We start from the raw sequence: 57,716 nt of genomic DNA, 5'->3' as shown, positions 1-57,716 counted from the left end.
TGTGCCCGTTCAAAGCACATTTTTGTTCTGGGTTGAAGTACAATTCCCAATTTAGCAATTTCATATTTAGTGGTTCCTGCTATATCAGAGCTATTTGAAATCTATCCCAAAAAGGGTATATAATATTGAAGGTGCACATAGGGTCATTCAGAATAACTTCACACACACCCGCTACTGTGTATTTCCAAGTCTAATTCTGTCACTAAATCCATACCGGTGACCCAGCGCCTAAATACTAGGCCTCAAATTTAATTCCCTCTAAATCTCTCGTTACCCACCGCTGTACTGTTGTTGCTGGGCAAGATATTTAGTGTCCGTCAAAGCACATTTTTTGTTCTGGGTTGAAGTACAATTCCCAATTTAGCAATTTCATAATTTAGTGGTTTCTGCTATATCAGAGCTATTTGAAATCTATCCCAAAAAGGGTATATAATATTGAAGGTGCACATAGGGTCATTCAGAATAACTTCACACACACCCGCTACTGTGTATTTCCAAGTCTAATTCTGTCACTAAACCCATACCTGTCACCCAGCGCCTAAATACTAGGCCTCAAATTTAAATCCCTCTAAATCTCTCGTTACCGTTGTCCTGTTGTAGCTGGGAAAGTTATTTAGTGCCCGTCAAAGCACATTTTTTGTTCTGGGTTGAAGTACAATTCCCAATTTAGCAATTTCATAATTTAGTGGTTCCTGCTATATCAGAGCTATTTGAAATCTATCCCAAAAAGGGTATATAATATTGAAGGTGCACATAGGGTCATTCAGAATAACTTCACACACACCCGCTACTGTGTATTTCCAAGTCTAATTCTGTCACTAAATCCATACCGGTGACCCAGCGCCTAAATACTAGGCCTCAAATTTAATTCCCTCTAAATCTCTCGTTACCCACCGCTGTACTGTTGTTGCTGGGCAAGATATTTAGTGTCCGTCAAAGCACATTTTTTGTTCTGGGTTGAAGTACAATTCCCAATTTAGCAATTTCATAATTTAGTGGTTTCTGCTATATCAGAGCTATTTGAAATCTATCCCTAAAAGGGTATATAATATTGAAGGTGCACATAGGGTCATTCAGAATAACTTCACACACACCCGCTACTGTGTATTTCCAAGTCTAATTCTGTCACTAAATCCATACCGGTGACCCAGCGCCTAAATACTAGGCCTCAAATTTAATTCCCTCTAAATCTCTCGTTACCCACCGTTGTACTGTTGTTGCTGGGCAAGATATTTAGTGTCCGTCAAAGCACATTTTTGTTCTGGGTTGAAGTACAATTCCCAATTTAGCAATTTCATAATTTAGTGGTTTCTGCTATATCAGAGCTATTTGAAATCTATCCCTAAAAGGGTATATAATATTCAAGGTGCACATTGGGTCATTCAGAATAACTTCACACACACACGCTTCTGTGCATTTCCAAGTCTAATTCTGTCACTAAATCCATACCGGTCACCCAGCGCCTAAATACTAGGCCTCAAATTTATATCCCGCTGAATTTGAATACAATACATTGGGCCAAATAATATATTTGTTGTTGTGGTGAACCATAACAATGAGAAAAACATCTAGTAAGGGACGCGGACGTGGACATGGTCGTGGTGGTGTTAGTGGACCCTCTGGTGCTGGGAGAGGACGTGGCCGTTCTGCCACATCCACACGTCCTAGTGTACCAACTACCTCAGGTCCCAGTAGCCGCCAGAATTTACAGCGATATATGGTGGGGCCCAATGCCGTTCTAAGGATGGTAAGGCCTGAGCAGGTACAGGCATTAGTCAATTGGGTGGCCGACAGTGGATCCAGCACGTTCACATTATCTCCCACCCAGTCTTCTGCAGAAAGCGCACAGATGGCGCCTGAAAACCAACCCCATCAGTCTGTCACATCACCCCCATGCATACCAGGGAAACTGTCTCAGCCTCAAGTTATGCAGCAGTCTCTTATGCTGTTTGAAGACTCCGCTGGCAGGGTTTCCCAAGGGCATCCACCTAGCCCTTCCCCAGCGGTGAAAGACATAGAATGCACTGACGCACAACCACTTATGTTTCCTGATGATGAGGACATGGGAATACCACCTCAGCATGTCTCTGATGATGACGAAACACAGGTGCCAACTGCTGCGTCTTTCTGCAGTGTGCAGACTGAACAGGAGGTCAGGGATCAAGACTGGGTGGAAGACGATGCAGGGGACGATGAGGTCCTAGACCCCACATGGAATGAAGGTCGTGCCACTGACTTTCACAGTTCGGAGGAAGAGGCAGTGGTGAGACCGAGCCAACAGCGTAGCAAAAGAGGGAGCAGTGGGCAAAAGCAGAACACCCGCCGCCAAGAGACTCCGCCTGCTACTGACCGCCGCCATCTGGGACCGAGCACCCCAAAGGCAGCTTCAAGGAGTTCCCTGGCATGGCACTTCTTCAAACAATGTGCTGACGACAAGACCCGAGTGGTTTGCACGCTGTGCCATCAGAGCCTGAAGCGAGGCATTAACGTTCTGAACCTGAGCACAACCTGCATGACCAGGCACCTGCATGCAAAGCATGAACTGCAGTGGAGTAAACACCTTAAAACCAAGGAAGTCACTCAGGCTCCCCCTGCTACCTCTTCTGCTGCTGCCGCCTCGGCCTATTCTGCTGCTGCCGCCTCGGCCTCTTCCTCCGCCTCTGGAGGAACGTTGGCACCTGCCGCCCAGCAAACAGGGGATGTACCACCAACACCACCACCACCACCTCCGTCACCAAGCGTCTCAACCATGTCACACGCCAGCGTTCAGCTCTCCATCTCACAAACATTTGATAGAAAGCGTAAATTCCCACCTAGCCACCCTCGATCCCTGGCCCTGAATGCCAGCATTTCTAAACTACTGGCCTATGAAATGCTGTCATTTAGGCTGGTGGACACAGACAGCTTCAAACAGCTCATGTCGCTTGCTGTCCCACAGTATGTTGTTCCCAGCCGGCACTACTTCTCCAAGAGAGCCGTGCCTTCCCTGCACAACCAAGTATCCGATAAAATCAAGTGTGCACTGCGCAACGCCATCTGTAGCAAGGTCCACCTAACCACAGATACGTGGACCAGTAAGCACGGCCAGGGACGCTATATCTCCCTAACTGCACACTGGGTAAATGTAGTGGCAGCTGGGCCCCAGGCGGAGAGCTGTTTGGCGCACGTCCTTCCGCCGCCAAGGATCGCAGGGCAACATTCTTTGCCTCCTGTTGCCACCTCCTCCTTCTCGGCTTCCTCCTCCTCTTCTTCCACCTGCTCATCCAGTCAGCCACACACCTTCACCACCAACTTCAGCACAGCCCGGGGTAAACGTCAGCAGGCCATTCTGAAACTCATATGTTTGGGGGACAGGCCCCACACCGCACAGGAGTTGTGGCGGGGTATAGAACAACAGACCGACGAGTGGTTGCTGCCGGTGAGCCTCAAGCCCGGCCTGGTGGTGTGTGATAATGGGCGAAATCTCGTTGCAGCTCTGGGACTAGCCAATTTGACGCACATCCCTTGCTTGGCGCATGTGCTGAATTTGGTGGTGCAGAAGTTCATTCACAACTACCCCGACATGTCAGAGCTGCTGCATAAAGTGCGGGCCGTCTGTTCGCGCTTCCGGCGTTCACATCCTGCTGCTGCTCGCCTGTCTGCGCTACAGCGTAACTTCGGCCTTCCCGCTCACCGCCTCATATGCGACGTGCCCACCAGGTGGAACTCCACCTTGCACATGCTGGACAGACTGTGCGAGCAGCAGCAGGCCATAGTGGAGTTTCAGCTGCAGCACGCACGGGTCAGTCGCACTACAGAACAGCACCACTTCACCACCAATGACTGGGCCTCCATGCGAGACCTGTGTGCCCTGTTGCGCTGTTTCGAGTACTCCACCAACATGGCCAGTGGCGATGACACCGTTATCAGCGTTACAATACCACTTCTATGTCTCCTTGAGAAAACACTTAGGGCGATGATGGAAGAGGAGGTGGCCCAGGAGGAGGAGGAGGAGGAGGAGGAAGAGGGGTCATTTTTAGCACTTTCAGGCCAGTCTCTTCGAAGTGACTCAGAGGGAGGTTTTTGGCAACAGCAGAGGCCAGGTACAAATGTGGCCAGCCAGGGCCCACTACTGGAGGACGAGGAGGACGAGGATGAGGAGGAGGTGGAGGAGGATGAGGATGAAGCATGGTCACAGCGGGGTGGCACCCAACGCAGCTCGGGTCCATCACTGGTGCGTGGCTGGGGGGAAAGGCAGGACGATGACGATACGCCTCCCACAGAGGACAGCTTGTCCTTATCCCTGGGCAGCCTGGCACACATGAGCGACTACATGCTGCAGTGCCTGCGCAACGACAGCAGAGTTGCCCACATTTTAACCTGTGCGGACTACTGGGTTGCCACCCTGCTGGATCCACGCTACAAAGACAATGTGCCCACCTTACTTCCTGCACTGGAGCGTGATAGGAAGATGCGCGAGTACAAGCGCACGTTGGTAGACACGCTACTGAGAGCATTCCCAAATGTCACAGGGGAACAAGTGGAAGCCCAAGGCCAAGGCAGAGGAGGAGCAAGAGGTCGCCAAGGCAGCTGTGTCACGGCCAGCTCCTCTGAGGGCAGGGTTAGCATGGCAGAGATGTGGAAAACTTTTGTCAACACGCCACAGCTAACTGCACCACCACCTGATACGCAACGTGTTAGCAGGAGGCAACATTTCACTAACATGGTGGAACAGTACGTGTGCACACCCCTCCACGTACTGACTGATGGTTCGGCCCCATTCAACTTCTGGGTCTCTAAATTGTCCACGTGGCCAGAGCTAGCCTTTTATGCCTTGGAGGTGCTGGCCTGCCCGGCAGCCAGCGTTTTGTCTGAACGTGTATTCAGCACGGCAGGGGGCGTCATTACAGACAAACGCAGCCGCCTGTCTACAGCCAATGTGGACAAGCTGACGTTCATAAAAATGAACCAGGCATGGATCCCACAGGACCTGTCCGTCCCTTGTCCAGATTAGACATTAACTACCTCCCCATAACCATATATTATTGGACTCCAGGGCACTTCCTCATTCAATCCTATTTTTATTTTCATTTTACCATTATATTGCGAGGCTACCCAAAGTTGAATGAACCTCTCCTCTGCCTGTGTGCTAGGCCTAAATATATGCCAATGGACTGTTGCAGTGGTGGGTGACGTGAAGCCTGATTCTCTGCTATGATATGAAGACTGATTCTCTGCTGACATGAAGCCAGATTGTCTGTTACGGGACCTTTCTCCTCTGCCTGGGTTCTGGGCCTAAATTTATGAAAATTGACTCTTACAGTGGTGGGTGACGTGAAGCCTGATTCTCTGCTATGATATGAAGACTGATTCTCTGCTGACATGAAGCCAGATTCTCTGTTACGGGACCTCTCTCCTCTGCCTGGGTGCTGGGCCTAAATTTATGACAATGGACTGTTGCAGTGGTGGCTGACGTGAAGCCTGATTCTCTGCTATGACATGCAGACTGATTCTCTGCTGTCATGAAGCCAGATTGTCTGTTACGGGACCTCTCTGCTCTGCCTGTGTGCTAGGCCTAAATATATGCCAATGGACTGTTGCAGTGGTGGCTGACGTGAAGCCTCATTCTCTGCTATGACATGCAGACTGATTCTCTGCTGTCATGAAGCCAGATTGTCTGTTACGGGACCTCTCTGCTCTGCCTGTGTGCTAGGCCTAAATATATGCCAATGGACTGTTGCAGTGGTGGGTGACGTGAAGCCTCATTCTCTGCTATGACATGCAGACTGATTCTCTGCTGACATGAAGCCAGATTGTCTGTTACGGGACCTCTCTGCTCTGCCTGTGTGCTAGGCCTAAATATATGCCAATGGACTGTTGCAGTGGTGGGTGACGTGAAGCCTCATTCTCTGCTATGACATGCAGACTGATTCTCTGCTGACATGAAGCCAGATTGTCTGTTACGGGACCTCTCTGCTCTGCCTGTGTGCTAGGCCTAAATATATGCCAATGGACTGTTGCAGTGGTGGGTGACGTGAAGCCTCATTCTCTGCTATGACATGCAGACTGATTCTCTGCTGACATGAAGCCAGATTGTCTGTTACGGGACCTCTCTGCTCTGCCTGTGTGCTAGGCCTAAATATATGCCAATGGACTGTTGCAGTGGTGGGTGACGTGAAGCCTCATTCTCTGCTATGACATGCAGACTGATTCTCTGCTGACATGAAGCCAGATTGTCTGTTACGGGACCTCTCTGCTCTGCCTGTGTGCTAGGCCTAAATATATGCCAATGGACTGTTGCAGTGGTGGGTGACGTGAAGCCTCATTCTCTGCTATGACATGCAGACTGATTCTCTGCTGACATGAAGCCAGATCCTCTGTTACGGGAGCTCTCTCCTCTGCCTGGGTGCTGGGCCTAAATTTATGACAATTGACTGTTGCAGTGGTGGGTGACGTGAAGCCTGATTCTCTGCTATGATATGAAGACTGATTCTCTGCTGACATGAAGCCAGATTGTCTGTTACGGGACCTTTCTCCTCTGCCTGGGTTCTGGGCCTAAATTTATGAAAATTGACTCTTACAGTGGTGGGTGACGTGAAGCCTGATTCTCTGCTATGATATGAAGACTGATTCTCTGCTGACATGAAGCCAGATTCTCTGTTACGGGACCTCTCTCCTCTGCCTGGGTGCTGGGTAGTGTTGAGCGCGAATATTCGAAAAGCAAATTTTTTTCGCGAATATCGCAACTTCGCGATTTCGCGAATATTTCGAATATAGTGCTATATATTCGTAAAAACGAATATTCGTTTTTTGTTTCCCCCCCCCCCCCACAAAATTACAGTACACATATAATTGATTGTTTCCCAAAGGTCCAACAGCTCAGATCTTACTCACATTGCCTAGAAAGTGATTGAGGCGCGAATCTTCGTAAGGCGATTTTATTAGCGCACATGCGAATATCGGCACGTCCCAGAACAGAGGCAAAGGGCTTTGCATTCATACATTAGTGAATTGAGTTGCGAATCTTCGTAAGGCGATTTTATTAGCGCACATGCGAATATCTACACTTGTCCCAGAACAGAGGCAAAGGGCTTTGCATTCATACATTAGTGATTGAATTGAGCTGCGAATCTTCGTAAGGCGATTTTATTAACGCAAATGCAAATATCTACACTTGTCCCCAGAACAGAGAGGCAAAGGCCTGTGCATTCATATAGTATAGCACCATATTCGCGAATACGTAGAACTTCGTAAAAGTCGATTTACGAATATTCGTATTTTTTATTTTACTTTCCACCTTACAGATTACATTGATCTGTACTCTGTCAACTACTGTCATCACCCCCCACTGTATCTCGATTGATTCCCAAAAGTCTCACATTCCCTAGAAAGTGATTGAGGTGCGAATCTTCGTAAGGCGATTTTATTAGCGCACATGCGAATATCTACACTTGTCCCAGAACAGAGGCAAAGGGCATTGCATTCATACATTAGTGATTGAATTGAGTTGCGAATCTTCGTAAGGCGATTTCATTAGCGCACATGTGAATTTTGCATAGCATATGTATTATGCGATAATTCGAATTATCGCATATGCGAAATAATAACGAATTTGAATAATCGCGAATATTTTACGAATATTCTTTCGAATATTCACAAAATTTCGCGAATTCGAATATGGGACATGCCGCTCAACACTAGTGCTGGGCCTAAATTTATGACAATGGACTGTTGCAGTGGTGGGTGACGTGAAGCCTGATTCTCTGCTATGACATGCAGACTGATTCTCTGCTGACATGAAGCCAGATTGTCTGTTACGGGACCTCTCTCCTCTGCCTGGGTGCTGGGCCTAAATATATGCCAATGGACTGTTGCAGTGGTGGCTGACGTGAAGCCTCATTCTCTGCTATGACATGCAGACTAATTCTCTGCTGACATGAAGACAGATTCTCTGTTACGGGACCTCTCTCCTCTGCCTGGGTGCCGGGGCCTAAATATCTGAGAATGGACTGTTCCAGTGGTGGCTGACGTGAAGCCTCATTCTCTGCTATGACATGCAGACTAATTCTCTGCTGACATGAAGACAGATTCTCTGTTACGGGACCTCCCTCCTCTGCCTGGGTGCTGGGCCTAAATATATGCCAATGGACTGTTGCAGTGGTGGCTGACGTGAAGCCTCATTCTCTGCTATGACATGCAGACTAATTCTCTGCTGACATGAAGACAGATTCTCTGTTACGGGACCTCCCTCCTCTGCCTGGGTGCTGGGCCTAAATATATGCCAATGGACTGTTGCAGTGGTGGCTGACGTGAAGCCTCATTCTCTGCTATGACATGCAGACTGATTCTCTGCTGACATGAAGCCAGATTCTCTGTTACGGGACCTCTCTCCTCTGCCTGTGTGTGTGCTGGGCCTAAATATATGCCAATGGACTGTTGCAGTGGTGGCTGACGTGAAGCCTCATTCTCTGCTATGACATGCAGACTGATTCTCTGCTGACATGAAGCCAGATTCTCTGTTACGGGACCTCTCTCCTCTGCCTGTGTGTGTGCTGGGCCTAAATATATGCCAATGGACTGTTGCAGTGGTGGCTGACGTGAAGCCTCATTCTCTGCTATGACATGCAGACTAATTCTCTGCTGACATGAAGACAGATTCTCTGTTACGGGACCTCCCTCCTCTGCCTGGGTGCTGGGCCTAAATATATGCCAATGGACTGTTGCAGTGGTGGCTGACGTGAAGCCTCATTCTCTGCTATGACATGCAGACTGATTCTCTGCTGACATGAAGCCAGATTCTCTGTTACGGGACCTCTCTCCTCTGCCTGTGTGTGTGCTGGGCCTAAATATATGCCAATGGACTGTTGCAGTGGTGGCTGACGTGAAGCCTCATTCTCTGCTATGACATGCAGACTGATTCTCTGCTGACATGAAGCCAGATTCTCTGTTACGGGACCTCTCTCCTCTGCCTGTGTGTGTGCTGGGCCTAAATATATGCCAATGGACTGTTGCAGTGGTGGCTGACGTGAAGCCTCATTCTCTGCTATGACATGCAGACTAATTCTCTGCTGACATGAAGACAGATTCTCTGTTACGGGACCTCCCTCCTCTGCCTGGGTGCTGGGCCTAAATATATGCCAATGGACTGTTGCAGTGGTGGCTGACGTGAAGCCTCATTCTCTGCTATGACATGCAGACTAATTCTCTGCTGACATGAAGACAGATTCTCTGTTACGGGACCTCTCTCCTCTGCCTGGGTGCCGGGGCCTAAATATCTGAGAATGGACTGTTCCAGTGGTGGGTGACGGGAAGCCAGATTCTCTGCTATGGAACCTCTCTCCAATTGATTTTGGTTAATTTTTATTTATTTAATTTTTATTTTAATTCATTTCCCTATCCACATTTGTTTGCAGGGGATTTACCTACATGTTGCTGCCTTTTGCAGCCCTCTAGCTCTTTCCTGGGCTGTTTTACAGCCTTTTTAGTGCCGAAAAGTTCGGGTCCCCATTGACTTCAATGGGGTTCGGGTTCGGGACGAAGTTCGGATCGGGTTCGGATCCCGAACCCGAACATTTCCGGGATGTTCGGCCGAACTTCTCGAACCCGAACATCCAGGTGTTCGCTCAACTCTAGTTGAGATGTCACAATTTTTATCAATGGTCACGCCCATCTGACAATGATTGGAAAGTTCCAAACTAGGAAGGTGTGTCTAACTGATAAGGCCCCATGCACACGGCCGTTGTTCACGGCCGTGTGCGGGCCGTGGAACCGCGGCCTGGATCCCTCCTGAGAGCAGGAGCGCACGGCGTCACTGGTTGCTATGACGCCGTGCGCTCCCTGCTGCCGCCGCTATACAGTAATACACTGGTATGATCTATACCAGTGTATTACTGTACTGTGCCGGCAGCGCACGGCGTCATAGCAACCAGTGACGACGTGCGCTCCTGCTCTCAGGAGGGATCCAGGCCGCGGTTCCACGGCCGTGAACAACGGCCGTGTGCATGGGGCCTAAGTTTGTGATCATAAACCATACACGGAGAGGGAAAATAAAAAAAAAAGAGGAAAGAGAAGTTAAGCTCTTAAGGGGTCTATCAGGATGAAAGCCATGGTGAGATGCGCTATGATGGACCACCCAGCTTTCTTAGGAGCAGAAGTGAGATTCCTACTAGGACTTGGTAAGAGACACAGAAAATTATATTTCATTTTATTAAGACTAATTTGATAGTGTGGGTGAAATTATACCATCTAGATTGGCGAATAAATAAATAATTAAATTCATTTATCATCTCCATATTGAGATGTAGTCTTAGGATATTGTAAGGCTTCATTCTACCTGCAGAAGAATCATGACTCATAATTTAGCAAAGCATTAAATGATTATTATATATATATACACACACACACACACACACACACACACATACAGTACAGACCAAAAGTTTGGAAACACCTTCTCATTCAAAGGGTTTTCTTTATTTTCATGACTATGAAAAAGGAGATTTTTGTGAAACTCACCTGTAAAATCTTTTTCTCGTCTTTTCCATTGGGGGACACAGACCATGGGTATAGCTTAGAGGTATTAGTAGGAGGGACACTATGCAAATGAAAGAGCTCCTCCTCCTCGGGCTATACCCCCAGACTCCACCAGGAGGAACTCAGGCGTTGCACAAGCAGTAGGAGAAGGAGCAAGAAAAAATCATGGAAACCATCGGACCAAGCCATAAGGTCCAACCAGAAACAGAAAAACCGAACTAAAGACCCCTCCTGCAACAGGAATAATGGGTGGGAGCTGTGTCCCCCAATGGAAAAGACGAGAAAAAGATTTTACAGGTGAGTTTCACAAAAATCTCCTTTTCTCGTGCTTTTTTCCATTGGGGGACACAGACCATGGGACGTCCAAAAGCAGTCCATGGGGTGGGAAAAAATATCAGCACCGCCAGGAGGAACGCCCCAACGGTCAAACAGGAACCACAGCCTGCAAAACCCTGCGGCCAAAGCCGCATCAGCCGAAGCCAGTGAATGCTACTGACAAAAATTTGCAAAGGTATGCAAGGACGACCAGGTGGCCGCCGTACACAGCTGAGACGCAGAGGCACGACTGCGTCTTGCCCAGGAAGCCCCCTCCGCCCCAATGGAGTGAGCGGCAATTCTAGCCGGGGGAACTCCACCACAAGCGTGACAAGCCGCGGAAATAGCCAAGCAGATCCAGAGCGCCAAGAACGGCGGACGGAAGCAGTAGCCGCGAGACACACCTTCAGGACCCGTACAACATCCAGGGAATGCAGAGTGCGTTCCTTGGGGTTAGCCGGAGAAGGACAAAAGGAAGGCAGGACAAGATCCTCATCAAGGCGGAAGGGAGAGACCACCCTGGGCAAAAAGAAGGGGACTGGACGGAGCACAACTTAATCCTGGAGGAAAACCATTAAGGCTCCTGATAGGAAAGAGCGGCCAGCTTCGACACCAGTCTGACCTAAAAGCTCGTGATGGGACGTGAACTCACAGCCACTGCATAATAGCCCAGAACTTTAATCACTACGCTATGTAGCTGTATCAGAAGCTATGGTCACAAGGAAGTCCAGATGAGAACAGTCAGAGAGACCCTCCTCAAAGGCTCGAAGGGAGCCGACTGCAGAGCGCGCAGAACCAAATTGAGATCCCAAGGAGACAAAGGGGGAACATACGGGGAACCGAATGCGCCACCCCCGAAGAAAGGTCACCACCGGACCCTTAAGAGCAAGGGACCTCTGACGGCCCGCGCCGAAACCTGACCTTACAGGGAACTAAGCGACAGTCCCTGCACAAGCCCAGACTGAAGAAAAGACAGTACCATCAAGATGGAAAACCGAAGGGGAGGGAACCCCGAACCCTCAAAAAAGGATAGGAAGGCCATCCAGGTACGATAGTAAATCCGGGAGGAAGAAGACTTCCCCGGACTGATCATGGTCCTAACCACTGAATCCGAGAACCCCATCTTTATCAGGATGGCGGTTTCAACAGTCACGCCGGTAAACGAAGAGACCGCAAATTCCGGTGGAAGAACGGGCCCTGAGACAGTAAGTCCTGTCCGTCGGGAAGAGGCCATGGGGCGTCCGCCAGCAACCGAGCCACGTCTGAAAAACCACGCGCGGCGAGGCCACTCTGGGGTGATGAGAACGGTCGGAGTCCCTTCCGCCTCGAACTGGCGTAGACCCTTTGGTAGGAGAGGAAAACAGAGGAGGCTGAAGTCCTGCCACGGAGACACCTGCGCATCCATCCGTACGCCTCCGGATCTCGGGCGCGAGCCAGGACCACTGGGATCTTGTTGTTGAACCCGGACGCCATTAAGTCCACATCCGGACGGTCCCATCTGTGGCAGATTTCTTCGAACCCTTCTGGATGCAGAGACCACTCGCTTGGATCCACCGTGTTGTGGCTTAGAAAGTCCGCTGTCCAGTTGTCTATTCCTGGAATGCAAACTGCTGACAACACCGGAACGTGAGTCTCCGCCCACGTCAGAATTCACTTCACCTCCTGCATCACCATCCGGCTGCGGGTCCCGTCCTGATGGTCGATATAGGCCACGGCCGCGGCATTGCCCGTTTGAACCCGCACTGGGAGGCCCGCAAGGAGAGAGGTCCAATAGGAGAGAGAGAGCGGAAAAAATCACCCTCAATTCCAGAAAGTTGATTGGAAGGCGAGACTCTGCCGCCGGCCAAATTCCTTGAACCGTGCGAGACTGGAAAACGCCCCCCCAACCCAGGATGCTGGCATCGGTGGCGGCGATCGTCCAGGAGAATGCGAGAAAGGAACTCCCCGACCTCAGGTTCTTTGGGAACAGCCACCAAGGGAGAACTGCCCGAACCCGCTGAAAGGTAAAGGATCTCCTGTTGCGCCAGGCGAGTGTGAAACTGGGCATATGGAAAGGCCTCGAAAGAGGCTACCATAAGACCCAGGACCTGCAAGTATTCCCGAATGGAGAGGCACGGGGAGCGCAGCAGATGCGACACTGCCCCCTGGACCTGGGAGGACTTGAAGGCTGGTAGAATACTTTGGCAGCCGAGGTGTCCAAAATCACCCTCCGGAAGGAGAGCCTCTGGGACGGGAAGAGGCAGGAGTTTGGGAAAGTTACCAGGCAGCCGAACCGTTCCAGGGTCTGAACAGTGATCCGGACGCTGTCCGTGGTCTGCGGTAGAGAGGGGGGCCTCTATCCGGATATCGTCCCGACAGGGCAGCAAAGGAATGCCCCTGGTACGAAGAAGCGCCATGAGCGGTCCAGGACCGTGGCAAGGACCCGCGGGGTGGTCGCCAACCCGAAGGAAGGGCGACAAACTGACAGTGTCGACCCATAATGGCGAAGCGCAGGAATCGATGGTGGGATTCCGCAATCGGGACATGTGATAGGCCTAGGAGCAGCAGGGCGGGCTGACTGGGCCCTCTAGTGCCGGGAAGGCTGGTGCAAAGGAAGGCCTCTTTGCGGGCGACCTGAGACCCCCGGCGGAGGAAGCAGGCGACGGCCTACCAGATGAGAAACGGCAAAAGGCATGCAGAGACGAACTCGTCCAGCTGATCCCCACAAGGCCTGGAAACCCCAAAGGGGAGATTAGCAAGGGAACGCTTGGTGGAGGCGTCAGCGTCCCACACCTTCAATCAGATCTCTTCGCGCTGAGTGACAGAGATGGCCAACCTGCGGGCAAAGAGGGAAACAATGTCCCTAGAAGCTTCGCAAAGAATGTTAGAAGCCTGAGACATCTGGAGAACCAACTCCAGTGTGTTAGTAGCCGCATCTCGTACCGCCAGTTCCTGGTGGTGGTGTTGTAACCACACCGAGAGAGCACTGGCTACCCCTGCTGAGTGAAAGGTAGGTCACAGGGACGCGCTGCCAGCGAAAAAAGGACCTGGAAGAGAGTCTATGCGTCTGTCTACAGCATCCTGGAAAGAGGAACTGACTAAGACAGGAAGGGCCACATAATTGGCTAATCCGGCCACCGGAGGATCCACCTTAGGGGGAGGAGACACCTCTCCTCGCCGTCAGCAGGGAAAGGAAAGTATATTCATGCGCTGGGTGGTCGAGAACCTTATTAAGACCACCCCAGGCCCTGGACATGACCGCGGAAAAATCCCTCATGGACCGGGAACATGGTAGTCTCCGACTGCCTGGACGGAAAAAGGGGGAACTCCTGACCAGTGGAAGGAGGAGAATCCCCTTGGAGAATAAAGGTGTCTCGGACAGTCACCACTAAGTCAGCCACCCTGGTGGAGAGCTTAGGCGAGGGGTCCCGCTCCATGACCTAATCAGAGCTGGAAATTCTCCTTCAGACTTGCGCTCCCTAAGGGAGGGGAGAGTCGCCCGAACGCGCCTCTAGACGAGGGGGGGGGGGGGGGGGGCCGCCCCCCCAGCCAGAGCCATCCGAGGAGGGATGCTGCTGCTCACGCTCCCTGTTAGTATTCGGGCGTCTTCTGTGGAAAACCACTTAGAGAGGTGGTTGGCGTCACAGGATTTGAAAATGCCCTATAGTCCAAAAAGGACGTGGCTCGTCCGAGCCGGATAATTCTCCTTCGGAGTACTCTCCCTAGGGAGGGGGAAGAGCAGTCCGCAAGCGCCACCGGCGAGGTGAGGGGGGTGGAGAGACAGAGACATCCGAGGTGAGATGCTGCCGCTCACGCTGCCTCTTCGTAGTCAGTCACCCACTGTGGGGACCACTGAGAGAGATGGAGTCGTTAGCGCCACAGGATTAAAGGACATGGTTGCCTTGGTGACTAAGACCAATTTAGCGGCCGCGCTGGACATGGCAGATGCCCAAGCGGGGACCGCAGGCCCCCAGGGACGTGGAGGAGGGGTGGAGGAGGGGGGTAAGGCAGGGATGCAGGTAATGCTTATCTGCTCCTGCAGAACTTCTCCCTCGACTCCAGGACCAGCAGGGATGCACCTCATCAGGCTTCTGACTCCTTGTCCAGGAGTGCAGTGTTCTGGTGGAGGGTGGCAGCAGGAGACCCAGTAGCTGGTGGGATACCGGAGCTGCAGGTCGAGCCCGGATCCACTTGTCTTCTTTGGGGGGCAATGGAGGCAGCCAGGCAGCGTCCAAGGACGGCAGCGGGCATTCCACGGGGGACCAGGAAGGCGCCATGCCGACCTGTGTCCCCATCTAGAATAATATAAACAATTTTTGAAGGCTGAAAGGGGCTTTGAACTCAGAAAGCCTGGACATGGGGCAACAGCAGCAGTACCACTGAGCTACCAGCTTGCCTGGCACAAAACGGAGTAGAGTGATGAGGAGCTGCACGGCCATGAGCAAACAGAGTCTCCGGTGTAAGGAGAGTCAGAGCGGCATGCCGAGGCTCCGCCTCCCCTAACGCGTCATTATGGCGCGAAAAAAGCGCGCGAAAATAAGCGCGCGCACGAAAAATAAGCGCGCGAAAATATGCGCGCGCGCGAAAATATGCGCGAAAATAAGCGCACCACGTGGAGGAGCGGCCTGCCGGCGGGCGCTGAGGGAGCGCAGCAGCCAAGGCCCGACGAGAGAAGCGCTGAAGCCCACAGTTTAAGGGGAAGAGATGCCAGTACTCCAGTGCCAAAATGAAGAAAGTGCCCCATCAGGATCCTTCTTCAAGCTCACCCAGGCAGCCACAGACAAATAGACACAGAGGGAGGGGGAGGGATTGCAACACTTATCTGCTCAGCATGCTCCCTCGATGTCCAGACCAGCAGGGATGCGCCTCTTCAGACTTCTGACTCCAATCCAGGAGAACAGTGCTCTGGAGGAGGGTAGGCAGCAGGCGTCCCAGCAGCTGGTGGGATGCCGGAGCTAACAGGTCGAGCCCGGATCCACTTATCTTCTTGGGGGGAAATGGAGGCAGCCAGGCAACGTCCCAAAGACGGCGGCGGGCACTCCACGGGGGACCAGGAAGGCGCCATGCCGACCTGTGTCCCCATCTAGAATAAAAATAACAAAAAGGAGTAGAATCAGAGAGTGTCAACCTCCTTCACCAGACACTAAGCAAAGACTGAGTTCCTCCTGGTGGAGTCTGGGGGTATAGCCCGAGGAGGAGGAGCTCTTTCATTTGCATAGTGTCCCTCCTACTAATACCTCTAAGCTATACCCATGGTCTGTGTCCCCCAATGGAAAAAAGCACGAGAAATGGTAGATTCACACTGAAGGCATCAAAACTATGAATTAACACATGTGGAATTATTTACATAACAAAAAAGTGTGAAACAACTGAAAATATGTCATATTCTAGGTTCTTCAAAGTAGTCACCTTTTTGCTTTGATTACTGCTTTGTACACTCTTGGCATTCTCTTGATGAGCTTCAAGAGGTAGTCACCTGAAATGGTCTTCCAACAGTCTTGCTTAGCACTTGTTGGCCCTTTTGCCTTCACTCTGTGGTCCAGCTCACCCCAAACCATCTCGATTGGGTTCAGGTCCGGTGACTGTGGAGGCCAGGTCATCTGGCGCAGCACTCCATCACTCTCCTTCATGGTCAAATAGCCCTTACACAGCCTGGAGGCGTGTTTGGGGTCATTGTCCTGTTGAAAAATAAGTGATGGTCCAACTAAACGCAAACCGGATGGAATAGCATGCCGCTGCAAGATGCTGTGGTAGCCATGCTGGTTCAGTATGCCTTCAATTTTGAATAAATCCCCAACAGTGTCACCAGCAAAGCACCCCCACACCATCACACCTCCTCCTCCATGCTTCACGGTGGGAACCAGGCATGTAGAGTCCATCCGTTCACCTTTTCTGCGTCGCACAAAGACACGGTGGTTGGAACCAAAGATCTCAAATTTGGACTCATCAGACCAAAGCACAGATTTCCACTGGTCTAATGTCCATTCCTTGTGTTCTTTAGCCCAAACAAGTCTCTTCTGCTTGTTGCCTGTCCTTAGCAGTGGTTTCCTAGCAGATATTCTACCATGAAGGCCTGATTCAGTCTCCTCTTAACGGTTGTTCTAGAGATGTGTCTGCTGCTAGAACTCTGTGTGGCATTGACCTGGTCTCTAATCTGAGCTGCTGTCAACCTGCGATTTCTGAGACTGGTGACTCGGATGAACTTATCCTCGGCAGCAGAGGTGACTCTTGGTCTTCCTTTCCTGGGGCGGTCCGCATGTGAGCCAGTTTCTTTGTAGCGCTTGATGGTTTTTGTGACTGCACTTGGGGACACTTTCAAAGTTTTCCCAATTTTTCGGACTGACTGACCTTCATTTCTTAAAGTAATGATGGCCACTCGTTTTTCTTTACTTAGCTGCTTTTTTCTTGCCATAATACAAATTCTCAGTCTATTCAGTAGGACTATCAGCTGTGAATCCACCTGACTTCTCCACAACGCAACTGATGGTCCCAACCCCATTTATAAGGCAAGAAATCCCACTTATTAAACCTGACAGGGCACACCTGTGAAGTAAAAAACATTTCAGGTGACTACCTCTTGAAGCTCATCAAGAGAATACCATGAGTGTGCAAAGCAGTAATCAAAGCAAAAGGTGGCTACTTTGAAGAACCTAAAATATGACATTTTCAGTTGTTTCACACTTTTCTGTTATGTATATAATTCCACATGTGTTCATTCATAGTTTTGATGCCTTCAGTGTGAATCTACAATTTTCAGTCATGAAAATAAAGAAAACTCTTTGAATGAGAAGGTGTGTCCAAACTTTTGGTCTGTACTGTATATACAGACGTGGACAAAATTGTTGGTACCCTTTGGTCAATGAAAGAAAAAGTCACAATGGTCACAGAAATAACTTTAATCTGACAAAAGTAATAATAAATTAAAATTCTATAAATGTTAACCAATGAAAGTCAGACATTGTTTTTCAACCATGCTTCAACAGAATTATGTAAAAAAATAAACTCATGAAACAGGCATGGACAAAAATGATGGTACCCCTAGAAAACACAGAACATAATGTGACCAAAGGGACATGTTAATTCAAGGTGTGTCCACTAATTAGCATCACAGGTGTCTACAACCTTGTAATCAGCCATTGGGCCTATATATATGGCTCCAGGTAATCACTGTGTTGTTTGGTGATATGGTGTGTACCACACTCGACATGGACCAGAGGAAGCAAAGGAAAGAGCTGTCTCAAGAGATCAGAAAGAAAATTATAGACAAGCATGTTAAAGGTAAAGGCTATAAGACCATCTCCAAGCAACTAGATGTTCCTGTGAGTACAGTTGCACATATTATTCATAAGTTTAAGATCCATGGGACTGTAGCCAACCTCCCTGGACGTGGCCGCAGGAGGAAAATTGATGACAAATCTAAGAGACGGATAATCCGAATGGTAACAAAAGAGCCTAGAAAGACTTCTAAAGAGATTCAAGGTGAACTTCATGCTCAAGGAACATCAGTGTCAGATCGCACCATCCGTCGTTGTTTGAGCCAAAGTGGACTACATGGGAGACGACCAAGGAGGACACCATTGTTGAAAACGAATCATAAAAAAGCAAGACTGGAATATGCCAAACTACATGTTGACAAGCCACAAAGCTTCTGGGAGAATGTCCTGTGGACAGATGAGACAAAAATCGAAGTTTTTGCCAAGGCACATCAGCTGTATGTTCACAGACGAAAAAATGAAGCATATCAAGAAAAGAACACTGTCCCTACTGTGAAACATGGAGGAGGCTCTGTTATGTTCTGGGGCTGCTTTGCTGCGTCTGGCACAGGGTGTCTTGAATCTGTGCAGGGTACAATGAAATCTCAAGACTATCAAGGAATTCTAGAGAGAAATGTACTAGCCAGTGTCAGAAAGCTTGGTCTCAGTCGCAGGTCATGGGTCTTGCAACAGGACAATGACCCAAAACACACCGCTAAAAACACCCAAGAATGGCTAAGAGGAAAAAATTGGACTATTCTAAAGTGGCCTTCTATGAGCCCTGACCTCAATCCTATTGAGCATCTTTGGAAGGAGCTGAAACATGCAGTCTGGAAAAGGCACCCTTCAAACCGGACACAACTGGAGCAGTTTGCTCATGAGGAGTGGGCCAAAATACCTGCTGAGAGGTGCAGATGTCTCATTGACAGTTACAGGAAGCGTTTGATTGCAGTGATTGCCTCAAAAGGTTGCGCAACAAAATATTAAGTTAGGGGTACCATCATTTTTGTCCATGCCTGTTTCATGAGTTTATTTTTTTACATAATTCTGTTGAAGCATGGTTGAAAAACAATGTCTGACTTTCATTGGTTAACATTTATAGAATTTTAATTTATTATTACTTTTGTCAGATTAAAGTTATTTCTGTGACCATTGTGACTTTTTCTTTCATTGACCAAAGGGTACCAACAATTTTGTCCACGTCTGTATATTGATAGAAAATTCTTCGCCAAGCTAAGTGATGAATTCCCACAGGAAAGACTTGTTTCAAGTCCTTCCCATTTAAGATATGGTCTAGCAAGATCCTAGATCCCTGTCATTTGTCTTAATATTCTTACCAAACTTATATGTGTGAAAATAGTCCAGGATGGGGCGGAAGGATACAGCTATCTCTTCTAAGGCCTCTTTCACACTTGCGGTGTCTGGATCCGGCGTGTACTCCACTTGCCGGAATTACACGCCGGATCCGGAAAAACGCAAGTGAACTGAAAGCATTTGAAGACTTCAAAATGTGTTGTGTTACTATGGCAGCCAGGACGCTATTAAAGTCCTGGTTGCCATAGTAGTAGTGAGGAGCAGTATACTTACAGTCCAAGTGGCTCTTGGGGCGCTCCAGAATGACGTCAGAGTGCCCCATGCGCATTGATGATGCGCCATGCAATCATGTCATCCATGCGCGTGGGGCGCCCTGACGTCACTCTGAAGCGCCCCGGGAGCCAAGTATACTGCTCTCCCGCTCCCCACTACACTTTACCATGGCTGCCAGGACTTTAACGTCCCGGCAGCCATGGTAACCATTCAGAAAAAGCCAAACGTCGGATCCGGCAATGCGCCGAAACGACGTTTAGCTTAAGGCCGGATCTGGATTAATGCCTTTCAATAGGCGTTAATTCCGGATACGGCCTTGCGGCAAGTGTTCAGGATTTTTGGCCGGAGCAGAAATCGCAGCATGCTGCGCTATTTTCTCCGGCCAAAAAACATTCCGGTCCGGAACTGAAGACATCCTGAATGGATTTCTCTCCATTCAGAATGCATTGGGATAATCCTGATCAGGATTCTTCCGGCATAGAGCCCCGACGACGGAACTCTATGCCGGAAGAAAAGAACGCAAGTGTGAAAGAGCCCTAAGTTATATCCTTGGATGGATTTGCCCATGCCTGAAGTCATGTGATGTGTAGTTGGTTAGAGGGGGGAAGAATGTATTTAGCATTCTATATTGATGTCTAGGATTAGACATGCCCATCCTGATATCATGAGGTTTTCTCTGAACAGAAGTAATGTATATAAATTATGTTTATAATTTGATATCCTAACCTAATAATAGCTTGGTTATAATGTGACAAGGTTATTTCCACTCACATGTATTGTTACGCTTGTAATGCTTTATATTAACGCTATATATATTCATTTGCATGTATCATCGTGTTTATTTACTTATATATGTTTATAACCTTGTAACCAATAAATCTGCATATTTTTATAAAACCTGTGTATTATTGTATAATGCAGAACTACATGTTTATCATTAACGTCATCTCACGTAAAAAAAAAAAAAAACTTATTTATCTAAGGAATTAGTCAGACTCAGATGTGAATTGTAGCGATTAGTTTGTCTACAATTCACCAGGTCATGATTTGAAGAATTTATGACAAATTTTATACATTTTTTTTTATGGTTAATTATTTTTATGACCATAATTAATCATTCTTAATTGAATTATTACCCCCTGACAGCCCAGAGCACACACAATAATTCCACCACAACGTGATATCCATGCATCAAATGCAGTTTATTAACAGTGAACATCATGACTACAAACCACCGCAACTTGTGTCTGAACTTCTGTGGAGCAAAACAGTGGTCTGACAACTGACACCGTGAGACAAGGAGAAACCAAACGGATGCCTGCCTATAGCTAATATAGCATTTGCTCCCATATAACCTAAGCGCACATATTATCGGACCCTAATTATAAGTAATGTATTGTATAACCTGAAAGAAAAATGTACATGTGTCCTAAAGGGGTATTCCCATCACAGACAATGGGGGCATATCACTAGGATATGCCCCCATTGTCTGATAGGTGCAGGGGCACCTACGCTGAGAGTGGTGTCTGGAAGACCCTGAATTTCCTGGGGTCCGTCCCTCGCCAAGCGCTCTCCCCATACAAGTGAATGGGAGTGCACCGCTCTCGTGCGGCTACTGCTCCCATTCACGACTGATGGAAATAACCGAGCAATTTTTGGCAGTCCCATCGAAATGAATGGAGGGCAGCTGTGCAGTGCACCCTCCGCCACCTTCCTAGCCTTGTTCTCCGTGTAGGCGCGGGTCCGAGAGGTGGGACCTGCACCTATGAGACAATGGGGCCATATAATAGCAATATGCCCCCATTGTCTGTGATGGGAATACCCCTTTAAAGGGGTTGTGCAGTGGGTTAACACTGATGGCCTATCCTCAGAGTATTTCATCAATATCTGATCGGTGGGGGTCCAACTCCTGTTTGAAGGGGTAGCGGTGCAGGTCATCAAAATTACTGGCTGCACAACCCCATTAACAATGGATGACCTATACTGAGCATAGGTCATCAATATTAAGCCGCTGCCCAACCCCCTTTAATGTTCTCTTCCATATTTCCTTTCTGAGCAAGGCTAGTTCAGGAAATAAACGGAGTAAAGGAAGGTTTCTTCCCCCAATCGGTGAATATATAAAGAATGTCATCTTGAAGGAGCAAATTCTACCTCAGCTAATTCTTACAATGAAAAGAAAACCTACAAAAGAAAATAAACTGTCCATGGGTGATAAATTGGCAGCAGGGGGCGGCCATCTTGTTGGCCTAGGAAATAATAATTGCACTGAGGTAAAAGCCCCATTCAGACAGCAGCAACGTAGCCGCCATTTTAGTGTCCAAAAATCCCGGCCTGACCTCAGGTCTAATGATCGGGACGCTGATGGTTCAGGTCATTAGATCTGTGGTCACATCACAGCTGTCTGATGGAGCCCTTGTAACATGATGGTCGAGCCAACAAAATGGCCGATTCAGTTACAACTCCTACCTTTATCGACCACAAATATAATGCGGTGTGTAGGGGCTGTCTGATACCAACCCATGGTCATCTCTGATGCTTTAACCCATTCCTTGCCATCCCACAGGCACTACCCTATAGTGACGTGTCAGATATATATCTATGTAAACCGCTCAGCAGTTGAAACCTTTCTTTGCCATATATGCCTGCAATGGTGGCAGTGAAAGAGTTTGATTTCCCCATAGTAAAGTTGCAGTCAGTTTTGTTTCGAGAACCACTGGTGAAAACACATATGACTCCTCCATTCTAAGGCCTCGTTCACACTTCAGTGTTTAGTCAGTGATTTCCATCAGTGATTTGTGAGCCAAAACCAGGTGCAGCTCTAAACATAGAACAGGAGCAGATCTTTCCCGTCTACCTCATGTCTGTGGAGGCTCCACTTCTGGTTTTGGCTCACAAATCACTGATTGAAATCACTGACCAAACACTGAAGTGTGAACTAGGCCTAAGAATTCTAAGTATTAAACTGGACCCGTTGTCGTTTAGTAAGTAATGAATAAGAACACTGAAGCGTCTATTCTCAGAGCTCTACATAAGGGCTACAGATCAGCATTTGGTTGATTCGATTAGACTTTTTCCAGAGGTTATTACAACTTTACTTCCCATAGGGAAACATTGAAGGGGGTCACGGTCATTCCACAATTGTATCGTAACTTAAAGGGGCTCTTTTAAAAAAAAAAAAAATATGTATATATATCTCTACATGCCCACAACGCCCAGACTTACGATGATGTACCCTCCCACACTGGGCAAGTGCCAGGCTACCAGGTCTTATTCCTTTGCAGGCACCTCCGGGATCACGTGCTGTGCTTGGGCATGCGACCCTAGCCCGGTTTCCACCCATAATGTACAGGGGTTGTGCCTGCGCAGTCAGGAAGCCTCGGACGCTGTGAACACCGTCTGCACCGGAGGCTGCCTGACTGAGCAGATGCAACCCGCTAGCATTGTGAGTGGAAACTGGGCTAGGGTTGCATGCTGAAATGTACAGCACATGATCCCGGAGGTGAGTGACTGAGCAGATGCAACCCGCGAGCATTGTGGGTGGGAACCAGGCTGGGATCAAGGCTAGGATAACCCCTTTAAGTATGAAGACGTCACCATGTAGTCCCAGCTTTACAGCGAATTTATCTTTGAAAGTCGTAAGTCGGAATTCATTATGGGCCAAATATCAATCAGCAGAGTCCAATATAATAAAACTAGAGAGAATGTTTTCCCGATACACGAAATTCGGTTTTCTTTTGCCATTTATTCTATGTGCACCAAGATGCAATGGAGATCCTAAATGTCTATCTTGGAGGGTGGTAAGCAATCTCCTTGTGTGGGAAACAAGTGCATTGATATCAAGGAAAACTATCGGGACTTGACCCAGTGACCGAGAAGATGACCCAAAAATACTCCTGGATTTGGAAGAGTGCACCACGTGGCAGTTATGTAGTCACCAATGATCACAAAACAGACTGCGACTTTAGCTACCCATAGAAAAACAATACAATTTTATCCATTATATGAAGACTGCAACAGAACAGTACAAAAAAAAACATTAGAAAGTCAATCTATGACAGGAAAGAAGAGAAGGAAGTTGTGCAAGTCCATCTCTTGTGTTGCTACTCTTAAGCTGGGGCAGCAGTAGTGGAGGAAAACTTCCTACACGAGTATAGGCACTTCATAGGACATCTCAACGTACATGTTGCTCCAGCGACATCCATTATGGGACAGGAGTTTGATGGTGTGGTGACCAGGGAATGAGTGAAGACTTGGGGGGGGGGTGTTACATAGAGCTATTTAATTTTAGTCTCTGATTTCAAGTCTCCTTCTAAACATACAGTCCAAGGTCTCTGCTTTCAGCCACCTCTCTCCAAAATATTCGGCTGCTGCATTTATAGTTTTACAGCGACCTAATGTCTTCTTCTGCCTGGTACCAAATTAATGGCTCAAGGTTCCACACTTGATCCTCCATGGTCAAAATTCAGTCAAACGAACAGATTAAAGGCCTGGAGTCTAAGGTATGATCTTTAGTTTAGTGCATGACCCATTTTCAAAAAGACCAGTACCTTAGATAGCATGTAGCTGTGAAATATAACCTGAACCTCAACAAACACTTAAAAGATCATTTGATAATAAAACTTGAAGCCAGTTTCAAAAAGGATATTCCCATTGCCAGGAAAGGCAGTATTTAAAAAGTTGAACTAAAAGGCCATTAAAAGGGGTATTCCTATCTCAGTCAATGGGGGCATATCGCTAGGATACAACATTTGGAAACAAGTTCAAAAAGGTTTGCATATTTTAACGTCTGAAGATTAGCTACAGGACACTTGGTCATAGTGATAAGTCCCCGTGAAAATATTTTTGACAAAGCTCCAACCATTAAACAAAGCCTTTCTGTTCAATGGAAATGCCAAAAATTCTACTTAATTTCTACCCTTTGACTAAGATCTGTATGGACCTCTGGGCATTCGTATTATTAGAATTAGTTGTCAGATATAGCCAGTGGTTATAACTTGACCATTGTAGGCTGTTGGGTTCCACATACTCTGTTTTAAGTGCTTACTAATAGGAATAACTACTGGCGCTTTCTAGGTAGCCTGTGGTCCACAAAATCAGCCTGGAAATGGTCCACCATGTACTGCACAGTACTTCTTAATCCAGACTTGGATGCTAGAATTTAAGAGCTAGAATTTGGTCGGTTGTAATTTTCGTGCATTTTAAAGCGTCTGAAGCTTTTCCTGGTTCTTCCTTTGGAAAAAAGTCTTCCCAAATTCGTAAGAGCTGATCATTATGGCGCAGGCTGGTGCAACCTTGATGACTCGGGGCATGAATCCTGTGGAAGGAAAGATTCAAATAAAAAAAAAACTGTCATGGGTGGAAGAAATGGGAAGAAAACAGCTTGCACTGTTGGGCTGGGGTATGTTACCTGCAAAAAGTCCACGGGCGCCAGATTCTGCTTTGATTGTGCGCATGGCCCTCCAAGTGGAAGACCTTTGACGTCTTGATGACCCTAAGCAAATTTTGAGATGAAGTGTAGGGTTAGGGAGCATATTTTTCTTGAGGCCAATTCTCAAAGACACTATAAGATGGCGAGTGGCTATAAGGTTTTCTCAAATTCCAGCCTGACCCTTACAACATATTACTGTTCCAGCTGCTTAATGCATACAGGATCAAGTTAAAGGGATTCTCTGGGCTACAGATATTGATGACCTATCCTTAGGATAGGTAATCAATAGCAAATCAGTGGTGGTCCGACACCCCTATTGAATGCCTCTATTGGGCTGCCGCAGCACCAGTGCCAGGAGGTTCTGTACACTGTGTAGTTCCCAGCACCAACGCACTGAAGCTGTTGTCATTCACTTGAACTGGAGCAGAGCTGCAGTACACTAGCTAGGCCACAGTGTGCCGAGCCGTCTGCCTCTAGTTCCACACACTGTTCTGTTTCTGGCGCTGCAGCAACCAATATAGCTCATCGGAGGAGGTGCTGGACCCCCACAGATCTGCATATCCTCAGGATACGTCATCAATAGCTTGTAGTCAACAATATTTTTGATACTGCAGGAGACATTTTAGCCAATGGAAGTGCATGTCGTCTCACCCCTCAATTGATGCGCTGGGTTGCAAGAATTGGGTCTCATGACTATCTAACTAAAAGTCCCAAGTCCTTGGTTACCACAGCTGTAGTTATAGCAGATTATTATATGCTTCCTTATGTACACTACTACCCCTTACCTATTTCCAAGTCTCCAAGTTCAATCTGTCTGTGAGTTTTTACAACGTCAAACGGCAAAGTGAGAATAGCTGCCACCTAACGCACAGGAAGAGAAGGCAATGTAATAGAGGATGGGCAAGGGCAGAAAGGGATTACACAAGCAGAGGCCAAAACATATGACCCAACAGATATATATATATATACACATATACACACACTTACAGCTCCTGACACGGCCCCTGATGTGAAGCTGATGAGAAACTGGGCCTCTGATGACCCCCAAGTGTCACTGAGCTTCCTCTTCACAAGCTCATAATTAAACCAATAAAGACCTAGAGAGACACAAACAAAAGAGGTTATATGGAGTAATAGGAGGAGATATAGGGAGAGGTTATATGGAGTAATAGGAGGAGATCTAGGGAGAGGTTATATGGAGTAATAGGAGGAGATCTAGGGAGAGGTTATATGGAGTAATAGGAGGGGATATAGGGAGAGGTTATATGGAGTTATAGGAGGAGATATAGGGAGAGGTTATATGGAGTTATAGGAGGAGATATAGGGAGAGGTTATATGGAGTTATAGGAGGAGATATAGGGAGAGGTTATATGGAGTAATAGGAGAAGATATAGAGAGAGGTTATATGGAGTAATAGGAGAAGATATAGAGAGAGGTTATATGGAGTAATAGGAGGAAATATAGGGAGAGGTTATATGCAGTAATAGGAGTATATATAAGAAGAGGTTATATGGAGTTATAGGAGGAGATATAGGGAGAGGTTTTATGGAGTAATAGGAGGAGATATAGGGAGAGGTTATATGGAGTAATAGGAGGAGATATAGGGAGAGGTTATATGGAGTAATAGGAGGACATATAGGGAGAGGTTATATGCAGTAATAGGAGGAGATATAGGGAGAGGTTTTATGGAGAATTAGGAGAAGATATAGAGAGGTTATATGGAGTAATAGGAGGAGCTATAGGGGGAGGTTATATGGAGTTATAGGAGGAGATATAGGGAGAGGTTATATGGAGTAATAGGAGGAGATATAGGGAGAGGTTATATGGAGTAATAGGAGAAGATATAGGAGGGGTTATATGGAGTAATAGGAGCTATAGGGAGAGGTTATATGAAGTAATAGGAGGAGATATAGGGAGAGGTTATATGGAGTAATAGGAGGAGATCTAGGGAGAGGTTATATGGAGTAATAGGAGGAGATCTAGGGAGAGGTTATATGGAGTAATAGGAGGGGATATAGGGAGAGGTTATATGGAGTTATAGGAGGAGATATAGGGAGAGGTTATATGGAGTTATAGGAGGAGATATAGGGAGAGGTTATATGGAGTTATAGGAGGAGATATAGGGAGAGGTTATATGGAGTAATAGGAGAAGATATAGAGAGAGGTTATATGGAGTAATAGGAGGAAATATAGGGAGAGGTTATATGCAGTAATAGGAGTATATATAAGAAGAGGTTATATGGAGTAATAGGAGGAGATATAGGGAGAGGTTATATGGAGTAATAGGAGGACATATAGGGAGAGGTTATATGCAGTAATAGGAGGAGATATAGAGAGAGGTTTTATGGAGAATTAGGAGAAGATATAGAGAGGTTATATGGAGTAATAGGAGGAGCTATAGGGGGAGGTTATATGGAGTTATAGGAGGAGATATAGGGAGAGGTTATATGGAGTAATAGGAGGAGATATAGGGAGAGGTTATATGGAGTAATAGGAGAAGATATAGGAGGGGTTATATGGAGTAATAGGAGGAGCTATAGGGAGAGGTTATATGAAGTAATAGGAGGAGATATAGGGAGAGGTTATATGGAGTAATAGGGGGCGATATAGGAAGAGGTTATATGGAGTAATAGGAGGCGATATAGGGAGAGGTTATATGGAGTAATAGGAGAGGATATAGGGAGAGGTTATATGGAGTAATAGGAGAGGATATAGGGAGAGGTTATATGGAGTAATAGGAGAGGATATAGGGAGAGGTTATATGGAGTAATAGAAGAGGATATAGGGAGAGGTTATATGGAGTAATAGGGGAGCTATAGGTAGAGGTTATATGGAGTACTAGGAGGAGATATAGGGAGATGTTATATGGAGTAATAGGAGAAGATATAGGGAGAGATTATATGGAGTAATAGGAGGAAATATAGGGAGAGATTATATGGAGTAATAGAAGAGGATATAGGGAGAGGTTATATGGAGTAATAGGAGGAGATATAGGGTAGGTTATATGGAGTAATATAAGGAGATATAGGAAGAGGTTATACTGTATATAATAATAGGAGGGGGTTATATGGAGTAATGGGGGTTGTTAATCAGTATAATGACCTGAAAATGGGACGTCCCTCAAAACTGTAGGTCCCCATCCCTTCCACAGTGACAGCCATCCCCCCTGAGAGACAGCAGAACGCAGACAGGCTCCTAGCTCAATGTATGAAAGCTGTCGAGACTGCAGTTTTGTACGGATCAACTCTAGAGGACTTATGACTGTAACTGCACCCACTGAAAAAGAGAGGATACAAGACGTCATGTAAGACATTACAATAACAAACAAGACATATATTTGAAAAAAATGTAACTTACAGCGGGAAAGCGCACCAGCAACGAGAGGGATGTGACTGCCGCTGTATCCCATGTTGTAACACAGAAAATCCCTCAGTTGATCATAACAGGTGAAATAGATTATGGTTGCAGGCACAGCCATCACCCTGCAGAGGGAGACAGAGAGCATGTCACCTAGGGATAGATTACCGGCAGAAAAACACTGTACATATGGTCCACGGGGACAGAGTGTCTTTGCTTGATACCAACAAGTCAGATAACGAGGCACAATCCCAGATACGAGATTCATAGTGTTTATATGACACCTCTATTACACAGTGGAAATTAATGGCGTTAAATGTCCTTTCTCAGATCCATTGACATTTCTTTTCTAGGTAAACATTTACATACATTGCACTTTGATAAATGACTTTGTTCACAGTAAATCTCTTTTTGCAAGCGATTAAACAGCCACTATCATATCAGATGACTTCAGAATACGCTGCCAAGTGCGTGCAAGGTATGCAAACACCTTCAATAATGGTCGGCCACTGTATATGCGACTCCCACATTATATTTTATATAAATTTCTGTTGGGTGAAATTTGGGAGCTGCACATACACATCATAGCAGTGGCTGGTCCTGCCAGGTTTGCCCAATAATACTGTAATGTGTATGGGGGCCTTAAAGGGGTAATCCGGTTTCAAATTAAAACAACTTGGGGGGGGGGGGGGGGGGGGGGGGGAATTGACCTGTAATAAAGAATAGATGATTACTTAACTGACTGATACATAGGCAACACGTGACCACTGCAGCCAATCACTGGCCTCTTCAGTACAGCACTGAGGCCAGTGATTGGCTGCAGAGGTCATGTATGGTCATGACATCACCGCTGCTGTCGGGAAAACAGATCCCGCCATGGGACCTGTTAGGTAAGTAATCATCTATTCTTTATTACCAGTCAGTCCACTGAGTGGTTAGGTTTCCTCTTGAAACAGGACAACTCATTTAAAGAGGACCTCTGCTGACATGTCCGTTTTAGAATCCACTTGCATTCCCCATGTGTCATTTACTATTCCTGGTAGAAGTTATGAATGAATTGCTAGCAGTGAATGTCCAGACGGGCATTACAAGTTGGGGGTGTACAGTTTGACACTATCTAATCAGCGCTACCAGTGTCAAATGGATTTTCCCAGCTTTTAATATTAATGACCAATCAGGATAGGTCATCAATATAAGATCGGTGCTGAGCCGACCACACACGGCACCCTCCGCCGATCAGCTGTATGAAGAGTCATGCGCTTGTGCCGTCTCCGGTCTTTCTTCCTGCTCGCTGTTGATTTAGTAACTGGCTGCAGGAAGAGAGACAGGAGACAGCATGCACGTGTCTTTTCATACAGCTGATCGGCAGGGGTGGCGGGTGTCAGACCCCCACCGAATATGATATTAATGACCTAGCCAACTTGATGAGGTTACACTCTGAAATACTAAACCCCCTTCTCTTCTAAACCAAGTTGTCTTATAGCCAACATATTTGGCCCGTCCGAATTGGTTAGATTATGGACAGTACCATCTTCTGCCGACACTCTTAGTGGTTGTTCAAATCCCACATATTTAGGAGTTCGTAGTGTCTGGAACACTGTTTCTCCCCCTCTTAGAGCTTCCTCGGTGCCCTTCTCCCTATGAGACTGTTCTAATTTGTGGGCAGCGTTTGGAAATTTGGCAGTGGGGGATGTGATGAAAGCCAACGTCATACCCATGTCTGTGAAGGTTCTCATTTATCCAGGTCATGGTATATATCTGTAAAGAATAAATCAAGGCAACTGGACGTACTGTAGATTTCTTGAAAACGTTTCACTCGTTCTTCCAACGAGCTTTCTCAATTCTGAGTGACTGTACAAAAATTCTGGGAATAAATATGTAACTGAATCCACATCTGGTAATTATACCCAGCACTGGGTCAAAGGTGTTGATTCCATTATCCTAATTGGAGCCACATACAATGCTGTCTTGACACCTTTTTCTGGGAAGCCTTTATCACCTACTGACTCCAATTAGGATAATGGAATCAACACCTTTGACCCAGTGCTGGGTATAATTACCAGATGTGGATTCAGTTACATATTTATTCCCAGAGAATTCTTGTACAGTCACTCAGAATTGAGAAAGCTTGTTGGAAGAACGAGTGAAACGTTTTCAAGAAATCTACAGTACGTCCAGTTGCCTTGATTTATTATTTACAGATATAAACGTCATACCTAGTTTTCAGAGTTTATTGTATCACACAATGTTAGCAAATGGTCACATATGCATTACTTACACTTCAGCCTAATGTGTAAGGAGTACTTAGACAAAGCACGTAAAGATTACATCCCCTCATTGTACAATTGTATCGTACCATCTCCTAGACGTAAACTACTTAAATACAACAAACTACTCGAGACCAAGATGGTCGAGAAACCACTTTTCACCCAACAATGGGAGTCTGAGCTTGAAGTAAACTTCTCAGAGTCTGAAGTAACTACGATACTTGGCCACTCACATGGCTTTTCTCGTTGCATAACACAAGAAAATGCCTATAAATTGTTACCAAGTGGTACCGAACCCCTGACATACTGAACAAAATGCATCCCTCAGTATCGGAGAATTGTTGGAGGTGTCACGCATCACTGGGTACAACACTACATATATGGTGGTCATGTCTTGGGATTTGTCCGTTTTGGGATGAAGTGACCAATGAGATTAAAAAGATTTGCCCAGCTGGCACATCACTCTCACCCAAAGCTGTTCTTTTGAGTTTACCTGACCTGCATTGTCCCCTCAACAAACACTCCTTACTCTCTCATCTAAAAGCTGCGGCCAAATTGCTGATGATCCCTCTAAACTGGCTTTCCGAACAGGCCCCTATTATATTGAGGTGGAGGGAAAAGGTTCAGGAAATCTGTAGATTACAGGAGCTTTCCAGTTGGGAATCCCTTTCCCATGACAAATACTTACTAAATTGGGCACCGTGGTTACAGAGGGATCTGAGGTTACCCTTAGGCCCAGACCTGCACATTGCTACGTCAGTTTAATTACGCCTGCTCTGCCCATTTACATCTAAGCAGCTCTGATCTGTTTGTAGAGTTACTCATTCATATTGGCTTTTTAGCTCCATCATACTCTTATTGCTGATAATTATACTGCTTGTACGAGTTATCTGAATATATGTGATATCATATTCTATCCTTCTATACCAACGTGAATCGCTCTTATGATCTTTGGGCATGTTGCTCCTTTATTTGTGATTATGTTCATTAATATTTCTGGTGCTGCAATAAACAGAACTTTAAAAGATATTAATGACCTATCCTTCGTTTTTTTTACTTTGCAGCCACAGAGGTGGCAAAATAAGGTACCATTATCTGTGAGTGTGACCCAAAATTGGTATTAGCAGTTTCACATGACTGAAGTTGGTGAAAGACTCCCTTTAAAAATAGTTATTTGGTCTCGCCAAAACCGGCACATATTAATCCAGTATATGGCCAGCTTAACCCCTTAAGGACACAGGGCGTACAGGTACGCCCTTGTGCCCTGGTACTTAAGGACACAGGGCGTACATGTACGCCCTGTGCATTTTCGATCACTGCCGTGCGGCTGGCAGTGATCGGAACCCGGTGCCTGCTCAAATCATTGAGCAGGCACCTAGGCTAAATGCGCGGGGGGGTCCCGTGACCCCCCCATGTCGGCGATCGCGGCAAACCGCAGGTCAATTCAGACCTGCGGTTTGCTGCGATTTCTGCAGTTTCTGATCCCCGCGGTCCCTGACCGCGGGGATCAGAAACTTTAGTATTCCTAAAGTGCATCTGTATCCCCCCCCCCTGCACCCCTTAGTGATTTTTGCCCGGTGGGAGGTGCAGGGGGAGGGTTGCGGGCGGTGCGGGAGGCGGGCGGTGCGGTAGGCGGGATCGCGATCCCCCGCCCGCCTCCCATTGCGTAATCGTTGGCGTCTAGTGGGTTATACCAGGGTGCCAGCACATTGCTGGCACCCTGGTATAAACGGCTGACATCGGTGATGCGATGTCAGCCGTTTAACCCTTTCCATACAGCGGTCCGTACGGACCGCTGTATGGAAAAGGTTAACAGCGCAGGGAGCTCCCTCCCTCTCCCATCGGGGGGCTGCTGTGCCTTTGCAGCCCCTCCGAATGGAGAGGGAGAGAGCTTCCAGGCAGCCCCCCCAAGCCCCGTCCTTACCCTTCCCCGTCTGCGCAGTTCTGGCCACTACTGAGCAGACGGGGAAGGTTCCCATGGCAACAGGACGCCTTCTCAGGCGTCCTGCTGTCCATGGTGCTGAACAGATCTGTGCTGAAAGGCATAGATCTGTTCAGACAAAGTGTAAAATACAGTATAGTACTATATATTGTACTGTACTGTATTATGCAGACATCAGACCCACTGGATCTTCAAGAACCAAGTGGGTCTGGGTCAAAAAAAAGTGAAAAAGTGAAAAATAAAGTAAAAATCAAAAAACACATTTATCACTGATTAAAAATGAAAAAAATAAAATTCCCTACACATGTTTGGTATCGCCGCGTCCGTAACGACCTGATCTATAAAACGGTAATGTTACTTTACCCGAACGGTGAACGCCATAAAAATAAAAAATTAAAAACTATGATGAAATTGGAATTTTGCCCACCTTACTTCCCAAAAAAGGTAATAAAAGTGATCAAAAAAGTCGCATCTATGCCAAAATTGTAACAATCAAACCGTTATCTCATCCCGCAAAAATCATACCCTACCCAAGATAATCGCCCAAAAACTGAAAAAGTTATGGCTCTTACACTATGGAAACACTAAAACATGATTTCTTTTGTTTCAAAAATGAAATCATTGTGTAAAACTCACATAAATAAAAAAAAGTATACATATTAGGTATCGCCGCGTCCGTATTCACCGGCTCTATAAAAATATCACATGACCTAACCCCTCAGATGACCACCGTAAAAAATAAAAATAAAAACGGTGTAAAAAAAGCAATTTTTTGTCATCTTCCGTCACAAAAAGTGTAATAGCAAGCAATCAAAAAGTCATGTGCACCCCAAAATAGTGCCAATCAAACCGTCATCTCATCCCACAAAAAATGAGACCCTACTTAAGATAATCGCCCAAAAATTTAAAAAACTATGGCTCTTAGACTATGGAGACACTAAAACATTTTTTTTGTTTTAAAAATGAAATTATTGTGTAAAACGTACATAAATAAAAAAAATTGTATACATATTGGGTATCACCGCGTCCGTGACAACCTGCTCTATAAAATTACCACATGATCTAACCTGTCAGATGAATGGTGTAAATAACAAAAAAAAAAAAAAACGGTGCCAAAAAAGCAATTTCTTGTTACCTTGCCGCACAAAAAGTGTAATATAGAGCAACCAAAAATCATATGTACCCTAAACTTGTACCAACAAAACTGCCACCCTATCCCGTAGTTTCTAAAATGGGGTCACTTTTTTGGAGTTTCTACTCTAGGGGTGCATCAGGGGGGCTTCAAATGGGACATGGTGTCAAAAAAACCAGTCCAGCAAAATCTGCCTTCCAAAAACCATATGGCATTCCTTTCCTTCTGCGCCCTGCCGTGTGACCGTACAGCGGTTTACGACCACTTATGAGGTGTTTCTGTAAACTACAGAATCAGGGCCAGAAATAATGAGTTTTGTTTGGCTGTTAACCCTTGCTTTGTAACTGGAAAAAAAATATTAAAATGGAAAATCTGCCAAAAAAGTGAAATTTTGAAATTGTATCTCTATTTTCTATTAAATCTTGTGCAACACCTAAAGGGTTAACAAAGTTTGTAAAATCAGTTTTGAATACCTTGAGGGGTGTAGTTTCTTAGATGGGCTCACTTTTATGGAGTTTCTACTCTAGGGGTGCATCGGGGGGCTTCAAATGGGACATGGTGTCAAAAAAACCAGTCCAGCAAAATCTGCCTTCCAAAAACCGTATGGCATTCCTTTCCTTCTGCGCCCTGCCGTGTGACCGTACAGCGGTTTACGACCACATATGAGGTGTTTCTGTAAACTACAGAATCAGGGCCAGAAATAATGAGTTTTGTTTGGCTGTTAACCCTTGCTTTGTAACTGGAAAAAAAAATATTAAAATGGAAAATCTGCCAAAAAAGTGAAATTTTGAAATTGTATCTCTATTTTCTATTAAATCTTGTGCAACACCTAAAGGGTTAACAAAGTTTGTAAAATCAGTTTTGAATACCTTGAGGGGTGTAGTTTCTTAGATGGGGTCACTTTTATGGAGTTTCTACTCTAGGGGTGCATCAGGGGGCTTCAAATGGGACATGGTGTCAAAAAAACTGTCCAGCAAAACATGCCTTCCAAAAACCAAACGGCGCACCTTTCACTCTACGCCCCGCTGTGTGGCCGTACAGTAGTTTACGGCCACATATTGGGTGTTTCTGTAAACGGCAGAGTCAGGGCAATAAAGATACAGTCTTGTTTGGCTGTTAACCCTTGCTTTGTTAGTGGAAAAAATGGGTTAAAATGGAAAATTAGGCAAAAAAATGAAATTCTCAAATTTCATCCCCATTTGCCAATAACTCTTGTGCAACACCTAAAGGGTTAACAAAGTTTGTAAAATCAGTTTTGAATACCTTGAGGGGTGTAGTTTATAGAATGGGGTCATTTTTGGGTGGTTTCTATTATGTAAGCCTCGCAAAGTGACTTCAGAGCTGTAGTGGTCCCTAAAAATTGGGCTTTTGTAAATTTCTGAAAAATTTCAAGATTTGCTTCTAAACTTCTAAGCCTTGTAACATCCCCAAAAAATAAAATATCATTCCCAAAATAATTCAAACATGAAGTAGACATATGGGGAATGTTAAGTCATCACAATTTTTGGGGGTATTACTATGTATTACAGAAGTAGAGAAACTGAAACTTTGAAATTTGCTAATTTTTCCCAATTTTTGGTAAATTTGACTTTTTTTTATGCAAAAAAAAATATTTTTTTTAACTTTATTTTACCAGTGTCATGAAGTACAATATGTGACGAAAAAACAATCTCAGAATGGCCTGGATAAGTCAAAGCGTTTTAAAGTTATCAGCACTTAAAGTGACACTGGTCAGATTTTCAAAAAATGGCCTGGTCCTAAGGTGTAAAAAGGCTGTGTCCCTAAGGGGTTAAAGGGGTTTTCCAAGATTTTATACTGATGACCTATCCTCAGGATAGATTATCAGTATCTGATCGGTGGGGTCTGACACCCAGGACACCCGCCGATTGGCTGTTCTAGAAGGCAGCTGTGCTGGTAGTAGCGCCAGGGCATTCTCTCTGCTTTTCCTAGGTCAAGTCACGACACGTTTATCATTCATGTGGCCTAGGAGCAGCTCAGCCCCATTCAAGTGACTGGAGTTGAGCTGTGATACCAAGCACATCCACTATCAAATGTATGGTGCTGTAGGTCATCAGTAGTAAAATTCTAGAAAACCCTTTTCATTTTTCCCTAAATTCTACTAATGTATGTGTGGAGACTAGCTGCTCTGATACACAGCAGACACAGAGAAGAAGAGCTCCTGATCCCATGTCTCTGTAGCACACACACAGAAGCAGCATCAACACAGAGATCATTACACAGCAGTACTGAGTACTGAGCAATGTTACTATGAATCCAGCACTGGTGCGAGACAGAAAACTCCCTAGAGCAGCATTGCAGTTTACCAGTTTCACATCTCCCTCATCTTCCTCCTCCTCCCTCTCTCCATAAACTATGGGCAGCAGCTCTAACCCGATTGTTCGGTGTACATACTCCTTTGTGTGGATTTTATAAGTGAATTCAGAGTGAGTTAACAGAGTAGGAAGGGGTCTGATAAGTGGAGAATGAGACCTTTTTCTGCAATAAGAAGCACTACATGGAGAAAAGTATTGGGACACACCTCTTAATCATTAAATTCAGGTGTTTCATTTAGCCACAGGTGTATAAAATCCAGTTTTTTACCATGCATTTTGCCTTTTTAGACATTTGCGAAAGAATGACTTGTTGTACAAGCTCACTGAATTTGTAAGTGTAATACCACAGGTTCTGCTCATGAAATTTCTTCCCGCCTAGATATTCCACTTTTAACTGTGAATGGTATTACTGCAAAGTTCAAGCATTTAGGAACCAAAGGAACTCAACCATGAAGTGTCAGACCACGTAAAGTCAAACAGTGGGGTGTTGAGGAGCATAGTGCATAGAAGTCGCCAACGCTCTGCTGACTCAGTAACTGCAGTCCAAATCTCCTCTGGCATTAACATCTGCACAAAAACTGTGCAGTGAGGTTCATGACATGAGTTTCCATGGCTGAGCAGATGCATGCAAACCTTACATCACCAAGCACAATGCCAAGTGTCAGATGGAGTGGTGTAAAGCAGTGTTCCTCAACTCCAGTCCTCAGGGCCCACCTACCGGTCGTGTTTTTAGGATTTCCTTAGTATTTAGCAGGTGATATAATTAGTGTCATTGCATTAGGACTTACCACAGGTGTTAATTCTGTGAGATACCCTCAAATCCTGACCGGTAGGTGGGCCCTGAGGACTGGAGTTGGGGAACTCTGGTGTAAAGCACGCGCCACTAGCCTCTGGAGCAGTGGAAACATGTTCTGTGGAGTCATGAATCACGCTTCTCTATCTGACAGTTTGAGGAAGGAGTCTGGGTTTGGCAAATGCCAGGAGAACATTACCTGCCTGACTGCATTGTGCCAACTGTAAGGCATAGTGCTATGGGGTTGTTTTTCAGGGGTTGGCCTATGCTCTTTTGAAGGAAAATCTTAATGCTTCAGCAAACCAAGACATTCAGGACAATTGTATGCTCTAACTTTGTGGGAACAGTTTGGGGGAGGAGAGTTTGGTGTGGAAGAACTTGACCCTCAACCACCTTTGGGATTAACTAGAATGGAGACTGTCAGCCAGTCTCTCTCATCCTACATCAGTGTCTGACCCCACAAATGCTCTTCTGGTTGAATAGTTCAAAATTCCCACACACTCCAAAATCTTGTAGATGGCCTTTCCAGAAGAGTTTCAACTGCAAAGAGAGGGACCCAACTCCATATTAATGCCTATGGATTTAGAATGGGATGTCATAGAAGCTCGTCTAGATATTAAAGAGGACCTTTCATTACGATAAAAAAAATCTAAACTAAGTATACAGACATTGAGAGCGGCGCCCAGGGATCTCCCTGCACTATTATCCCTGGGCGCCACTTCGATCTCCCGGTATCTTCAGATTTTCGGCTCAACCGGGAGGAGCCTACTCTTGTTTTCCTGGGCATTTCCTTCTCCCAGGCAGTAGCGCTGGCCAATTTGAAGATACCAGAGCCTATACAGGGAGAACGGAGCAGCGCCCAGGGATAATAGTAAGTACAGGGAGATCCCTGAGCGCCGCTCTCCATGTCAGCATACTTTAGATTTTTTATTGTAATGAAAGGTCCTCTTTAAGTGTAGATGTCCTAGTACTATTGACCATATAGTGTATAGTACAAAGTTACTTATCTTCCCCAATACCACTGATATGCGATTGGGAGGGACTGGGAGGAGGAGCTGGGGCCGGCAATAGCGGCGGGGCGGTGCAGTCACTGTACTAAAGGCCCGCCCCGCCGCTCCGGTGTACTAATAAAATGTCATATTCAATTAATGGTTACTAAATATGCCCCTTTATGCCTAATGGTACCTTAAATCCTAAGCGCATCCGTACAATGCAGGCCGGGCGGGCGGCAGCGTAACTCCCTGATGTCACGTGCCTGCGCCGCCTACTTTATGAATGAAGCAGGCGGCGCAGGCAAGTGACGTCAGTGAGTGACGCGCCGCGCCGGCCGCCCGGCCTGCCGGCATTGTACTTAAGCGCTTAGGATTTAAGGTACTTTTAGGAATAAAGAGGCATATTTAATAACTATTAACTGAATAAGACATATTATATTAGTATACTGGAGCGGCGGGGGATCTGTGGATGGCACAGTTATGGGCTGGGAGGGTCTGTGGATGACACATGTATAACAGTGCCATCCACAGATCCCCCCCCTGTAACAGTGCCAGCCACAGATCCCCCCATAACAGTGTCTGTCATCCACAGTTCCCTCATAACAGTGTCTGTCATCCACAGTTCCCCCCTAACAGTGTCCGTCATCCACAGATCCCCCTCATAAGTGTCCGTCATCTACAGATCCCCCATAACAGTGTCAGTCATCCACAGATCCCCCCATAACAGTGTCCGTCATCCACAGATCCCCCCGTAACAGTGTCCGTCATCCACAGATCCCCCCATAACAGTGTCCGTCATCCACAGATCCCCAGTAATAGTGCCATCCACAGACCACCTAGTTCCAAACCCACAGCACACCTTTTGGTTAAAAATATTTTTTTTCTTATTTTCCTCCCCAAAAACCTAGGTGCGTCTTATACGGCGAAAAATACGGTATGTAACAAATGCAACCAATAGTTACTGGTTAACATCATTGATCAATACTGGAAGAGAAACCAATGGAAAAAAAAAAAAAAACTATAGGAGATAACATCTTGACCTCTGCAATAAATACAATGTTTTCAACTCATGTGACGAATTATGTTTGGTTACTTTGGGTCATATCTACAATTTGCAAAAGTTTGCACATATATTTGTATAATTATTCCGTTACAAGGACCTGCTGATAAATCAAATGTTTATGGGGACTGACTGATAGATGTACTGGGGAAAACAAAGACTAACTAGAAGAGATTGTCCCAATCTGCTCCTATCTACTCCAGAGACAGAGGAATCCAGGCAGGTCCAACTGGGCTTGTGCCATTATTTTTGCTTCATTGTGTCCTGTGCAGCCGGATTTCCTTTGACCTTCTGCAGAGATGTCCGGAAGCTGCGGGACAAGTTGTACTTTCCAACACCACCATTTAATATTGCATATAATGTAGTGGGAAGCAGGGGGGAAATTGCAAAAAATATTCCAAAGTTTTACAGGTTTTTTTAAAAAATTATTTACGACGTTTGCAAGACAATAAAATAAAAAATAAAATAATCAGTTTTATTTTTTTGTCGCCATATTTTGACTCCTATAACTTTTTTGTAATTATGTGTATGGAGCTGTATGGGGGCTCATTGTTTGCGGGGAGATCTGAACTTTTCATTGATACCATTCTGGGGTGTGTATGACTTTTTGATCACTTTTTATTTTTTTGTAGAAAATGAAGCGACCAAAAACGCCAGATCGGCCATTTGGACGCATTTTTTGCCGTTTGGGGTATATATTTTATCTTTTTTTTTTTTTTTTTTTATACTATGGGCATTTTCGCACATCGAGACACCCATGATGTTTTTTTTTTTTTTTGTTCTTATTTTTAATTTTGAGAAAAGGGAGGTGATTTTATTTGTACACTTTTTTATAGTTCCCATAGGGAACTACAACATGCAAATCATCTGATCGCTATTATCATACACTCCAATGCACTTGCATTGGAATCTATGGTGATTTTACTACTTTCCTATGGAGGCTTATAACAGGCAAGGGCTCCATAGGAAATACTATGCAGCAGCCTCCTGTCATTCACAAAGACAAGGGCTGCTGCACACACGCTCCGACTCCTCCGATCGCCACACGGGGGAGCATCACCGGAAGGGCGCGCTTCCGGTGTTTCACACGCTTAGATGCCGTGGTCAGGATTTACCACGGCATCTGATGGGTTCAATGTCCGCGATCGGCATTACTGCTAGATTGATGTTTTCAGCTGAACACCGGGCCGACACTGCGCATGCACCGGGAGCCTCACCAGCGGTTAGGGAAGGGGAAAAATGTACGTACGGCCAGTGGCTTTTTCCCTACCCTAACCGCTGGTGAGGCCCCAGCGCATGTCGGCCGGTGTCCAGCTGAGAAAATTAGTTTCCAATTAGTATTAATAACTAAACAATTAAATAATAAACATATTGCATTGTCTACTTACCACCAGGACAATAAGATGATCTGGACTCTGGCTGCAGTCTGGCTCTGGAGACTCCATTGGTCACTCTCATTATTCCCCCCCCCCAATCACTCCTCATTATTTCCCCCCCCCCCCCCGCCATCACTCTCATTATTCCCCCCTCCCATCACTCTCATTATTTCCCCCCCCACGCCATCACTCTCATTAATTCTCCCCCCCCCCATCACTCTCATTATTTCTCACCCCCCCCATCACTCTCATTATTCCTCTCCCCCCCCCCCCAGCACGCGCATTATTTCTCCCCCCCCCCCCATCACTCTCATTATTTCTCCCCCCCCCCCCATCACTCTCATTATTTTCTCCCCCCCCCCCCATCACTCTCATTATTCTCCCCCCCCCCCCATCACTCTCATTATTTCTCCCCCCCCCCCCATCACTCTCATCTTTCTCCCCCCCCCCCCTCACTCTCATTATTTCTCCCCCCCCCCCCATCACTCTCATTATTCTCCCCCCCCCCCCCACTCATTATTTCTCTCTCTCCCCCCCCCCCCCATCACTCTCATTATTCTCCCCCCCCCCCCCATCACTCTCATTATTTCTCCCCCCCCCCCCATCACTCTCATTATTTCTCTCCCCCCCCCATCACTCTCATTATTTCTCCTCCCCCCCCCCCATCACTCTCATTATTTCTCCCCCCCCCCCCATCACTCTCTTATTTCTCCCCCCCCCCCCATCACTCTCATTATTTCTCCCCCCCCCATCACTCTCATTATTTCTCCCCCCCCCCATCACTCTCATTATTTCTCCCCCCCCCACATCACCTCATTATTTCTCCCCCCCCCCCATCCTCTCATTATTTCTCCCCCCCCATCATCTCATATTTCTCCCCCCCCCCCCCATCACTCATTATTCTCCCCCCCACCCCCAATCCTCTCATATTTCTCCCCCCCCCATCACCTCATTATTTTCTCCCCCCCCCCCACATCACTCTCATTGTTCTCCCCCCCCCCATCACTCTCATTATTCTCCCACCCCCCCATCACTCTCATTATTTTCTCCCCCCCCCCAAGTCACTCTCATTTTCTCCCCACCCCACCCCCCATCACTCTCAATTATTTCTGTCTTTCTCCCCCCCCCCATCACTCCTCATAATTTTCTCCCCCCCCCCACATCACTCTCATATTCTCCCCCCCCCCCATCACTCTCATATTTCTTCCTCCCCACCCCCATCACTCTCATATTTCTACCCCCCCCCCCCCCCCCATAACTCTCATTATTTCTCCCCCCCCATCACTCTCATTATTTCTCCCCGACACTCTCATTATTTCCTCTCCCCCCCCCCCATCACTCTCATTATTTCCTCCCCCCTCCCACTCTCTTTTCCACCTCTAGTGTAGCGTGGCCGAGCTCTGTTTGATCCGCGGTACAGGAGCATTTGTTTCCTGTACCCGGCCGGACTGACAGGAAGTGCACACTAAGTGAGCACTTCCTGTCAGTCCGGCCGGGTACAGGAAACAAAAGCTCCTGTACCGCGGATCGAACAGAGCTCGGCCACGCTACACTAACAGCACACAGCAGGCGCAGGCAGAGCCTCAGCCACTCAGGCGGCGCAGAATGAGGGGCGCCGCCCGCCGCCCGAAGTTTTTTTTTTTTAAAACCGCAACGTGCGCCCCCTGCTGAATACAGGGGAGGGGGAGGGGGCGGGGGCCCGCCCGCCCCGTGGGAAAACATAAGTGCCGCCTCGCCTGCCCATATTACATTGCGGGCTGTCGGCCGCCCGGCGCCCCTGTTGCTATGGCGCCCTGTGCGGCCGCACAGCCCGCACACCCCAAAGGCCGGCCCTGACTGCTATAGGAAGCAGGTGGCCACCAGCGGCTATGGCGCCAGCAGCGCTCAGGAGCGGGCGCCATCTTTAAAGACCCTGCTCAGGGCTTAATGGGGTTAAAGACCATTTATGACTTTTTTTTTTTTTAACAATTCTTTATTTATGATAAGCAGCATAATAACAGTACCCCTTGCTTTATGCAAGAGAGCATAAACACTGAAGCATACACTAGGATGTGACAGTAACAGTGATCCAATAAGCATCGCATGCGAATACAAAAGAAGACATAGTAATACTTATTCCAGTGTATATGCCTTCCAGTTGCTAACGTCCTAGTACAGAAATAGTGAATAGGAATACAAAATCCTGATGTGGAACAGTAATTAAGTGTTACATAAACTTAACACCAAATAACCAAATAACCCTTCCCGGCAAGGTCTTTTAGGTTCAGCTAAAGACAGTGAACCATCTACTTTGTGTGAGTTAGATACCCATGACTTATGGGCTGTGTAGTCAGTGCTATCCTCCCCTGAAAGCTACTAATCCCTCTCAATTCGATGAAGGTCTGAGAACATGGCCACAATGAACACTCTAACAAGTGTGCTTTATGAGAAGTTGTCGATCCGTAATCCCTCTGTGTGGAAATCCAGCCAGGGTTTCCAGACCTTAGGAACATATCCCTTTTTCCCGAGTTCCATCCCACTAGCTCCTCCATGAGACAGATATGATGGATTTCCTCCAGCCATTCTCCTACCCTCGGAGGCTCTCTTTCTTTCCACTTCTTTGGAATAAGCATTTTTGCGGCAGCTATTAAGTGAGTGGGGAGACTAATAGCGGAGGGTGTTAAGTCTAGTTGGGGTTTCCACAATAACACTAATTCCGGTGTCAATGATATGACCACGTTGCAAATAGCATTGATTTGCCTCCCAATTTCTTCCCAAAAAATACTCAGGGAGGGGCAGGACCACCATATGTGTGAGATTGTCCCCTCTCCCATCAGGCATCTCCAACACTTATTATCTGGAATCAGGTTAATTTTGTGTAAGAAATCCGGCGTCCTGTACCACCTCGTGAGAATTTTGAAAGAGTTCTCCTGTAAGCGAATGCTTCTTGAGAAGCCATGCGAATGAGCTAAGATAAATTTAACATCAATGTCTGAGATGCTTATCTGAAGCTCTTGTTCCCATGCCTTTAAATACAAGCGTTTCTCAGAAGATGGTGCGAGGAGTAGCTGGGAATAAAAGTAGGACAACATTTTCGGTGGAGGCTTAGTGGAGGATAAGGAAAGGTTCTCCAACCACGTTGGATCTAAAGCTTCCCCAGTGTACACTCTCTTGTATTCTTTACAAGTAATGGTCAAGTCCCGTATAGCTAGTGAATTCCGAAAGGGTTTTGGAATTTTCTCCATCGTATCGTGTATGAAAGAATCTGGTTCAGCAGATTTGCGCAAATTTGAGATTCTCATCTCTGTAAGATTATACCAACACTGTTGGTTCATGCTCCCTTTACCTCTCATATAGTAAGGTAGGACGGAAAGTGGAGCTAGTGGGGAGAGTTTATTTTGATGCATCAAGAGGCCCTTTGTTTTCTGACAATAAGAGAGCATAGAGTTAGTCATTTCCGACATAAACAGGTGTTTCTTCCTATTCTTATTAGCGACCCACATGTACCTTGTAGCATTAGTACCCATTAGGTGACGTTCAATGTCAACGTGTAATTTGTTATTGGACAAGTCTGCTAATTCGGTCCACCTTCCAAGGTGAATAGCATGATGGTAGGTCCTTAAATCAGGGAAAGAGAGCCCTCCCTCCCCCCTCTTTTATAAGAAGAAGATAAGAGAGGCGTGGCCTTCCACTAGCCCGCAAGAACTTAGTGAAGAGTCTCCTAAAATCAGCAAAAAACTTGTCCGGGATATTTATGGGTAGACATCTCAAAATATATAGTATCTGTGGGAGAGCATATGTGGTCAGTATATTTTTCCTACCTAGCCAAGATAGGTATGGGATTTTTATAGAGCTAAGATAGGCCTTAATCTTGGAAAATAAGGGAGGATAGTTCAAACTATAGAACTGCTGGGGATCGGACGGCACTTGGATTCCCAGGAATTTTATAGCTCGTCCTGGCCATTGGAAAGGCGAGAGTGAGACTAGGCCCTTCGCCCTTTCCTTTTTAATAGAGACGTTAAGTATCTCTGATTTCTCGTAATTAACTTTGAAATTGGAGACCTTTCCATACTCTTCAAATAACTTCATAATTTCCAGCAAAGCTTCTTCTGGATTGGTGACCAGTAAGAGAAGGTCATCGGCAAATGCTGCCACTGAGTGCATGTAGCGCCCTATTCGGAGACCCTTAATTTTGTCTGAGGCCCGTATTTTATTTAGGAAAATCTCTAGAGCCAGCACAAAGAGAGTAGGCGATAGGGGGCATCCTTGACGTGTTCCATTTTTTATTCCGAAGGGGGCAGAGAGGTAGCCATTAGCAAAGACTTTTGCCGAGGGACTTCCATAAAGAGTGAAAATCGCAGCAACGAACGCGGAGGGGAAGCCAAAATGCAGGAGAGTATCTCTCATAAATGACCAGCTTACCCTGTCAAATGCTTTCTCCGCGTCCGTTCCTACGAGCATCAGAGGAGTCTTCTCCTTTCTAGCATAATGGATGGCGTGGAAGATCCTGCTCACATTATGCCTACCTTCTCTGCCCCCCACGAATCCCACCTGTTCCTCCCCAAGCAGATCAGGGAGAAACTTGGCTATCCTTTTGCTGAGTATTTTGGCCCACAGTTTCACATCAGCATTCAAGAGCGAGATGGGCCTGTAACTACCACATTTACTAGGATCTTTCCCTTCCTTGTGCAGTACTACTATATGGGCCATCAGTGATTGTGAGGGAAGGGGGGTTCCTCCCAACAGTGAGTTGCAGAGATTAGTGAGTTGGGGAATTAAAATCTTTAATTTAATTTTTTATAGTACAATATGGGAAGACCATCGGGCCCTGGACTCTTACCAGTAGGTATACTCACAAGACAATCCCTCACCCCTCTCTCTGTGACTGGAGTTAATAAACTATCTACCTCCTCAGCTTTAAGTTTAGGGACCACAACTGAATTAATGAAAGCCGCGGTTTTCTTTTGTTTATCCTCAGGGCCAATTGTTTGTAAATTGTACAAAGAGAAATAAAAAGAGGCTAATTCATTGGCTATTTCTGGAGTTGAGGTCAGGGATTCACCTTTACTATTTTGTATGCTTGCAATGTGTGTTTTTTCCCCTTTCATTTATGACTTTAAGGGGTTTTCCCATCTCGGACAATATGGGTTATGTCGATAGGATATGCCCCCATTTTCTGATAGGTGCAGGTCCCAGAGGGGGAGTTCACATTAGCGTTAGCAATTCCGTTATCGCTTTCCTGTCTAAAGGACTTTTTCAGTCCTGGATAACAGAAACCAGATAGATCCATTATGCTTGCCATTAGACCTCTATTATGACAAATCAAAACGGAATGCCTCTAAAGGTTTCCGTTTTGAATTCCGTCTTACAATTCAGATATAACAGAAAGCAATAACGGAATTGTGAATGCTGATGTGAACTCCCCCTTACGGGTTTGTCTGCCACCTCTTTGATAGGATTCCTCTAATTTCCCATCATGTCTCTGGTTGCCATTACACCTAGAGGTTCTGCTTTCTCTGCAACTGCCATGTCTTTTCATTGACAGGGCCAGAAGAAGTTTTGATGTTTTCACTGCCTGGTCCTTTCAATAAGAGTGGAGAGGGCACAGCAGATCCTCTAAGTGTAAGGGCAATGACCCCTGTTGCTCCTAAAGGCTCATTTGTATATATTAAAACAATTTTTCTCAGCAACGCGGACACATATGAACATGGGACCAACACAGATGTCTTCAGAGACAAGTGCACATGTAACAGCTCAGCCAGGTTAATAGGTACAAATCTGCTGATAGATCCCCTTTGAAAGCAAAAGGGGAGTGCGATGCTGTACTTCATAAGATACTGAGTAGAAAAAGAAGGCTCCAGCAGTCGTGGTAAAAGTTTTCCGGTCCTGGTCTTTATTACACCAAACTTGTCATGTACAAACACAGTGGCACTCCTCCCCACTCCCCCAGATCTTATCTGGGGGAGTGGGGCGGAGTGCCACTGTGTTTGTACATGACAAAGTTTGGTGTAATAAAGACCAGGACCGGAAAACTTTTACCACGACTGCTGGAGCCTTCTTTTTCTACTCAGTATGATGCCTGGACCGGCTTGGGTCTGCTCCGTGCACAGAATTACAGGATGAATATGGGTAAGCTGGACATTTCTCAATTTCTACTTCATAAGATACACTGGAGATTCTGCACACAGACAGTGTAGACAGACTAATCAGAAGAGACTGACCTCCTGTCTACACGAGAGGAAGCTCTGGACTGGTGGTCAGACTGAGATCACGTGACAGTTACCCATAAAGAAAGGAGTGTTTTTTTGTTTTGTTTTTAAAGAAACATGGCTGGCAAAATTCATACATACACTGTTAAGTCTAGCGCTGGGTCTAAGGAGGAAAGCATCACACAGGGCACTACTAACTCCTCCGGCCCTGCACTAGGCATAACACGATGGCCTAGAGCAGTGAGAGGCAACTTCTGGAACTCCAGCTATTGTGAAACTACAACTCCCAGCATGCATACTTCCTCTGCTCCTCTCAGAAATAAAGGAGCATGCTGGGAATTGTAGTTTCACAACAGCTGTAGTGCCGAAGGTTGCTGCTCCCTGGCCTAGAGTGTTCCTTTAGTACCTTGTACTTACAATGTTGGTGGAAGACCACTCCATAGTGATGTTAAACCCTCATGACGCGATATCTTCACAAAAGCATCCTGGAAGAGAGAAGAGAATAACCATCATTAATATGTATACACCAGAGCCAAGTCTAAGGTGCATGAGGGCACTTGAGTCACATTAAAGGGGTTGTGCCAAGTTTAAAAGTGATCACCTATCCACTGGATAGGGGACAACTAGCTGATCGCTGGGATTCCAAACGCTGGGACCCCCACCGTTCTGGAGGGACAGGTTGTGCATGCATGCAGCCCTTTCATTCCTTCGCTGCAGGAGCTCGGGAGATAACCGAGTACTGCGCTCAGCTATCTCTGCTGCTCACACAGAGAATGAACGGAGCAACAGTGAGCATGCTCCACCTGGCCCTCCATCGGACCAGGACCCCCAATCTCAAGGGGGTCCCTGCGTTTGGACCCCCAGCAATCAAGCCAGGAGAGGCGTGATACAGGTCTCCATAACAACCCATAACTACGCCCCTAAGGACGGCCAGGGCAGGGAAGGTATTGAGACAGCAGTGAAAAGGCCACTGTGGCTGTGCTACTGTAAGCACCGCAGCATTCCCAAACATCTGAATGGCGGGGGTCCCGGGCGTCAGACCTCCACCGAGCAGATGCCGATGACCTGTCCTGAGGATAGATCATGAGTAAGAAAAAGGGCAGAGAACCAGTTTAAGTTGTAATCAGTACTCAACATTAATATTTGAGTGGTGCACTCGAGGACCTGAACTTTTGGTCTGAGAAAGAAATGCATATCAGCTAGTCATCCCCTATCCTTATCAAGACTGGGCCATTAATAATCCCCCTTCCTGATCACTGTGGTTGAGGTAATGTATGGAGCGGGCTGCTGTGGTATACGCGGCTGGTGCGGTGAACGCCGTAACGGAGAAAAAAGAAATAAATAAATAAATAATAATAAAAATAAAAAAAAAGAAGAAGAAGGGGATTCGCCATTTTTTAATCACCTTTTACCCACAAAAATAAATAAATGAATATATATATTTCCATTCACAGAGCTCATTATATATATATAAAAATAAATTATAGCTGCCAGAAAATGGCGCTACAAAGAAAATTAAGATTTTTTTTTCAAAGGTTTTAATTTTTTCAAAGTAGTAAAACAAAACAAATCCCTCGAGAAGTTATGGCTATTAGAACATTCAGAGATCGCAGCTGCAGATCGGGTTGCCCGCTGTCAGTGACTGCAGGGCAACCCAGAGAGAAGGCAGGGAAAATTCTAAATCGCTGCATATACAGTGCTCATCAAGCGCTGTGTATACAGAGCGATGCGCTTCCTGTCCTGGCGGTCATGTGACCGCCGGGGCCGGGAGAGTGCAGGAGCTGTCGGGTCTTTCACTGACCTCGATCAGCCCTGCATTGAGGCTGTACAGCGCTGTATTATGCTGTACAGCCTCTCTGGGGGTGTATTTCCCCTGTAACTGGGGCTACTATATCAGCCCCAGTTACAGGAGAAATCAATAGTGAAAATCCCAGAGGTCTTGTATGACTTTATGGGGGACACAAAGTGTAAAAAAAAAAAAACTAAAAAAAAAAAAACAACAACACATATTTGGTATTGTCGCGTCCATGCCGGCCGGCTCTATAAATATATCACATGATCGACCCCGTCTGATAAACACCATAAAAAAATAAAAAAAATAAAATAATAATAATAATAATAATAATAATAATAATAATAATATAAACTGTACAAAAAAAATAAAAATTTTGTCACCTTACATCACAAAAAGTGCAACACCAAGTGATCAAAAAGGCGTAGGTCCCACAAAATGGTACCAATAAAACTGTCACCTCATTCCGCAAACAATGAGCCCCTACATAAGAAAATAGCTAAAAAAAATAAAAAATATGGCTCTCAGAACATGCTATTATTCTGTTAAATTGATATAAATAAAAAAGTTGACATATTAGGTATCGCCGCGTCCGTAATAACCAGCTCTATAAAAATATCACAGATAATTGCCGTAAAAATAAAAAAATAGAAACAGTGCTAAAGAAAAAAAAAAAGAAAAAAAGGCCCGTAAGAACCTGCTGTATAAAAATATCATATAATCTAACCTGTCAGATGAACATTGTAAATAAAATAAAAATCGGTGCCGAAACAGCGATGTTTGTTACCTTGCCTCACAAAAAGTGTAAGGCCCCTTTTACACGGGCGAGTATTCCGCGCGGATGCGATGCGCGAGTTGAACGCATTGCACCCGCACTGAATCCGGACCCATTCATTTCTATGGGGCTGTGCACATGAGCGGCGATTTTCACGCATTACTTGTGCGTCGCGTGAAAAACGAAGCATGCTCCTCTTTGTGCGTTTTTCACGTAACGCAGGCCCTATAGAAATGAATGGGGTTGCGTGAAAATCGCAAGCATCCGCAAGCAAGTGCGGATGCGGTGTGATTTGTATGCACGGTTGCTAGGAGACGATCGGGATGGAGACCCGATCATTATTATTTTCCCTTAAAACATGGTTATAAGGGGAAACAATAGCATTCTGAATACAGAATGCATAGTACAATAGCGCTGGAGGGGTTAAAAAATTAAAATAAAATAAAAATAATTAAACTCACCTTAATCCACTTGATTGCGCAGCCCGGCTTCTCTTCTGTCTTCTTTTTTGCTGTGTGCAGGAAAAGGACCTGTGGTGAAGTCACTCCGGTCATCACATGGTCTGTCACATGATCTTTTACCATGGTGATGGCCCATGTGATGACCGGAGTGATGTCACCACAGGTCCTTTTCCTGCACACAGCAAAAAAGAAGACAGAAGAGAAGCCGGGCTGAGCAATCAAGTGGATTAAGGCAAGTTAATAAAAAAAATAAAATAAAAAAAATTATGTAACCCCTCCAGCGCTATTGTACTATGCATTCTGTAACCATGTTATAAGGGAAAATAATACAATCTACAGCACACCGATCCCAAGCCCGAACTTCTGTGAAGAAGTTTGGGTATCAAACATGCCAATTTTTCTCACGCGAGTGCAAAACGCATTACAATGTTTTGCACTCGCGCAGAAAAATTGTGCATGTTCCCGCAACGCACCCGCATCGTCTCACGCAACACCCGTGTGAAAGAGGCCTAATGTAGAGCAACCAAAAGTCATATGTACCCTAAAATAGTACTGTAACGGATCTCATAGCACCCCGACCGGGTACCTCCGTTGACAGATGTTCCTAGTGCTTTCCGAGGACTCCAAGCACTGCACTTGACACCGTACGCACTGCAGACCCCACGAACCGCCGCAGCTTGGTTGGGGTCTCATCGTCCTCCACCCACGCTGGACCCAAGACCGGGCTTCAGCTTCCAGGGGGTGGACCTCTCCTACATCCAAAGAGCAGGAACCATGAACAAGCTCTTACAAGAGCTTATACTCAGGGGGAGTATTGTGATATAGAAATCCCCAAGAGTGTAGTTATCGCATTCCCCAAACATGAGCCAAACCTTCATGAAGGTATAAAGCAGCCTCTTTATTTTAACACACAAGCATTTTATACACATCTTCCAACAAGGTTACCACCCACAGGGTTTTGTAAAAACAGCCAATAACCACGTACAATACACTCAGACACTCCCACACAAAATCCTCCCCTCTGCCCGTGATAGAATTACCTCACACTGGCAGGCGAATACACAATATCCTCTGTCCTGGAGACAACCAAGAAGTAATTCAATTATCTCTCAGGACAAAGGACATCGCTAATACACATAGAGAGACAATGGAACAGACCTCACTACTCAACGTATACAATGTCCCACCCTTTTCAATACACAGACATTAAACATCCCAAAATGGCACAAATTAGACCAGGGGTTCAAGTTAGTCCAAGTCCTTTGTGAACAAAGGAGGCCTGGCTGATGAGAGGGCCCATAAACCTGGGGCAGGAGGCGGGCAAACAGCCCCCTCCAAAACACTGTGGCGAAGTGGCTTTCGCCACAGGTACCAACAAAACTGCCACCTTATCCTGTAGTTTCCAAAATGGAGTCACTTTTTTGGAGTTTCTACTCTAGGGGTGCATCAGGTGCTTCAAATCAGTTCCTTTCCTACTGCGCCCTGCCGTGTGGCCATACAGCAGTTTTCAACCATATATGGGGTGTTTCTGTAAACTACAGAATCAGGGCAATAAATATTGTGCTTTGTTTGGCTGTTAACCCTTGCTTTGTTAGTGGGAAAAAAAAATAAAAAATGATTAAAATGGAAAATCTGCCAAAAAAGTGAAATTATGAAATTTAATCTCTATTATCCATTAATTCTTGTGGAATGCCTAAAGGGTTAACAACATTTGTAAAAATCAGTTTTGAATACCTTGAGGGTGTTGTTTCTAAAAATGGGGTCATTTTTGGGTGGTTTCTATTATGCAAGCCTCACAAAGTGACTTCAGACCTGAAATGGTCCTTAAAAAGTGGGTTTTGGAAATTTTCTGAAACATTTCAAGATTTGCTTCTAAACTTCTAAGCCTTCTAACATCCCTAAAAATAAAATGGCATTCACAAAATTATCCAAACATGAAGTAGACATATGGGGAATGTAAAGTAATAACTATTTTTGGAGGTATTACTATGTATTAAAAAAATTGAAATTTGCTAATTTTTCAAAATTTTTGATAAATTTGGTACTTTTTTATAATTAAAAATGAAATTTTTTGACTCAATTTTACCACTGTCATGAAGTACAATATGTGACGAGAAAATCTCAGAATGGCCTCGATAAGTAAAAGAGTTTTAAAGCTATTACCACATAAAGGGACACGTCAGATTTGCAAAAAAATGGCTCTGTCATGAGGGGGGAAATGGCCCCCATGTGAAGTGGTTAATATTGTGTTCCCTCTCCGTTATGGTCATTTAGCTATAGGGAATACATACTAGTAGTTTATGGTAGACAGGGCAGGGCTAGAAGCATCACTTTTTTTATTTATTCGTTATTATTGTTTTTGTCACTTTGTGCCCCCCATAAGATCATACAAGACCTTTGGGGGACAATATAAAGTTCCACTTATTTACATATTAGCCCCAGTGCCCTGAAGAGATATTCTGGGTCTGCTAGGAACCAGCAGCACATGCAGTCACTCGGGACACTGAAGCAGGACTGGCGCTCCCTTGTTGAGCATAGTGTTTACAGCGATGGAGAAGGCAGGGACATCTCTGCCTGATCTACAGGGAGCCCACTGTCCCTGACAACGAGCCCTCGGCTTCTGTGTGATCAGCACAGCATTAGCAGTCTTCTCTACTATCCATACCACACGACAACAGAATAGCCATACCCCATTATATACAACCATACTTACCAGTGTGCCGTGGAAGTGGTTGGGTGTTCTATACCAGGTGCTACACGCTGTAGCATGCTGGCACACAAAGAGATGATCCATGAGACCATTACAGTACAGGAAACAGCGCCCTGGGTGGGTTATAAAGAAAAGACGGGTAAGAGGGCGAGATGGGAGCAGAATTAAGCACGGTATATAGTGAGGGTGAGGGCTATGAAACTGCCTCAGAGTAAAACTGGCTCCTTCCCGTTGCAACCAATTACAGAGAAGCTTTCATTTGTTAGCCTGTTTGTTAAAAAAGAAAGCTGTGCTGTGATTGGTTGCTATGGGCAACAAACAGTTTCTCTTTTAGACAGTGGTCACTAATCTGCTGTATGTTAGTAAATGGGCTGGAGCTTGTAAGCAGTTTTAGTTTACAGGGCAGGGGAGGAGCAGGGCCACAAGCAAGGTCACCGCACCACCCTCTGATTACTTAGGGGCCCTAAATATGGCTGATTCAGGTGGAAGGGAGAGGGGTGCAGTTATAGCAAATCAAAACCATATGGATGGGATATTATGTCCTCATCCCAAATCCACGGGCACAGCAAAACGCCTACCCCCACAATACCGCCGTCTGTAGAGTACACGGAGGCCAATGACATGCAGAACACAACTTCAAAGAGCAACTGAGAAAACACAAAAATGTACACATTACCCGGAGCTACGGGGTCAAGGATGTACTCACATGTGGGGTGGCGCAAGGGGGGTGCCCGGGGAAGAGACTTTACAGACATTACTGCAACACAAGAGGAATAAATGAGGAACCAGAACAAAATGGTGTATGTCATTTGTATTGTGCGGCTACAAATACAGTACATACAGGTAGGTACATCGTGCTGACAGGGGGTGCGGTAATTAGCTGTGACTGCAGGAAGCGCAAGGGGTTAATATAACATAGAAATGTGTGCTATACGGCCGTTACTAGCGGGGCAGCTGCAGATTAGTAGTGAAGGGATGACATGCGGCCAGGAATTCGAGAACGTCAAGAGTTAATGCAAGACTTGTGGTATTAAAAAAGACATAGGACAGGCAAAACATGCCACTGTTGTACCCGGAGCGTTCCTTTAAGGGATTGTACAGAATTATGATAACATGGCTGCTTTCTCCTAAATACAGCGCCATACCTCAGTTTGTGCCTGGTATTGCAGCCCATTTCTTTCAGTGAAGTCAAGCTGCAATACCAAATCCAACCAGATGGGTGGCGCTGTTTTTAGAAGAAAGCATCCATGCTTTTAAAGTCCTGTACATGCTCTTTAAAGGGGTATTCCGATTGTGATAAGTTATCAATTATCCACAGAACAGGGGATAACTATTAGATATGCGGGTCCTACCATTGGGACCTACGCCAATCACAAGAACTAAGACCCACCCCCCCTTGGGTCTTCGCCGAAATCTACAAAGTGACAAATTGAGCACACACGTACTACCACTACATTTATGTCTATGGGAGTTCCAGAGACAACCGAGGACAACTTGCCACAACTGGAATATCCCTTTAAATGGGTTTTCTGCTCTTTACTACTGATGACCTAGCCTCAAGATATATTAAATCTATAGTAAATAGTGGACAACCCCTTTAAAGGGGTTGTCTCATCATGGACAATGGGGGCATATCGCTAGGATATGCCCCCATTGTCTTATAGGTGTGGGTCCCAACGCTGGGACCCGCACCTTTATTGAGAGCGGGGCACGCAAGGTGGTGGCTGGAGGACTCCGGTCCGGCCACCACCAAGCCGGCTCCCCCATAGAAGTGAATGAGAGTGAACCGTGCATGTGTGGCCCCCGCTCCCATTCATTTCTATGAGGCCGACAGAAATAGCCGAGCTCGGCTATTTTCGCCGGCTCCATAGAAAATGAATGGAGGGCTGCTGCCCATGCGCGGTGCGCCCTCCTTCACTTTCAGGGTTCCGTTCTCGATATAGGTGCGGGTCGACCCGCACCTATAAGACAATGGGGGCATGTCCTAGTGATATGCCCCCATTGTCCATGATGAGACAACCCCTTTAAGTAGCTACAGCACAGAGAATGCACACATTAACAATGAGGACCCCAAGCTGCGACCTCAAAGACCCACTTGTACGCAGATTGCCTAATCATTCATTTCTATTGTAGCTACATAAAGCTTATTCCTTGCAAAAAGAAAAAGTGACAGCTCCCCGATGATTCTTGTTCACATCTGGAGGTAGAAATGTTGTCCTGACCATGTCCCACATGCACAGCTCAGTACGGGGTACCTGAATCTTCCCCGTATCGAGTCACGCATGTGTAGCAGTTGGACAGGATCAGGATGGGTTTTCAACCCTGGTTCAAAACATGTTTTCATTCACTGACAGCAAGCTAAGATTTTGACAAAAGTAAGGAATTGATACATTAAAAAAAAGTTAGAACACTGAAAAACCTTGCCTTCTACCATAATTCTTATATACATAAAACCTGAAACTAGATCACACAGAGAGGGTAGGTACTAAACTAGGGTAAGTACTGCTACTTATCACTCTCCAGTCCCTGCACCGAAAGTCACTCCCGTGGATAAATGCACTAAGAAGGGGAGGGGGCGCTGCCAAAAAAGCGTATTGAGGGTTTGAAGCACATGTAGTACGGGTGGAGAACCATCATCCATGGTGGGTTAGTAGGAAGATCAGCATAAAGGGGAGCACTACCTTTGGAGAATGGTTTCTTTTGTGACTGCAGTCGGATCTTCACAACGTCTAGAGGAGTCACTGCGGAAAACCAGGAGGGGAAAAAGCAGGTGACATACGGGCAATCACAAGTCACTTCCACTCCCCCCACCACTACATCCCCACTGGACCATACCAAAGAGCGAGGTGAGAAGAGCACCGGTTCCTGAGGCTATTATTTGTTGCAGTGGGGTGATCCCACACCGGGAGGCGCCGAGGTCCTCCACTGCCATCCCTGCCATGGGTTATACTTCAGGGGGAATCTAGGGGAAAAAATAAAAAAGGAAGGGGGGAGGGTAAGAGGGAAAAAAAAAAAAAAAAAAGATAGGAGAGACAGCAGAAGAAAAATACATTTCCAAGATGCAGAGAGCCCTCAGTGCCTGCTCCCCCGCCTTATCTGTTCCCACCCTGGGGCAGGCGTGGCGCCATTACAGCGCACTGATAACAAAGCTGGACTGCCACTTACCTGGTGCCTGATGGAAGAAGGCTCACAGTCTCCCCCTGCTGGGTGATGGGTGATAAGCAGCATATTCACAGTGACTGCTGGAGACACAGGATCATTCAGGAGTGCAATAGTTACAGGTTACATAAAGCCATGCCATGCACCGCTATTAGCACGCCATTTTAGGCGCTCGGCCCATGCGTTACATGGGACAAGTGTAGTAACTAGACACTGCCACGTATAGTCAAGAAACCACAAAACTAAAAGCAAATAAGTCGGTAAAATATTAGGGAATACATATATATATATATATATATATATATATATATATACACATACACACACACACACACACACTACATACAGTATATAATGCACACCTGACTACACTCAGACGCTATATACACCCAGTATTTTAGATCTGCCCCTTTATATGCACAAATTATAGCAGAATACAAAATCCAAAGCCAGGCTGCAAGCTGACTAATGTGGAACTACAACCCCCCGCAGCTTGCTGCTATTGGAGCATGCTGGGGCTTGTAGTTCTGCAGCAGCAGGCTGAAAAGCACCGTTATACAGACAGGATGCTGACAGCCTTCATGTGGAACAGGTAGGGATCATACATGAGCTATGCGGAAACTTCTTCCCACACGTCAGTCCTGACAGCACACCCAGCCACACATACTGACGTCTCACCTGCGGCCCCTTCCCCATTGAGGTCTTAGGACCCGGCATCTTCGGGGCCACATCCCGCACTCCGGCAGCTCCTTGCTGGGCCAAACCGGTTTCTGATCACAACAACATGTCAATCAAGTTAAACCACGCCTGCTAGGCGGAGCCACATAAACGCTAGCGTGCAGTAGGCGGGAGGGCAAGGCAATCAAACTCAAGCCACGCCCACCTGGAGGACGCGTCAGCCCTGGCTCCCGGCATGCACCGGGAGAGAGAAGGCGTTTCGGGGTTACCTTTCACCCAGTTCTCGGTGGCTGTACATTAGTTATAAAACCTATTACTCAGAGGCTGAGCTCGGTATGCCAGGGAGAAAGATAGTGATGGGAAAGTAGGTCACTAGCAGGTGGCATTACCTGCTGAAGTAAGGGCGAACCTGTAGGCATACTCACAGCTACGTGTCCGCGCTCAAAAGAGTGCCAGCCATGTTGGCACCAGAAATGTCTGTAATGCACCCAGTGCCAGCCACAGTGGCACCAGTAACAGCCTCACTTTGCCCGGTGGCAGTAAAAATGTATTTTTTTTGCCATAGAGAAGCAATTCTTTCAGAGTATTGCTTCCAGAGAAGTATACTGTGCTTTGCAGTGCACCACATGGCGCAGTATTGAGGACCTACAGCTCATATTGCACAATTTGTCAAAACACCACCTTTTGCTGATCTTTCTCTAGAAAATGCACCTCAGAGTGTAAATAAAGACAAGCCTGTGAACCCCAGAGAGGAATGGATTGAGAGGGAGGGAAGACCTTCTGTGGATCCGCTCCTAGCTTTGGCTCTAAAACCACACCTGTGATTCCATCCTAAGGCTACATAGAAAGGCCATATGGATTTTGCAGTCTGCAAACCACGGATCTACAAAATACGGATACCTGCCGTGTGCATCCTGCACTTTTCTCCGTTCCTATTATAGAAATGGATATGCTTGTCTGCAACATGGAAAAGAATAGGACATATTCTGTAATTTGCAGAACAGATGCGGACAGCAGACGAATAAAATCCATCCGCATTTATGCGGCCTCATAGGAATGAATGGGTCTGCCTGCGATCCGCAAATAATGTGGATTGGACCCGGACCGAGAATATGAGCAAGAGGCCTAATACAGACCCATGGGGGCTCTGATTGTTGCTGTACATGACACTACATTGTGTGTGACCCCTTACTACAGTCTCCATGATCTTTGCCAAAAGTGGTATCTAAAAAATAGGGGTCATTTATTAGAACCTTCTACACAAAGAAGCTGGCATAAAAAGTGGCATGGCCCTCGTTTGCGGTTTTAAATTTAGGTGCACGTAGTGTTTTTATGCCACCCTCACCACTGAGGAGTGGCGGCAGCGGCATGGTGGATGTGGGGCCATCAGCCCTGGCAAAATTCACTATAATTTATGCCAGTTCCTTTGGCGTAAATGACGATTGAAGTCTACTTCAGCCAGGGCCTGTAGTAAATTTCCACAAGAGAAGATATGAGATCTGCACACCCTAGAATGGTAGGTGCTCGTGGAGGACAGGCCTGAAATTGATTCACAAGAGAAATCCACGGCACACCATATGTATTTCATCAATTAGTGGTTTTTAATTCATAGTAATTTATACATCAT

General features: G+C 46.1%; 1 protein-coding gene across 4 annotated transcripts; it reads right to left on the bottom strand.

The window, feature by feature from the left end:
* Positions 1–20,829: 20,829 nt before the first annotated feature.
* LOC122939895 (solute carrier family 25 member 39-like) lies at positions 20,830–56,204 on the bottom strand. 4 transcript variants are annotated; one of them, XM_044296095.1, is made up of 13 exons: positions 56,090–56,204; positions 55,418–55,494; positions 55,088–55,214; positions 54,934–54,993; positions 52,959–53,009; positions 52,256–52,365; positions 46,932–46,999; positions 28,432–28,556; positions 28,177–28,350; positions 26,062–26,171; positions 25,860–25,935; positions 25,054–25,137; positions 20,830–24,960 (listed from the first exon to the last, which is right to left on the bottom strand). In XM_044296095.1, the coding sequence occupies exons 3-13, from the start codon at positions 55,191–55,193 to the stop codon at positions 24,845–24,847; spliced, it is 1,080 nt and encodes a 359-aa protein (XP_044152030.1). In that variant the 5' UTR covers positions 55,194–55,214; positions 55,418–55,494; positions 56,090–56,204; the 3' UTR covers positions 20,830–24,844. The 4 variants fall into 4 exon arrangements, with proteins under 4 accessions (XP_044152030.1, XP_044152031.1, XP_044152032.1 ...); XM_044296096.1 differs by having other exon boundaries at positions 55,418–55,491; XM_044296097.1 differs by lacking the exon at positions 52,959–53,009.
* Positions 56,205–57,716: the final 1,512 nt, after the last annotated feature.

Source organism: Bufo gargarizans, chromosome 6 (genome assembly GCF_014858855.1).
Source record: "Bufo gargarizans isolate SCDJY-AF-19 chromosome 6, ASM1485885v1, whole genome shotgun sequence".
NCBI classification, from domain to species: domain Eukaryota; kingdom Metazoa; phylum Chordata; class Amphibia; order Anura; family Bufonidae; genus Bufo; species Bufo gargarizans.
This window is presented reverse-complemented; position numbering and strand designations above follow the sequence as displayed.

What these genes read in the sequence shown, in the direction of transcription:
- LOC122939895 (XM_044296094.1), bottom strand. Translation starts at nt 46,955, where the DNA reads ATGGAGTGGTCTTCCACCAACATT. An exon ending in AGTGGTCTTCCACCAACATT is followed by an intron (nt 43,731 to 46,931) that starts GTAAGTACAAGG and finishes TCTTATTGTCAG; the next exon opens with AAAACAAAGGGCCTCTTGAT.